General features: G+C 46.6%; 2 protein-coding genes and 1 long non-coding RNA gene across 4 annotated transcripts; 1 reads left to right on the top strand and 2 right to left on the bottom strand.

Moving 5' to 3' along the window:
* Nucleotides 1–7,381: 7,381 nt before the first annotated feature.
* Nucleotides 7,382–18,380, top strand: MTIF3 (mitochondrial translational initiation factor 3). 2 transcript variants are annotated; one of them, XM_068930180.1, is made up of 4 exons: nt 7,382–7,537; nt 14,167–15,320; nt 16,604–16,749; nt 18,109–18,380. In XM_068930180.1, the coding sequence occupies exons 2-4, from the start codon at nt 14,855–14,857 to the stop codon at nt 18,319–18,321; spliced, it is 825 nt and encodes a 274-aa protein (XP_068786281.1). In that variant the 5' UTR covers nt 7,382–7,537; nt 14,167–14,854; the 3' UTR covers nt 18,322–18,380. The 2 variants fall into 2 exon arrangements, with proteins under 2 accessions (XP_068786281.1, XP_068786282.1); XM_068930181.1 differs by having other exon boundaries at nt 7,439–7,537; nt 14,845–15,320.
* On the bottom strand, nt 18,306–23,268 carry GTF3A (general transcription factor IIIA). Its single transcript, XM_068930179.1, has 9 exons — nt 23,086–23,268; nt 22,881–22,981; nt 22,264–22,360; nt 22,000–22,088; nt 20,993–21,066; nt 19,607–19,690; nt 18,997–19,226; nt 18,856–18,915; nt 18,306–18,597 (listed from the first exon to the last, which is right to left on the bottom strand). The coding sequence occupies exons 1-9, from the start codon at nt 23,251–23,253 to the stop codon at nt 18,436–18,438; spliced, it is 1,065 nt and encodes a 354-aa protein (XP_068786280.1). The 5' UTR covers nt 23,254–23,268; the 3' UTR covers nt 18,306–18,435.
* Nucleotides 23,269–26,350: 3,082 nt separating this feature from the next.
* Nucleotides 26,351–27,540, bottom strand: LOC138065829 (uncharacterized). Its single transcript, XR_011138895.1, has 2 exons — nt 27,385–27,540; nt 26,351–26,869 (listed from the first exon to the last, which is right to left on the bottom strand). It is a non-coding gene; the product is annotated as an uncharacterized lncRNA (long non-coding RNA).
* Nucleotides 27,541–71,612: the final 44,072 nt, after the last annotated feature.

The following is a 71,612-nucleotide window of genomic DNA, read 5'->3' on the forward strand; positions in this document are numbered from 1 at the left end:
AGAGCCACATTTGTCCCTGTTTGGTTTTGGCTGCAGATAGGTCTCTAGGAAGTCACCTCCTTGGTGGAGGGCAGCCTGTGCATGCATGCATCCAGGAGAGCCAACTCACAGGACTCAGCCCTTCAAGCTGGGCTGAGTCCTTTTGCCCCGCTCTGAGGACAGAGAAGGTCCAACCTTTCCCCAGGTGCTTACTGCCCTTCTTCTGTCCTTCTCTTATCCTTCACTAGCCAGGTGTCTATATCTATCTGTCTCTACAACGTGCCTCGCAACTCCAGCCCCAGGCTGGACTCAAGCACCTTTGGCTGGAGTCGTGCCAGTACAAATACACGTTTCTGCGAGCTGAACACAGTCTCCCAGTTTTCTAGCTGTACCTTAGAGAAGAATTTAGTCTACACTAACAAGACAGTGCACGCTAACTGATTTCAAAGAGATTCATCCCAGAAGTGTCAAACTGATTATACACTTCTCAAAGGAGTAATCCAGCCTCCAGAGAGCAAAATCAGCTTTCAGGTAAGCAGCTGTGAATCCTGGAAAAATCTGAATTAATACAAAAGCAAGTTAATCTGAAGTTTCAGGCCTTGGTCACACAGATCACAATGACACCCCAAATCAGACGAAATTTCTACTTTAAACAAAGATTTTCCTATGAGCAGTGAAGTAAATAGCACTTGGTTCGTCAAGCTTTGCATTGCCTCTTAGTTCCCCCACAATCACCCCCGCCGTCCTTTGTCTCCTTCAACAGACTCCTCACACAGCATCAAAGCCCCCCGTCACCATGTCCCCTCTGTCTCTCCCGTGTCCTCAATAGGTGCTGTCCAACAGCACCTTTTCCCATCTACATCCTTTCCTTCACTGCAGTACTCCTTCATCCTTTCCCATCCCCTGCACGTCCCTTCGGCCAGCTGGCTTGGCAAAATGCAGCACGCACTGCACCTGATCTGATAATATGTATGTGGCAACTGGGCAGCCCATACACGTGCACCACCTGGTCAACTGGCTGAACTCTTTTGCCTGAAGGAACCATAAATTTAAGGGTGTCTCCTCTATTTAATAACTGATTTTCACAAAGCTTGTAGGAATATATAAATATATCCAGTTAATATAAATATGCGGTATCTCTGAGCACACTATCTCTCTGCCAAATTGGGCTGAAGCGTCAACGAGAATGAAACTGTACTGAGAGACTGTGCAGAAAGACTGATGGACATGCAGACAAAATGACCACATGAGCTTTTTTCTTTAGGAAAGCATGAAAAAAAAGGGTAAAATCTGTGTTTGCCCTGATGAATTCCTATTAGATTTAATTAAATTCTATTTTCAAATCTCAGTTCTTTATTTTGCATTAGAATAAGGCACAAAACCACTGTACTCTTATGGATTAATTTTGAAGAAAAGATTGGCAGAAGATAGGCTATTCTGTATAGACATATGAGAAATCCTACTGAACATTTTTAATTGAATAGTTTTCAGAAAGATTTAAAATGTTTCCTAATCTTTGCATTTCAAGAAGCTGAATGAGAACTTCTTGGTGGAGCTATCCATGGAGAGCATTTTGTAGTTTGTGCTTCTTTACTGAACTGGGGGGAAAAAGTCGAAGAACTAGTATCATGTGCTATACACTAAAAAATGTTGAAGGGAGATGATCATGACTGTTAAGGGTGTTTGGCTCCGATCATCTTTAGTGGTGGATGAAAAAGAAAACAAGATCACCTTGGGAAAAAATACCTACAAAGCAGTCTGATTGTAATGCTTCCAATGAAACACTGCTCTTGGCAAGTTACTTTGCAGAAAGAAAAAAAGAAAGCACCTCCTCTGTCCCTAACGCATATTTTTTTTACATTTACAAATTATTTTTGACTTAGCCAAGCAGGGAGCTTACTTTCAACCCTCAATTTGAAAATCATAGAGGCTTTATAAAGTCTTCCACCTGCATCTCTTTTTTGCATCACAGTTCTTTATCCTCTAAAGGATGAAAACCCTGGCATATAAAAACTTTGTTAAGCTGTCACTATCAATGGAGTAAGAAAAAATAATGCTTGACAAAGAAGAAACAAATTGCATCTTCGAATAAGTTTCCTTCATGCTCTTGTTAAAAGCTATAACCTCTGATGTTAACAAAATTTAACCCATTCTGACCCTTGCGGTGGCCCTTAACCTTTTCTTTATTCTGCTTCCTGTGGTTGCTGAAGAAAACTGGCCGGGCCATTGGGAAAGCCTTCTCTGTGGCACACAAAGGCTCGGCCGGGCTGCGAGGCTGTCGGGAGGGACAGAATAGACGGGGAGGTCAGCACCTGTGCTGAGAAGCAGGTGACAGGGAACTGCCGGGACCATTCGAGGGCAAGTTGTAATAGTTTCTACCCTTTAAATATCTCACTGTAGTTTCGGGTATTCAAGGCAGCGAAGTTCACGTTTTCTTTGTGAATGCAGACTTTAAACAAATTAATCTATTGCTGTTCAACTGACTGTAAAATTAGTAGATTTACTGTTGCAAAAAAAAAAAAAAAAAGAGAGAGAGAGAGAGAGCGAGAGAGAGAGCGAGAGCTTTCACTTCCACTTTAATAAGGTCACGGATGTGTCCTAGGCTGCCAACAAAAGCAGCTTTTAAAATCTTCGCAGCTGAACCCAGCAACTTGCAAAGGCTGCAGAACAATGTCTTGGATGTACAGTGGAAACTCCTCTCCCTACAGTCAAGATGTAAAACTAGACTTTCAAAAAACTTTCTACACTGGGAAGTTTTAACTTTAATTGTAACTCACCGCAGGGACCCACAGCCTTGCTTTATGATTAACATTTTAATATATTCAGTTTGCCTTGCTTTTCAGGGAGCAAAATCAGTTCTTTGCTGGGATTCAGTAAATCAGTCTACGCAACGTAAAGGCAGAGCGTGCATCCTCAAAAGATTTGTTTTAATTCATACAACAGAGGCCGATTTCAGAAACCGAACAAAGGTTGGGCCATTTCAGCTGGATTCTTGCATTCTGTGCAGGGGCTCAGTTAGCAGTGATTGTTTAGCACCCAATAGAGTTACCGGTTTTGCTCTCATTTTTTGCTGCCACTTGTCAAAATAAAAATAGAGAAATGTGCGCATTAAGCAACTTTCAAAAGGTGGCGTTTGAAAAAGGAGTAAACAAGCTACTGCAGAATCCAGGAACCTGCACCCACTACCTACCCCAGACTTCTGTATCCTTCAAATATCTGTTTGCTCTGAAGCTTTCTGTGACATATGGCAGCGCTCAGCTCAGCACAAGAGAGTTTTTCATCTCAGTAATCTGAGAAAGTCTTTTATAAACACCAACAGGAAAATGAATACTAAGGAGCACACGGGGCAGCCACAGTCCCCCTCTGAATCGGGGGACTGCACGACCGCGTGGTCCTGGTTATAGCGTGGCAGGAAAGCGGAGGCAAAATACACCAGTTGGTGCTACAGAGCAGGGGCAATGGCAGAAGAGCTTCTCTCCAAGGCTTCCCCAAAGCTCCCCTGCCCAAATGGCCTCCAAAGGAAGGAACTATACAGTCTTACAGGTGAGGAAAACAGAGGTGCACAGGGTAAGCAGGTCCTCCACACAGTAGCTGTGCAGGAGACTAAACACGGATTTAGTAGTATGACTTTGGAGCGATTGCTGTCCCACCTGCCAGCATTGGCCCATGACCAAGACTCCCTGGTGTTGCATAAAACCAACAATGTCAACAGTAAATTCCCGATAATCTTATTTGGCACTTGAAATTTCTGGACTAAATATTAAGAACTAGAGCTCCAGTTCAGAAAGGAGCAGGATGTTTGCTGTGGGACAAACAGAGACCCTCCTCCACCCAGAGCCACCAGGCACAAGCTCCTTGCAGATGGCTTTTCAACAGTTCACTTCTTCCTCCCATAAAAAGAATGATGGAGTTTCAAAGGAAGCAGATACCAGAGCCTCGGGGCTCCAGGTGAGCCCTTTATCATCCAGCGAGGGGCATTCCCACCTCTACTAAACAGCTGGCTGCCTGCAGAACAGAGCAGCGGGTCAGCAGGAGATCCACCCAAAACACCCTTCACCCAGCACAGAGGACTGGAACCAGTTTCCAGCATCCGCAGGGGACAATCACACCCTCGGTCCCCCAGAAATGGGGTACAAATGTGGAGGAAGCCTCCACAAGCAAACATGGAGATCTCTCTTTCCACCACCCTTTCTCCTTCTCATATATCCACACTTTAAAGTCTTTGTGAAACGAATTATCTACCGTTTGGCGTGGGGCCTGGCAGAATAGGCCTTGAGGTGGCATAAAAAATTATAAAGTGAAAACAGCGACTTTGCTAACCAGCTTGTGAAGCTGTGTCAAATGAAAAAGAAGTCAGATACAGATTTAGGAAGAAAAGAACAAACAAATGACTGAGAATACTGTCGAGGTGGGCTGGACTGGCAGAGGATGATGTGCATCAGACAAAATAGAAGGGATAAAGCTATCATTAAATACATTTATTACAGTAGCGTCGTTTAAGTAATTAAGGTTGGACTCCCCCCGTGACAGGCACGGCAGAGAAACACAACCCCTAGACAATCGCAGTGTACAGACAAGAGACAAGGATGAGGAAAAGGAGCACAACGAATCCCCAGAAAGATCGAGTTAATTGGGAACTAACAGCATGGGAAGGCTGCACTATTTCTTGGCACACTACATTTAATGAGAAAGGTACCAAGTAAAACAAGCTTAAAGTTTAAACTTAACGGAATTAAATAAAGGGTAGAGAGAAGGAATACAAGTTCTGCTTTCACGCAGGTAGTTTTTATCACAGCAAAGAGGATCGTTAGCTTTATTGCTCCCACTAACACCACCGAAAATTGTCTGTCTTACAGGTAAGACAAGAGAGGTTCTCAGAGCGGCAATGGTAACCGACCGCAAGCTACGCCTTCAAAAAGCTCCGCTCTAACACAGACCGCAGATTCTTAGGCTGACAATAAAATCTTTCCAGGATTCACCTCTGCCAAAACTTTTCTTCCTGGTTATTCAAATTCCACACTTGATTTCCAGACCACGAAGAAAGCTGTAACAAATATTTTTGTCTCTCCCTTTTCTTATGATGGAATATCAACAACGGGATCCTAGCAGAATTTCAGTAATTTGTGTGTTAAGAGCATCAAGCGGAGATCCCGTTATGTTAGGCACTCCACTGATGTACTAGAAGGCCATCCCTGTTCCCAGGGAGCTTCAAACTGTAAAAGCATAAAGCCTGAGGGAACTGAACAAAAGGGCAGGATGGAAAAAAAAAAAAACCCAGGCTCTATTTGCATAGACCAGGTGAGCCTACAGTTCTCAGCCAGGCTGTAAACACAATTCGCCATCTACTTGGCTAATCCTATTAATGGCAGTTTTCCATATTGATTCCTGCAGGCAAGGAGAGAGTGAGGTGATATGAATGAATTTCAGATCGCGAACTGATTTAGCCAAGGTTTCTGGTTTTGCACAGAACTACCGTATTACAGCTTCTCTGAAGAGGAGTAACACACGGAAATGACTGGCTGACTTTTTTGCCTGTGTGTACCAAAGTGACTATACCAGAACGACCTGCATGTGGAATCAAACTGTTCTCCGAACAGAGTTATGGGCAGAAAGCTTTCAGACTAAAAAGAGGCAGCTCAGACCTATGTGACGTTTCCTCTTCCTGGGCGGGAAGGAGGAGGGAGGAAGAGGCGTCACTTAGTTGTGGGCCAAAGCAAATAAACTAAAAAAGTTCTGGATTTTTGTTTGTTTGTTTTTGGGTAAAGTAGAAAGGACAACGGACCAGGCCTCCCTCCTAGCTGCTTTCCAAGGACTCATTTCGCACCAACAGAGCGCGGTTCCCAGCTCCAGCCAGGCAGCAGCCCTCAAGAAACGCAAGCAACGCAGGTCCTGGAGGGACACGTGCGGCCCCACCACCGCCACAAGAGGACAAGAGCAGACTCTCAGGCTACTGCGTGTTTTACTCAGGGCCCGGGGACCTCGGGTCTGCACGAGCGTATCGGCTTCCACTTCCAAAAGCCGTGTTTTCTCCCTCCAAACCGGAAGACGGATCCTGACAACCTAAAGCAGAGCAGCCTAGCAGACAACGTAACAAATCCAAATTCTGCTAGCGGACACACACACCAAGCTTTCCGACTGACTCACGTAGCCACACACACTACTGACCCCTACAGACACATCCTTACCATGCCACACGCACAACGTGCACGCACACACACGCTGCACCACTGACACGGCTCGCAACCGCAAACACCCCCCTGGCTCCGCCACAGCCCTCCTGGCACGCACCGCTAGCGCACACACCCCTCAACTCACAGCCGCACCGGCAGGCGCACAGCCTCACAGCTGGAGGCACAGTGTGGTGTACTGCCAGCCGCGTGAGACAGGCGCTTGGGCACATGCTCGCGACAGGCGTGTGCAACAGCCAGCACACGGGCACCCAAGGAAGAGAATATGCGTAAAGGCACGACTCCAGGCTGGCACACCCGGAAAAACACCACGACCAAACACGCGCAGAGCAGTGCACGCTACAAGGACAAGTACACGCATCCACAACGGGACAGAAAACTCAACGCTCCTGCAAACTGCCATCCTCACGTGCAGAAATGCATACACAGATAGGGTGCACACAGCACAGATGCAAGCAGAAACAGGCATATGAGCAGACGGGCATGCAGACACACACACACGTGCAGACAGAGATGCACAGCCACACAGTATACGCACGCACACACATGCGCACACGCAGTCGCCTGGAGGTAATGACTCACAGGCAGGAACGGGTGTGCACAGACACACCTGCACGGAGCTGTGAGCACATCCGCACACCTTGAGAAACCCATGCGCCCACAAACACATGGACGCACGGATCACACACACACACAAGGATACACATGCACCAGGATACACATACCACACACACAGGGATACACATGCACCAGGATACACACATACACAGCGCTACACACACCCCGGAAGACACACAAAAACGCACACACTGGGATACACACGCACACATACTGGGATACACATGCACCACGATACACACACAGGGATACACACGCAGCAGGATAGACTCACAGGGACACACACACACACACACACACACACACAGAGGGATACAACACATGCACCTGGATAGAGACAGACAGCGATACACACACACTGGAATACACACACATACAGGGATACACATGCACCACGATACACACGCACCAGGGCAGACACACCAGGACCAGGACAGACACACACACACACACAGGGATACACATGCACCGGGATACACACGCGCACACACGCACACACACAGAGGGATGCAGGCGCACGCGCAGATGCTGGCAGAGGCGCACCCGCAGCGGGGGGGGGGAGGAGGAAGAGGAGGAGGAGGAAGGCGAGCAGGAGGAGGAAGGGGAGGGGCAGGAGGAGGAGGAGGAGGAGGAAGGGGAGGTGGCGGAGGCAGCGGAGGCTCCGCCTTTGCGGGCGCCCGGGCCGCTCGCTCGGCTGCTCCGGCGCCGCTGGGGCCCTGGCTCAGCCCGGCCGGTGGCGGCCGAGCCGGCAGGTAAGAGCGGCCCCGCGCCGCCGCCTCGGGCCGGGCCCGCCCGGGCGGGCAGCGGCAGCGGCAGCGGCAGCGGGAGGGGGCGGGCGGGGCGGCGGGCGGGCGGGCCGGGCCCGGGGCGGCCGCGGAGGCCCAAACGGGCCGCGCTCAGGGGGGCGCCGCCAGGCGCGGGGCCGCCTGTGCTCACGGGGGCACACCGGACCCACAGCAGGTCACGCAGTGTCGGGAGTCACCCCGCCCGCGGTTACACACAGCCACGCACGCGCACGCACTCCAGGTCGCACAGCCGCACGCAGGGTCACACACGCTCACCCCCTGCCACACACGCACACACCGTCACCCCCACCACGCACGCACACATGCCCCAGGTCGCACAGGCGCACGCAGGGTCACACACGCTCACCCCCTCCTGCCACGCACGCACACACACACCGTCACCCCCACCACGCACACACACATGCCCCAGGTCGCACAGGCGCACGCAGGGTCACACACGCTCACCCCCTGCCACACACGCACACACCGTCACCCCCACCACGCACACACACACGCCCAGGTCGCACAGCCGCACGCAGGGTCACACACACTCACCCCCTGCCACACACGCACACACACACCGTCACCCCCACCACGCACGCGCACGCACTCCAGGTCGCACAGCCGCACGCAGGGTCACACACACTCACCCCCTGCCACACACGCACACACCGTCACCCCCACCACGCACACACACACGCCCCAGGTCGCACAGCCGCACGCAGGGTCACACACGCTCACCCCCTGCCACACACGCACACACCGTCACCCCCACCACGCACGCACACACGCCCAGGTCGCACAGCCGCACGCAGGGTCACACACGCTCACCCCCTGCCACACACGCACACACCGTCACCCCCACCACGCACGCACACACGCCCAGGTCGCACAGCCGCACGCAGGGTCACACACGCTCACCCCCTGCCACACACGCACACACACACCGTCACCCCCACCACGCACGCACACACGCCCCGGGTCGCACAGGCGCACGCAGGGTCACACACGCTCACCCCCTGCCACACACGCACACACACACCGTCACCCCCACCACGCACGCACACACGCCCAGGTCGCACAGCCGCACGCAGGGTCACACACGCTCACCCCCTGCCACACACGCACACACCGTCACCCCCACCACGCACACACACATGCCCCAGGTCGCACAGCCGCACGCAGGGTCACACACGCTCACCCCCTGCCACACACGCACACACCGTCACCCCCACCATGCACACACACACGCCCCAGGTCGCACAGCCGCACGCAGGGTCACACACGCTCACCCCCTGCCACACACGCACACACACACCGTCACCCCCACCACGCACGCACACACACCCCGGGTCGCACAGCCGCACGCAGGGTCACACACGCTCACCCCCTGCCACACACACACACCGTCACCCCCACCACGCACGCACACACGCCCAGGTCGCACAGCCGCACGCAGGGTCACACACGCTCACCCCCTGCCACACACGCACACACACACCGTCACCCCCACCACGCACGCACACACGCCCCGGGTCGCACAGGCGCACGCAGGGTCACACACGCTCACCCCCTGCCACACACGCACACACACACCGTCACCCCCACCACGCACGCACACATGCCTCAGGTCGCACAGCCGCACGCAGGGTCACACACACTCACCCCCTGCCACACACGCACACACACACGCCCAGGTCGCACAGCCGCACGCAGGGTCACACACACTCACCCCCTGCCACACACGCACACACACACCGTCACCCCCACCACGCACGCGCACGCACTCCAGGTCGCACAGCCGCACGCAGGGTCACACACACTCACCCCCTGCCACACACGCACACACCGTCACCCCCACCACGCACACACACACGCCCCAGGTCGCACAGCCGCACGCAGGGTCACACACGCTCACCCCCTGCCACACACGCACACACCGTCACCCCCACCACGCACGCACACACGCCCAGGTCGCACAGCCGCACGCAGGGTCACACACGCTCACCCCCTGCCACACACGCACACACCGTCACCCCCACCACGCACGCACACACGCCCAGGTCGCACAGCCGCACGCAGGGTCACACACGCTCACCCCCTGCCACACACGCACACACCGTCACCCCCACCACGCACGCACACACGCCCAGGTCGCACAGCCGCACGCAGGGTCACACACGCTCACCCCCTGCCACACACGCACACACACACCGTCACCCCCACCACGCACGCACACACGCCCCGGGTCGCACAGGCGCACGCAGGGTCACACACGCTCACCCCCTGCCACACACGCACACACACACCGTCACCCCCACCACGCACGCACACACGCCCAGGTCGCACAGCCGCACGCAGGGTCACACACGCTCACCCCCTGCCACACACGCACACACCGTCACCCCCACCACGCACACACACATGCCCCAGGTCGCACAGCCGCACGCAGGGTCACACACGCTCACCCCCTGCCACACACGCACACACCGTCACCCCCACCATGCACACACACACGCCCCAGGTCGCACAGCCGCACGCAGGGTCACACACGCTCACCCCCTGCCACACACGCACACACACACCGTCACCCCCACCACGCACGCACACACACCCCGGGTCGCACAGCCGCACGCAGGGTCACACACGCTCACCCCCTGCCACACACACACACCGTCACCCCCACCACGCACGCACACACGCCCAGGTCGCACAGCCGCACGCAGGGTCACACACGCTCACCCCCTGCCACACACGCACACACACACCGTCACCCCCACCACGCACGCACACACGCCCCGGGTCGCACAGCCGCACGCAGGGTCACACACGCTCACCCCCTGCCACACACGCACACACACACCGTCACCCCCACCACGCACGCACACACGCCCAGGTCGCACAGGCGCACGCAGGGTCACACACGCTCACCCCCTGCCACACACGCACACACCGTCACCCCCACCACGCACACACACATGCCCCAGGTCGCACAGCCGCACGCAGGGTCACACACGCTCACCCCCTGCCACACACGCACACACCGTCACCCCCACCATGCACACACACACGCCCCAGGTCGCACAGCCGCACGCAGGGTCACACACGCTCACCCCCTGCCACACACGCACACACACACCGTCACCCCCACCACGCACGCACACACACCCCGGGTCGCACAGCCGCACGCAGGGTCACACACGCTCACCCCCTGCCACACACACACACCGTCACCCCCACCACGCACGCACACACGCCCAGGTCGCACAGCCGCACGCAGGGTCACACACGCTCACCCCCTGCCACACACGCACACACACACCGTCACCCCCACCACGCACGCACACACACCCCGGGTCGCACAGCCGCACGCAGGGTCACACACGCTCACCCCCTGCCACACACGCACACACACACCGTCACCCCCACCACGCACGCACACACGCCCAGGTCGCACAGCCGCACGCAGGGTCACACACGCTCACCCCCTGCCACACACACACACACACACACACACACACCGTCACCCCCACCACGCACACACACACGCCCCGGGTCGCACAGGCGCACGCAGGGTCACACACACTCACCCCCTCCTGCCACGCACGCACACGCACATACCGTCACCCCCACCACGCACACACACACGCCCCAGGTCGCACAGGCGCACGCAGGGTCACACACACTCACCCCCTGCCATACAGACATACACACAGAGTCACTCCCACGGCGCACACCCCCACACACATTGTTACCCCCTCATACACACACAGCCACAGACCCTCACACACACAAACAGAGTCACCTCCCCCCACACCCTCCAGGTCACACAGCCACCCTCCCCTACCCACATGGCCGTACCAGGTCAGACAGGCGTGCGTGTGTGCACACACGTGTGCACACACACAGTCAGCCCTCCCCCTGCACAGTCATGTACTCACACGTGTGGTCACATGCACACGCATGCACAGTCAGCCTCCTCTCCCCACGCACACCCCCCCGGTCATGTAATTGCACACACAGTCACCCCTCCCACACATAACGCACACATGGTCACCCCCCCGTACACACATGGCCACGCCTACACATGCACACCCGGTCACACAGCCACACGCATGGTCACACACCCGCCCACGCACACACACGCGTGCAGGTCTCGTGGCCACACACAGTCACAGCCTCCCTCACCCCCACCCCCAGGTCACTCGGCCAAACACGCGTGGGTTTACAGGCATACACACGTCAGGTCACAGGTGCACACCCACACAGTCACACCCGCATGCACTCCCCCCCCCTATTCACACACGCAATTAAAATAGCGTCTTTTTGGCATGGGAATACATGATGCACGCATGGGAACATACACGCTAGCTGCACATACAAGGCGCAAAACGTCTTGTAAGGCACGCGCGGAGCTGTAGCCGCCGGAGCGCTTCCCGCGCAGCAGGACGGCCCTGCTCCTGCAGCTCTCCACACACCTGCGGCCTGCCTCACCCCTGCAACGCCTGCCCCAGACGCCTTTCCTAGCTAGCCTACGGGCCGCGACAGCCATAGAAATGCACAAAGCAAAATACACTTCCATAGCAAGTTATGTGAAGAAAAAGCATCCCATAAAAGGTGTCTGGAAAGAAAAAAAAAAGGCCAACGGAGGCAGGATTTAGTAGATCTAAAGAGGAACAAATAACGAAGGAGGATAAAAGTGAAAATGCACGTTTGGCAGAGGATGAGTAACGTCACTTTAAAATACACTACTATTCCACTGCTGTGATACTGTTAACTGAGTTTAAGTAGTCAGTAACTGAGAAAGACCAAGGCCGGGTTCATATGAATGTAAGATAAATTTGATGACAGTATGTTATGAGATACCAAAGTCCTGCCTGGATTATGGTCTCTGCTAGCTGCAGCTGGGTTATGAAACCATATTAAAAATAAGGACTTCTCAGCTTTTATTTGGCTATGCTGATGATGTGCAAAGATTCTGGCATTTTGGCAATGGTTGCTAAGTTCAGCTGTAAGGAAGTCACCACGGTAGAGAAAAGGCTGTTTCCCAGGGCCCTGGTTCTGGTCCGGGACGCAGCAGAAGCAGGACCCACGGCAGGAAGGGACTCCAGCTCCACCAGCTGCTTTTTAGGCTCTAGCATGAATATCCTGGTATTTCTCTTCTGTGCTCTTGTGGCTGGTTGAGTTCAGGGTCCTGCTAGAGCACATAGCCAAGTCAGACAGTCCTATCGGTGGACTAATTCAGCGCTGTCTTAAAGTACTTTGCACTGGCTTTGTCCCTCTTGTTAGAATTGGAAGCCTGTCCCAGACTCCAGAATTTGCCTGTTTCCAGACTAAGCTTATTCACAGGGAGGCTAGTTCACTTGTTCCTGTGCCAACTTTGCTTTTAATTATAAATAGTTCCTTCTGCTTCCTGATTGTTTGCACCTTCCCCGCATATATTTACATATTATATATATGTACATGTATACATATTTACAGTCATATATGTATGTATGTATATATTTGTAGAACGCACTCATATTCCTTCCTAAGCAAAAAAATAACACTCTTGCCAACTCACGTGGTAAGATACGCTCTCAGTTTCCTCTGTCATCTTCACCTTTCTCTGTACTTGCTGCCTTTTAAACATGGGATACCAAAGCTGCAGATAATACTCCTCAGTTTGCTCTTTATTTGTAAAGTTCTTGCACCTGTGAAAGAAGAGGTATTTTGGGGGTCTCGAAGCAAGTAAGAATAACGGTCAGGAGCACCAGAACTGCCAGGCGAATTCCATGAAGCAGAGAGGAATAGGGAAAAAATGCTAATGGAGGAAAAAATATCTCAAAGATCAGTTCCCTTGGTCTTCAAATATCAGGCACCCAGTGCATTTCCAGGCCTGTTTGGGAATTATATAGCTTCATGACCACTGTGCCAGGTAGCTTCCTGTATAACAATTTATTTAAATTTTAATTTGCAAGTGGGGGGGTTTTAGGCATATAACTCTGTTGCTTGTTTTTCATTCCAAATATTGCAGAAAAGTCTTACCTATGCTTATATTTTTCTCTTCTTTCTGCAAGCTTTTTTTCAGCGACATTCTAACAGAAGAAAAATAATCAAAATCAGTGTTTTTACCAGATGGTTTTGGTGAAACGTCTACAATAAATAGCAATTTCCAGACAATGATTTGTAGTTGCATGCATTGTGTGTAAGAAATCTACATAGTTTTGAAAACTGGAAAAAAATCAGTTTATTGTAAATAAGATTATGCTTCTTAATTTCATGTTTGAAAATTTGAAAAAACTATTTTAAATTTCTGATAAAATAGGTTTAAAATTAAGGCATTACTTTAGCTCTGAAGCGTGGCTGAATCTGGAATTTCTTTGCATGTAGAGAGAGCAGAAACTTTTTTTTTTGGTTACTGAAATAGCATTGGTGCATAATCCATATGAAACCAAGTAGCTGGATTACTTACATGAAATGGTGTTTGGGAAACTTGTAGTTTGAGAAAAAGAAAACTATTTGGGGTCAGTGCTATGAGAAGCAAGTTGCATGCAAGCTATGCAAGATAAAAAGTATTTTCAAGCACAATAACACTTACTTTGTCATATTTTAAGACCAAGGCAAAGGTTTTGCTTTGGGGCTCTTACTCTGCATGGCTTCGAAACTCTAAAACCTTACAAAGCATCGCAGAGTCAGACTGTGGCCTTTGGGGTGGCTGCTGGCAGACGCTGCGTAGGCTTCCTTCCCCCCGTCGCTACGGTCGGTCGAAGTCAGTGCAGCTGAGCGAAACACTTTCCAAAGAAGAGTACCAGAAACAGGAAGAAAGTACTAGCGTTACAGTTTCAGTCCAGATGTTTTCACAAAGTATATGTGACTTCAGAGGCGTGACATGCCTTTTTATTTGACAACAAATCCCCCTCTCTTACCCACTGGTTAATCTCTGTATACACACGAGCTGTGTCAGAGAAGATACTCTTATGAGAAGAAATGAACCAGAAGTTTTGGATTCTCTGATGGAGTTCAGGCTCAGATTTTAAACTATTGAAGATAACATCAACTCTTCATAAATTTTGTTCTACTGCCAGATTGTCTCTCTGGGTTAAACCCTCTCTTTGCTATTGTAAAATTACTGATGACCGCTCAGTCCGTATACTTACAGTACATATCTTTGGAAAATAATTGCAAGAGTAGTTTTAAGGATTGGACTTCTCTGTACTGGAGTCAAGTCTTTGTAATAATCGTGGCTAGAAGAAATCAACTGATAGAGGTAACTTCCTTTTTCGTCTTCCCAGCTCCTTCAGGATGACTACCTTTTTTTGTCTGATGAAACTTTTACGTCAAGCAACCAGAAATGAGAACAGATTCACAAAAAGATTCTATGGCACTCTCTTAGCACAAACCCTCCAAAAGAGAGGCTTCTCTCAGTCCTCCATGGTGGTGCCTGACCCCAGAAAGACTACTGTGTTTGGACTTACTAAACCATTTTGTACAGCTGAAAAAACTGATAGAGAACCAAAAAGAAAAGCAGCGTTTGGAAGCGTTGGGAGGAGAATTCCATATCGGATTTTGCATGTAATCAACCAGAACGGAGAGAGCTTAGGAAATATGCACCGAGCAGAGGCACTCAAACTTATGGATCAACATGACCTGAAGCTAGTTCTGCTTCGTGAGAATGCAGAACCTCCTGTATACAGACTAATGACCGGGAAGCAGATTCATGAAGAGCAGCTTAAACGTGCAGAGAAGAAAAAAGCAAGTCCAAAAACAGGTACGTGCATTGTTAATATCATAACACTGAGCACTTTGAAAAATGCTGTATTAAAAGTGGTTTCAGCAGATTAAATCCTCTTACTTGTATTTGTGTAAATCCAAAGCAATGTCATTGCAGTCTATGCTATTAAGGATTTGCAGTGGTGAAAATAAAATTTTGGATTAGTCTAGTCTTCTACACAGAAGCCTTCTTTTGCTTTCTCAGGATTTACTCTTTTGGCATCTGCTGTTGTGTTTTTTTTAATCTATTTTTATTTAAGAGAATATAACTAGATTCTGGTTCCATGCGACCCAGTGAGTTTCTGTTCTTTTATTAAGGCATAAAAAACAGGCAGTTTTAACGAACTCTATGCACCAGATCCCCAAAATTTTATGTTGTCACCAGCATTCAGGAAACAGCCCAGTGCTAGGCAGAGAAAGTCTGGAGCCCTTGACAGCTGCTCATTTATAATGTTCTGAAGAGGCCTATTCTTTCATAGCATAGGAGAACAACTTCTTCAATATTAAAAACTTTTCAGTTTCATTTCTTAAATCACTCTGCTCCAGTGGTTTAACAAATTGAAAGTTTGGCAAGGAAGATTTAGAAAAGGCATCCAACCTTGTATCCTCTTTTCTTATCCTCAGGCTGAATAAGGTATCTGTGCTTTGCCTAGAGTTCTGATTTTAGAAGAGAGCTACTGTGGTAGTTTTTCTGTTCAAGAACCTACAAAAAGATTATTCACATATTAACTACTTCAGAGAACCTTTAACAGAGGGGGACACCATAGCTTGTTCAAACATACTATGAGGCATCTTATTTCCAGCTGAACAGAGCATTTCACTGTTCTCGAAGATGTGCCTGAGAGATCTAATTTTAAAGCTTTCCTATTTAGCTACGTTATGTGCAAAATTTAGAATTCATACACTAAGTCTTATGCCCAGATCCACAAGGATGCTTTTATCTGTTTATCTTTGTTAGGCCTACGTTATGGGTGGTATGAACAAATCCACAATTAAAATAAAAATACTTTAAGCCTTCCAACCCTGGAGGGCTCTCCCTCTGCACCCCAAACACACAGTCAGGTTTTCCGTTGTGGCCATGACTGCAAGATGCCAGTTAGCCACCTTCTAAGGCAAGAGTGATGCATGCTGACTCAATGAGGTTGGGGTGCTCTATGTATGAGAAGGTAGCACGGAGAAAGGGAGGTAAGTAGGCAAAGCACCATAAGCTATTGAAAAAGAGCAACTAATAAAAGTTTGTCAGATGTTAAGCCAACACTGTTTTAGTTGTGTTTTAAACAGCGCTGGTTCAGAAGGAGTTATCCTTTTCTTCAACTATTGCCAAGAACGACCTCGAAACCAAGACTAAACAAATAGCACAGTGGATTGAGAAGAAATACCACGTTAAAGTTACCATCCGACAAACAAAAGATAGCAATACAGACATGGTAAGTGGACTCCTGAGAACTGGACCGACCAGTCAAGTGCATTAAATAGGTGTACCTGTGTTAGCTTTCCCCAGACAGTACTGCTTTCTTCTTTGAATATGTCACTCATTGCTAAAATGACAGAAGGTCTAGGACCAGGGAAAGTAATAGTTGCCCTAGCTGAAGCAGTTCTGGAAAAGCAGTCTCAGAGAGACAATCTGAGTAACGTGATCGTTTAAGAACGCAGTTACAACTATCGGCTTTGACAGCAAAGTCTAAGCAGTTCCTGTCCATTTGCTGCACCAGCTTATTAACTGGGCTGATGGAACTCTGCCATCTATGTGTTAAGCCAGCTCACTCGCTGAGAAATACTGGTTTTAAAACCAGTAAAAAATGGTTTTAAAAGTTTACCAGTAAAGTTTAAAAAACATTCTGCTGTTTTACTTGGATTATTTTAATAACCTAACTGTTCTTCTGGAAAACACATCTGTGCAACAGTGGCATAGGTTAGTTTTCCACTGCTTTGTTGAAAGCTGCCAAAATACTGTATTCCAAGACTGTCAGAGTGCACATATCTATACAGATGTTGGGGAGGTGGTGGCTGCTTACCAGCTAAGGTAGTTTGCATGGCCTTGAGATTTGTCTTCATTGTCACCTACACAAACGTCTACTTCTAAAAATTCACTGCATAGGGTAATATTAAATTAAAAAAAAAATTCCTTTAATGTGTTTTTGTTGCAGTGAATTAATTGTCCTTGATTCTACTAAATTGCTGGAACAGATTTGTAGTGTCACTTCATATGAAGGGACTAAAACTTTTCTGTAAAAAGCTGAATCTACAAGGAAAGGGGAGGAGGAAGAACTGGATATGGGAGGGAGTAGAACATATGCTACAGTCCACATTTAGGTTTCCCTTAATTTCATAATTAAAATAAATAATGCATTGACAAGTCAGCTTGTTCTGTGGACGCACTGGTTCAGACAGCTCAATCCTATTCACTTTCTGCTAAATTTAGAACAATACTTCCCATTCAAAGGGCAAGAGACCATTAATAATATGACTGATTCTACTGAGAAAAGGTGAGGAGTGGGATGCAGGGTTGCAAGCACTTTTGCTGAAGTCTGTATACAGCAAACAGAATGAATCAGGAAATAAGCCTAAAAGTTCAGAAAAGGCTTAATTGCTTTTCTACCCCTAGTTACAAGTAAAGAACAAATTGTTAGGACAAGTTGAAATGCTCAAACCAGGACTAGCAGCTAGATGGCTTTACGTGATAACTGAGTCACAGGGAGGAGAGCATGTCATTACAGAGCAGCTTGAAATATTTTTCTGCCTGTGTTTGTGCATCTAGCTCTATTTTTTTTTTCTCCTTCTTTCAGTTTATGCTTTTTGATCAGATTTTGGAGACTGTGTCCGAGAAAGCCACTTATCTTTCCAAGCCAAAAGCTATTAAAGAAGGAGTGAGTACCTGTGTTTTGAGACACATGTCTGAAAAAGAGCTGAAAACACATCAGAAGTTGGAAAAACAAAAAAACAGTATAACAAAGACAGATGAGAATGAAGCTCCAAAATCAAGTGAGTTCTATCCATGATTTTAATGAAGAGGTGTAAACAATATTAACTTGTTAATTAAAAAAAACTATATACTTAAGCTCTTGTCAAGCTCTGCACTGGTCATTCCATAAAAAAGGTGTCTCGATTAACCTTTACTGCAGAGTCAGAATTTCAACAGCTGGTATTTCATTTTCCATAGGTTTATCCATTGTCTTGCTTTCTGTCAGAATTGCAGCATTTCCTGGCTGTGTTTTAGGAGGAATGTACCCACTCAGACGAGAGGCTAAGCTCCTCTTAGGACGAGAACGCTTTGTCTGGCAGAAATAAATCCAGTATTAACAACATAACATATCTGTGGAGCAAAGACTACTCATATATGTTGGGGGGGATATCATTGAAAATGCCTGCACTTTACTATTTAAAGTAGTTTCAGAAATTAAGGTCCCCCCAAATTAAATAGATAGCTGGCTTGTTTTCCAGTTTGAAGTAAAATTTTAAAACACTTAACACGTATCTTCCTCTGTGAAGTGACAGGAAATGGTTAAGAGGATTTCCTCTAGCACATGGCTTACTTTTAGGTTCAGCTTTCTCTTCTCCGGGTCATGTACAATGGTGTGCCTTGCTAGGCTCTGCTGCAAGTTGCAAAGAAGAAAGAGTTAGGTTTATCCTTTCAGATCATGTGATTCAGGTTAAGGCTCTGTAAAAATACATACCTTCATTGCAAACACTTTTCCACAGCCAGGATAATCACAAGAGAATGGCTTTTTCTCTTCATGGAAAGAGAGAATATGGCTTTGAAGATTAAATATAGTTGTGTAAGTTCTCCCACATCCTTCTCTTGGGCATCGGCAAACTTCCCTCTCCACAGCATGTGTTTTTTGATGCTGCTTGAGGTAATCTTTGCGTTTAAAACTTTTGTGACACTCGCCACAAACTATTGGCTCTGCACAGAAAAGAGAGATAGACAGAGCGTAAGTTAATGGTTTTGCAAAGGAGTTCAGAATCAAACCGTAGCGGTTCTCTAAAGCAAAGCTAGAATTCCCATGAACTGCAGGGAATTCAAAAATTAGGAACAGAACAATGCAGTGTGAATCACCCACATAGTATACTGAGTAGCATTTTCACAAGTTAAAAGTATACCCAGAATGGCAACAATTTTACCTACTAGGTGCTGGAAACCAAGTTTGTCTAGATGTAATCACAAGTTGAGGAAAGGAGTTCAGCAAGGACCCCTTTTGAAATTAGCATTTGGTTTCCTATTCGTAAGACAATACTACATCATAAGTTAAGTAAATTCTGTTTACTAAAGCATTTAGTGTTTACCTGTATGACTTTCTTTATTATGTTTTAGAAGCTCTGTCCAAGTTTTTCCTGTAAATGAGCAGTTTTCTTTCTTGCACGCATAGCCTGTTAAGAGACATGACAGATGCTTACAATCTCAAAGGCTTTGACAAACTGAGTCCAGTTTCACATGGCTGAATTCGAGGCTGTAATGGTTATTCAACACTTTCAGTGTTTGAAAATTAAAGATGAGTGCTCCTTATATCCTCTCACACCGTAATATGACAAGAGAAACGGTAATATGACAAGAGACAATGGACCAAACTGGAACATGGGAAACTCATAATAGGCATAAGGAAGAAATCTTCTATAACGAGGCTGGACAAACAGTGGTGTACTTTGTCCAAAGAAACTGTGGAATCCCTATCCCTGCAGAACTTAAAAACTTGACTGAATACAGCCCTGAGCAACCTGTTCTTAACTGACCCTGCTTTGGGCAGGGTGTTGGACCATATGACCTTCAGAGGTCCTTTCCAACCTAAATGATTTTAGGAAACTACCTCACCTTGCCTTCAGTAAAACTACTTTCTCATCCTCACCACCTACATACATCCTTTCACTCAAATATACGAGACCAATGTGATATTTTTTATTATTTCTATACAAATAGTTGTATTACATATTAACAAGGTAGGAACTTGATGCAATGCAGTGATACTTCTGAGTCTACACTTTACCATTCTATCAGACAGTCAGGATGGCTTTTGAATGAAACAAGGAAAGCCAGTACTATTTGAATACCAGGACAGGAAAGGTCAAAGAACTATGAACAACTCCCTATCTTAAGAAAGGAACCCAGACACAGTACCAGTCACAGCTTTTCAGATACTCTTCCTAGTCCCATAACTTTTTCTCGTGCTGAAAAGCAAGTTAGCTGTCAAGAGGGCTGCTACGCTGCTATCCATTCTTTTCAGGATTACCTCAAACACCTATGTGCCCACCTTCCATCAACTCCACTTTCACGTAGGTACATCAGTAACTTTAAAAATTCAAGCCTGCACGGTTTGCTCAAGGCTCTACAGGAAGGCTGTCTGGCAACTGATGCTAATCTCTGGAGGCCTAGCCTAGGGCCTTAACCATTATCCCATCGTCTCTCCAGAAGATGAGTTATTGATAGGAAAGTGTATTAGGAGAGAAAAATACAACTCAAAGGGGTCTTGAGATGTGTTCAGCCTGCTGAAATGCTGCATTGCCCTACAACTGTATTGCCGCTGACTAATCTAAGCAGGTATTCTTGTTTTGTCTGTCGGGATCATGAGACTCAAGACTACCTTCACCGCTGTTATACACCCCTGCATGCTATCCACACTGGAAGAAGTCATTTTTGCTTAGCTGGAATATAACTGAAGAAAAAAAAGAAAATATTACCTTCATGTATCTTCTCATGCCGCTTTAGTCTACTTGGAGTAGTAAAGTGCTTTCCACATCCTTCATGATTACATCTAGGTATTAAGTACATTGGTTTAATTTTTTTTCGTCATTGTTTCCACGTTTTTTTCTTCATTAAGTCCAGCACAATATTAAAATGGGCAAAATAACCCAAGTTTCCCCTTGTCCAGAGATCTGTTCTGCTTCCTGTTCTTGTAAGAGTAAACTTCATAATATGTTTCAAAAAGAGGAGTCTGAGCCCCCTGACAACTTACAACTATAATAAGTTTCCTATGTGTACAGCATACAAGCTGTATACAGCTTTAGCTGTAAGCTTTAGCTAAATAAATCAGGCCTTGCACCCTCCCTACGCAGTAGGGTCTACAAACATAAAAAAGTGATAGAGCACTGAAAGCAAAGAATTACCATGTTACTAGCCATACTAGGCTAGGTTGCTAGACACTTCACTTAAGTGCAACACTCGTGGAAAGTTCGTCTACAAGGTACAGAAGATTAACGTTGCTCTCATCCGATCTTTACTGTCATGGTAACAATGGAGTTGCAATGCACAGCTTCTCAGACAGATTTAGTCCATCGGTGCCTCACTCACCTCTTTCTAAACCACTGCTCATGTCAGTGTTAGCTAAGCCCTGCTTTTTGCTGGAGAACGCAACCAATTGTGTATTTCAATACTGTGCAAGCTTTTATGAAAGCTGGGGTGTTTTTTTTGTTTTGGGTTTTTTTTTTTTTTTTGCCTTGTGAGCCTGTAATAAATCCTAAGAAAATGCCTGGAACTCTGAAGTTACAGTGTATCAAGACTGTTGCTCAGAACAGACTAATGAGCAACAGTACAATAAACGTACTGGCAACCATGTCTACAAATTCATGTAAGTTTGCTTCAAGTTTTAAATGCCACCTCAACAAAAAGGTTAGGAGAGGGCACATGTTTTCATCATTCAGTATTTAAATGAAATAGCTGAAGTTCATTATTAAAATTATCCACCTACTTGAAGAGAGGTTCATTGGTGTGTTGGCACTGATGAACTTTAAGTTGTTGATGTTTCCTAAAAGACTTGTTACAGCCTTCAAAGTCGCACTGTTTAGGAAATTAAGTTATCATTAGAGGCCAAAAAAGGGAACGCACGTGTCTTTTTTTGAATTCCAAATCCACAGCGTTTGCACTCATACAAATACTGCATAATAATTTCACTAGATAAACGAAGAGGAGCTTGTTTAGCCTTCATTTTACAGTATTAAAGGTAATTACTCACCACGTATTGCTTCTGTTGATTCTCATGCTTGCGTTCAACATGCTTCTTTAAGTTTGATTTTGTTCCAAATTTCTGATTGCATCCATCAGCTATGCACCTGCAAATAAACTGTAGTTTCTTATTATCACTCTCAAACAGTAATTTGTTTCCTAAGCAGATACATAAATTATTGGAAAGAGAACTGCATGAAGAATAACCAAAACTTACAACTCAATTAAAAAAAAAAAAAAACTGGTTTAAAGATAAGAAAAGCCAGAAGTTAAGTTACTACCAGAAGCTACCACAGGAAACGTGTCAGAGCACAGTCCGTGACATGCAGCTATTAAGTAACATGAGATAACTGCCCTTCTTCTAATTTTGTATTGTAGGGAGAGCTTTGCCCTTTTCTTTAAGCATCTGTTATGGGTCACTGCCAGGTCTGAGGTTTTAAACGAAGAGGATTCCCCAAGTCTCAACCTGCGTGCAAACCCTTACGGCAGCACTGCGGACACCAAAGCAGTGCCAGCAGGCTCGGTGCGACCTGGACTTTCTGCGTTTTGGGTTCTCACTCCCCTTTGCTTCCGCGAGGGCAAGCGAAGGGCAACGCGTGCGAAGGGCTGACAGGGAGCTGGCCTTACTCGAACGGCTTTTCACCCGTGTGCGTAAGAAAGTGTCGCGTGCGGTGGAAATCCCGAGTGAAACCTTTACCGCAGCCTTCATAATGGCACACATACGGCCTCTGAGGGGGAAAAAAAAAACAACAAATAAGCAAATAGATAAATAAACGACAGAGGTTTGTTTGGAGGCGAGGAGCCCCCCGCGGCGCTCGCAGGGCCGCCTCACCGCGCCCGTGTGCCGGCAGAGGTGCGCGTCCAGCCGCCAGGCCTTGCTGAAGGTGGCGTCGCACTCCGGGAAGGAGCAGATGAAGGGCCGGGCGGGCAGCGCGCTCCCGCCGCCGCCGCCGGGCGGGGACGCGCGCGCTCCCGCCGCCGCCGCCCGCTCCCCGGCCATGCGGCAGCGGCACGTGACGGCCGGCGGCGGCGGCGGCGGGCGGCGCTGCCCCCTCCCGCCACCCGCCCAGCAGCGCGCCCACCCCGGAAAAGCCGGCGGTGGCGCGCCCGGAAGGAGCGGCTCCGCGCATGCGCGGTCTGGGGGGGGGGCACGGCGAGGCGCCGGGTGGGGGGGGGGTGGAGGGAGGCGGCAGGGAGCGGGAGGGCTGCGGGTTCGAGACCCGGCTCCTCTGTCAGTGCCGTGCCCGTCCTTAGCGGATCGTTTCCTTCGCCTTTTCCAATCCACAGTGTTAACTGCTGAAGCAATTAGTCGAGCCAGTGTGCGCTGGGGCGCAGTGACGCTGCCGCGAGGCAGAGGTGGAGGTCTGGGCTGTGGCTGTTGAAGCGACATGGCGCTTCAGGCCCGCTGGTGCCGGCGAAGGCGTGAAGGCCCGGGGGCAGCCAGCCCCTCGGGTGGCGGCGGCGGCGTCTCCCCCACAGCCCGGCGGCCCCCTCAGTGGCGCAGGGGAGGCGAGGGGTGTTGGCAGGGTTTCCTCGGAGGGCGTTAGACAGCCGGGTGTTTGAGAGCCGTGTCGCCGTGCCGGCTCGCCCTGTGCGGCCGCTGGTTTTCTGCGGGGCTCAGGGGCGGTCTGGTCGCTCCGGTCGCCCGGAGGCGGCGCGTTCGTTCCCGAAGGCGTACGGATCGTACGCGCGCTCGGTAGCGAGGGTGACAGTGTCCGCAAGATCCGGAGAGATACAGAAGCGGCAAAGCACGTGCAAAACACAACAAGACAAGGCAAAACAAAAAACGTTTCTTCCTTTAATTACCAGACCAGTTTTGTTTTCCTTAAGTCTTCAAAGGTGAGATGAGAGGAAATAAAACTTGCTTATTCGAGACTGCAAAAGATACAGGTTATGTCCTTGATAGAGAAGCAAAAGGTTTTACACTCAAAACATCTTGCAGTCCCGGAAGTACAAACTCCGGAGGGACCTTCTAGCATGTCCAGTACCAAAAGAGGAAAGTATTATTCCCGGGTTGCCCTCAGAAGGAATTGGCTTCTCCTAGCACTTACAGCAACGAGCATTTCAGAGCGAACATCCGCCAAAGTGGCGTGAACGCTCGAGGAGTTGTGCTCCCGCCTGGCCCCGTGGGGTTGGCTTGTCACGCTCCACAGCCGGCTCGCGGCGCTGACAGCCCACAGCTGCGCCTTCATGGTGTGGCACAGTGGTCTCGCTCCCTTCTCGGGTCCCGTGTGCCAGCTGCACTTTGCTTGGCCTGATCTACCAGCCACTAAAGGGCTGTGTGTGGTGCACAGGGTCACATCTTCCTCACTCAAGAGCTTGTTCCCGAAAGCAGCCCACGGGGAAGATAAACGCTGGTGGGATCCCAGCTCGGTGGTGCTTTCTCCATCACATTATGGGATGCACCAGACCCAGCTGCTGTATTGCTACCGGGTATGGTGCCACCTTGCACGTGGGGTGAGGTCTAACTATGCAAACACCGAGGAGTACTTATGCCTAATTCTGGGATCTTCCACAAAGCAGTGCTTTCAGGCTTTTAGGGGGACATGGGCTCTGCTGCATCCCAGGAGGTCCTGCACAGATCCGAATGGGGCTGACAGCCAAGGCCAGCTCCACCATAGCTGATTATCTGCTGCTGTGGCCGGCTGTGTGTGCTGTTTCTCAGCACCTCCTCTCTGATTCACCTCCTCAGCAGCTCTGACTTGCAGGGTCACTACTGCTTTCACAAATGTCACCATCTGTGTGGAGGTCTTTCCAAATAGTCTTGGTCTGAGCTCTTGCCTTGCCAGGGGAGAAGATGGGTCAGCATGACATAGGCTGGCCTCAGGTCCATACGAGGGCTATCTCACAGACTCAGACATTAACCTCTGCAGGTTAACACCTACATCCTGGCCTGCAATTCAGGCGTTTGTAGAGGTCTCTCTCCTGCCCAGGATCTCATGGCAGAGGTGGCGTGTCTCTCTGACCTGTGATCCTGCCATTTCCCCCTCCTGCATGAGGACACAGCTCAGGAGAGAGGAGGAGGTACTTCACCGAACCAGGGGGATCTGACACCTTGCACAGCAAGGTGTCCCTGCTACACAGCTAGGTGTGTCAGAGGTATCCCATTATCTGCTCTATTTTGCAGTATTTCCCGTGCTTTATTTTAGGATGTAGTCCTCTAAATTTGCCTCCTCCACTTGCCCTTGGCTTGAGCAAGACTGCCAGCAGGGATGCAGAAGTGGTGGCTAGCCCTCATGGAGCCAGCATTAGGGACCTGGAAATGCTATCTCCAACCATCCGTCCAAAGGCGAGGGTAAGACAAGGGAACTGGGGGTCCCTCTTTCGGAGTCACAATCACATCTGCATAGCTAATCCCTGCAATGGGGTCAACTTCCCCGGGGTATTTCCCTCCTGGTCTTCCCTGGTGCCCAATGTGTACCTGCCTCTGTGTGGGCTCCTGGCTGTGCTGTGCCCTCTCAGCGCCCTGCCTCCAGCCTCCTGTCATCCCCCCCACCTGCTGCAATTTTCCCCACAGAGAGCAAGTGTGAGGGATAGGGGGAGAAAGCAGGCACGGGATAGCAACAAGGGAACCGTCCCAGGGAGAAAAGCTCCCGTTCCTTCTTCTCTTTATATATCCCAAGAGCCAGAAAAGCCTGAGCAGACGGCAGTGCTTAGAGCAGGCTTGAGAAATGGGAGGAGGGAAGAGGGGGAGATAAGAGGCAGGAACTAATCATGTAGGGGGTAGCAGGGAAAGGAGGGGATCCATGGAGTGAGATACAGGGGAGAGGGTTGAAGGACAGGGTGCCTAGCCACCATGCACAGGGTGCTGCGGGGTGGGGGGGGCAAAGAGGCAAAGAGAAGGGGAGGGAGAAAGGAAAGCTGCCTGGCAGAGCACGAGGATCACGCCAGATCGGGCCAGAAACAGATCACCATGGCCCTAAGGGACGTCTCTTATCTCCTAATCTTAGTGTGATTAAGAGAATGGCTGAATCAATCAGTTGGACCCTTGCAAAGCAATGCCAAGAAATGCAGCTTATTTTCATCGTAGTTTCAGAAGAGAAGTCAGCCTGAAGAAATTTCAGCTTTTGACAAATACTAATCAAAAAACTCAGAAGGAAAGATTACTCTAATTTCTTATCTCAGAGTTACAATTAAAAAATACACCTGAAATTTAAAAAAAAGTGATAAATCTCCCTTTTTGAGAATTTGCCTCTTAAAACATGATATTATTTCAGACCTTTTTAGCATAGGTAAGGAAATAGTATGCAAGGAAGAAAACTTTTGGAAAATGTCGTTGGCCAGACAGAGAGCAAATATTCATCACAAAGGGTTTTGCTGCAAGTTTGTGTGACCATTGCATGCACATTAGGTTTTGAAACATGACAGCAGGCCACCTCTTTCTGGTGAGGGCTGGATATTCCAGGTAGAGATTTCATCAGGGTCCTCTGAGAATTTTCGTCCAACTTTGGATGAATCCAGGCTTGAGGGATTTTCATTCTGTTGTGCTGTTTACTGTCTTCTGAGCAATTTAGGGAACTACTGAGGGAGCATTTAAAGAGTCCTGCAGTAGAGCTGGAAAGAGTAGCGGGTCCCGTTTGAGGTTTGGTCTTGCAGTATTCCACTGTGGGAGACCTCTAAGAGGTAAGTGAAATGCAAGGGAGAAAAATAAGTCAGTAGATGTAAATTTCCAACACAAGATCCACCCCTCCACTGGAAAACTTTAATAATCTGTAATCTGAGAAAGATCAAAAAACAGAGAAGAACTGAGGTACAAGGCTCCCTTAGAGGAAAAAAATAACCAGGGTGGATAAATCCCTCAGACTATGATAAAAGGATACCTTTAAGCCCACAGAATCTAGCCATAATTAAGAAAAAATACAGGAAAGACTACACACACATGCTGTGGATCCTCATTTTTCACAGAACTTCTGAGTGAATTAACTGGACTTTTTCTACCAAAAGCTGTTTCATTGTCCTACCACGTCATTCTGATCTAGACAAAGTCAAATCTAGTCCAAATATCTCACCTTTCTTTATGAACATTACACAGAAATGATTTCAATATGTCCAAAAATGCAATATATAGATATATTTTAAATGTATATCTATAATGGGTATCTCTATATAGATATATTTGAAATGTACTTACAGAGTAGCAGTGGTCTACTTCAATGAACTGCAGGAAGGATTCTCCCACATAAGAAAGTCTTTCAAACTGAAAGATGACTTCTTCCTATAGATTTATTGCTGGCTGAATATTGGCTGTCTGAGGCACTGTGTCTAAGGTCTCATGGCGTCGTGCAATGAAGGTGGGAAGAGTGACTGTGACTTAAGAATGACACTAGATACTATTTGCCCATCTACTATTTAGCTGGTCCAATCATATTCCTACAAGTTTTGTGATCATGACTGTGACTGTAGTTTTGACACTCCTGCAACAGGTCAAAATATATGTCTAAAAAAAGGAAGGGAGGGCTTCCTGTTTCCCAGAATAAGCGGATGCACAGTGTTGCATAGCTCAGTAAAGATGGCAATAGTTGTAAAGAGACTTACTGTAGTCTGAGTAGTTTCTTGGTTATGCTTGGTGCACTGTTGCATGCAAGGCAGGATGGAAATGGAATGGAGCAAAGAAGTAATTCTAGCATTTTTTCTAAAGGTTTTTTTATTAGAAATGTGAAAATATTGCTATTGCAGATGTGATGAAAACCTATTGTAGTAGCTCTTCCTCTTTTCTTAAATTACAGAAAGGCTTATTTGTCCCACAGCTAAAGGATGGGAGCTGAACTACATGTGAATTATGCAAATTGGATACCAGAGGTAAACTGCAGTTAGGGTAATGTTTCCTTGATCTTTCTGTTTACAGAATTGTAGCTGACTTGTAATGGTGCCAGTGTCCTCAGGAGCCCTTTCTAGGGATTTCTGGTAACCACAAAAACATGTTAGGAGGGGGATGGAGTTAATCAGTTGGGCTTTCCTGCTGCTATATTCAGCCTAGCAAGCTGACTCTGACAGATGTTTCTGCTTTTAGGCCACAAGGAACTTTATTGACTGGCTTTTCCTGTGTTCAAGAAGCATGTAAATCTATCAATCAGACTTGTTTTTCATAAGAGCCTTTTCCCATCGGGTGATTTTTTTTCAGTCTCTGGCATAGTAGTTTTTAATGAATTTCTTGATAGACTGATCCCACAACAGAATAAATAGAGGAAATTTGCATTACCTGTAAGTGCCTTTGCCGTCAGAAGGCATGGACTGTAAGTGACGGTGAATTTACACGGCAGAACTGTGTGAAGCAGACCTCAGATGTTTCTGATGACAGCCAACCTCCCCACCAGCTAACCTGACCTGCCTGTTTTGTTTGATGAAGAATCAGACCTTGAATAAAACCCCAAGATCTTCTTTAGGGTATCCCTTGTGGGGAGAAGGACCCCAAGCTGCCTGGGGGCACCTCTGCTCCCCAAGACCTCACTGCAGAAGGTTGTCCCAAAGCCTTCCCTCCTAGGGATGCTCTGGCCTGGGCAAGGCCTCCCTCTCCTCAGCTCTTCTGCATGGCCCTGCAGGAGGAGCAGGCACGTTCCCAGCACCTGCTCTTGGCTGAGGGGTGAAAATGCAAGGCCCCTCACTCACGCTAGTTCTGGGCAGCCTGTATTATAGTGGAGTCCCTCTGACAACATTGCAAAAGCTTTTCATCCCTCCTCTCTCCCTAGGGCTCAGACTGCCGTGGAGCTTTCCACAGAGCTCTCGTGGCAGCACTCGGTCATGGAGAGCAGGCTGGTCACACGCTACTGACACTTGGCCGTGTTTCGGATTTCCAACCTGTATGAGTGCCTGGCATGAGCTGGTTCCCCAGGAGTTGAGTCTGATCCAGGCAGGGGGAAGAACACCTTGAGCACAACCTCTCATGGGCTGTGGGCTAATGGGTGACATGCTGAGGACCCCTCTCCCAGAAAACAACTTCTCCCTCCCTTCCTGCCCCTGCCTGCCTTAGTTAACTCTGAAGGATTTATCTACTCAAGTATTCAGCTCACACAGCCATTAGACAAGACCAAACAAGTCCATGTTAAAACATAATGGCCCAGCTTCTCTTCTCCATTTCACCATCCTAATCCCTGAAGTTAACAAAGTTACTCCTCAGTCCCACTGACACAACTCCGGGAAGGAGCTGGTCAGCCCAAAGGAGAGTTACAGGGGTACCAATCTTTCCTGTCTCATGGCACAGCCAATTTTCGGAAGCAGCATAATACCCAGAATTGTGTTTGCCCTGCAAATGGTACCTTTTTTAATCAGTCACAATTATTTGTGCTTGCAACACAGGCCTCTTAAGGCATCAAATTACATGGGTCAATAAGGAAGGCAGTTATCTATCTGACCAAAATTGCCGGTGCAAAATTATGCCTGCAGCTATTTGTGGCCATAAAAACAGGCCGTCCGCTGAAGGTCAGTTAGAGCAGAAGTTGCCACACAGTAGCTGGAGGACTCCTTCCTCTTCCCCTGGCCTGAATCCCTCAGGGAGTCTCTCTGGCATGAAGTCTGTTTACTTGGAGAAAGGAGAAACATAATTTCACTCATCCTCTCCTGGCAGCAACGGCTGGGAATTATAGTTATTTTAGCGGACCATAACATTATTATAATAATTGCCGCTTCATCAGACAGAATTATTAGTCTGTCAGTAATGTGTTATATAGCAACACTTGTCTCAAATGCCTGTTAATTATCTAAATAAGCAAATTTGCTTCCTTTCCCACCACGAAGATCACCAGTCTTTTGTATCACTTGTGCAGTGGAGGGTGGGATCCTGCAAGCGTTCCTGCCAGTCGTTGTTCCTTGGAGGGAATGTCTCCTCCGAGCGCAGAAGGCTGCTTGTGTGAGGAGGAGATGCCAGAGCAGCTCCCCAGGCCCTGATTCAAATCCCTTTGAGATCAGTAGAGAGGTGCTCCCAGTCTTTAATGGGTTTGGATTACGTCCTCAGGTAGTAACTTTTACTGGGCAGGAATTTTGCTTCAGGTATCTCTTGAATACACTCAAGAGATCTGTCAACTGATAAAATAGTCAGCCTGAAGCCAATACAAACAGCGGAGCTGCTGAATATATTACATTTCTTTCAATGTATAGTTTTTCTACTCGGAAAAGCAACCTTCCTTAAACAATGTGATATGCTTTACTGTGCAGAATCAGATCTGCAGTAGCTTTTTAGCCACAGAGACATCCAAGCCTGAAAATGTGGCTTTCACTGTAAGCGCTTGGGACTGCAAGCACCCCCTGGGCTTCAGGGCACCGTTTCTGCACGCTGCCCGGCAGGGAGGTGCCCACCCGCCCGTCTGCCCTGTGCTCTCTCCCCGGTGGGCGCCCCTCGGCCTCCTGCCCTCCGCTGAGCACAAAGCGAGCTCCCGACTCCCTGCCGCCACCTCAGTTAATCGCCCGGCAGCTGCCCAAATTCCTGGCTCTTGGCAGGAGCCCGCACAGAGGCCGAGGTCCAGCGGCTGCTGGAGCAGCCTGAGAGGAGGAAAACCCAGAAGCTCGTCCTCGAGGAGGCTGTTTCATACAAATCTCACAACATGGAGGTTTCCTCACAATAACGTTTATTTTCTTCGGGGATGTTAGCAAGAGCATAATGAAAACCATCATCAACCCCCCCAGCCCCCCTGGATCGACTGTTTCCTCAGCCCCCCAGGGGCGCCGGGTGATGCCGCAGCGCACAGCTGTGGGGGCCACTGCTTATTCTGTGCTGCGAAAAGAAAAGCGGGGGCATTTAGTAAAAGCAAATAGAGCCACCTAGTGACAAGAGAAACACTTCCTTCATTTCACGCTCACGTAGCCCCCAGAAGGGCTGTGTGCACCACCGCATCCCATGGGAGACAAAGCCCAGCTGCAGGGCACCGACAGCCCTTCTCCCCACAGCCGGCAGGAGTCTGGGGTCCGGGCTCCGAGCGAGGGGGACGAGCACGGTGCATCCCCAGGAGCATCAGTGCCAATCTCACACTGCTGGGTCACGCCAGGATCCGACCGGAGCGGCACAACGTGCTCGGGAGGTGAAAGGGGCATTCGCACTTCTGGAAAGAAAGAGTAGCCCGAGACTATTTTGAGCTACTTTAGCCAAACAAGGAGAAAAATCAGGAAAGTTGAAATGCTTCTTAAAAAAAGAAAAAAATAAAACCACTGTGTTTCAAAATATGGAAATATTTACTTTAAAAAAAAAAAGGTTTCTGGAAATTGTATCCTTTTTAAACAATTAAACATTTTAGCTTGGACTGAGCATTGCATTCCATCTGACCCAAAACAAAACTCTTCCATAATTTTATATTGCTAAAATATTAAGCAAATGGGTTTTCTGGCAAGGGAAAAATTATTTTTGTCTGATTTCTTTTCCTTTCCTTTCTCCAGCAAATTCCTCCCCTTCTCCAAAGAATCCCCAGAACTGAGTCTGTTATCAATCTAGCTAATTGCAACACTGCAATTCCCAGCAAATTAAGATCCAAAGCCTGCCGTTTTACAGTAAACTCCTCAAACAAAGGGATAATGAGATTACTAAAAAGATGTTCCTAGGGTAATTTCCATGTGCTTTTTAGTTTATAAAGTGGCAGATAACGTAGACAGCATAGAATTAGCTTTTATGCTAGCCTTCCCAAGCATCATCCAGTTCTCGTATCGCTTCTGGGAAGGAAAGAATTCTCCTAATGGAGGAATGGAGGTGAGACAGTTTGCCCCAAGATACAGAGAGAGCCAAAGTCAGATCTGTCCCCATCTATGCTACGAAGAAAACAGTGCTCAAGATCATTTTGGGGGCTTTAGGCAAAGCAGTAGGGACCGGTTGTATCCACACTGCTCAGGGCTGGCCCCTCTAGGGCAAACTGGCTGTGTCCCAACCACTCAGCCCTCAGGCCTGGGTCTCCTCCTTACCTCAGGGGGTTTCCCCATAGCCCAAAGATAAGATTAGTACCTTGCACATGGGTGAGAAGTAGAAACCACTTCAAAGCACCTGAAATAGCTTGAGGGCTGCATGGCAGCCCATCAGAGTGGTACTTTCATAGCAACAAGGTGGAGAAACCTGCTGGAGTATGGAACGAGGCTGCCTGAGGGTGCAAAACCTGCTGGGACAACACGGGAGGGCTGTGAAGAGCAGATGCAGCAGAAGCTGCTGCAGTCTTCTCCATGTTGCTCCACTCTCTGTTTTGGGAATGGACCCTGGCAACCCCGAACATCCTCTCACCTGACTCATGCCTGTCTGGCAGTGGGAGAGTAGGCACCAGCGAAACTGCGAAACTGGAGAGTGCTAACAATTCAACACCATTGGAGAGTGCTTTGGGCCATGCCCTGGCCCTGTTTTGTTGAGCAGTTTAAACACAACTTTCTGTAACTGTACCTGGAGCCCACATTCATGCTCCCGAATACAGACTAACGTCCTTGGGCAGTCTGATGTCCTCGCTGTTCCCTACCGTGCCCAGTAACAGGAAAAGTCCACAAGTACCTGGCCATTACTACTTCTAGGACATTTCGACAGAGAAAGCTACAAATCCTGCTGAGCATTTGTCACTCACTCCAGATCAGCCTGTCAGACAGCCTGATCCTGCTATTAAGGCATCACAGCTCCAGATAGTTTCTAGTGCCGGATTTCCCAAGGGCTGGTGTACAGCCAGTGAGAGCTGCCCAGGCTGAGGGAAGATGCTCTGCCCAAGGAGAGTGAGTCCCTGTGCTCCCCACTCCAAGAGCCCATGACCCCAACTACATGGTGACTGGAGGACTATGCAGTAGCCCCGTCTCTTTTGTTACCCCCCGCCAGAACATCAGAGAAACAGCTCAAGTGCTCCCCCAAAATATGGGGCCACGATATTCCTTTCTTTATTCCCACAGAGACATTTTATTTTTATCAGATGACACGGTTCTTTGGATATTTGCTATGTTAGGGCATTTCTGACCAGCTCTGCTTAATAATTTGTTCATCTACCCTGCAGTCCCAGGCAGGAGTTCAGCACCACCATCCTAGTCATTTTGCACATCCCTAATTAAGCCAAGGTGAAATGGTATGAAGGGTGCGGACAGTGAATAAGGAGCTATGTCATCAAAAGAACAAAAATACATTTGCATAGGCTTGTAATTTAAAAATCCCTTCTGCAACAACTATCTAATAATGGTTGAACCTGCCACATTTAGCTTTGTTCTTTTTGTTATTAATTCTTTTCCCCAGATCTTCTCACTTCCATTTGGCCATTTGTGGATGAAAATTTCAGCCAAATTTTGTGCCTATTCATAAATCTACATTCTAAAATCTGGGGCAAGAGACTGTGCTATGTGTTTGCACAGCTCCTAGCACAGTAGTGTTTCCAGGCCATTATTGGACTTCTACGAATATGGTGCGAGTAGGTATCTTCACGATGCACGCTTCTTGCTTACCCTGCTATCTGAAGGCGTCACTCTGGCCTTAGTTAATCGGATATGAACTTGGGAGCAACAAGCTAGTCCAGTCAAATAGCTTAAATCAGTTTAGAGTCAGGTTCAGAAACTAGTTGGTATACAGCGCTGGATAGCACATGGCATAGGCAGGATCAGCTCTTAATTTGAAGGCCTCATTCTTAGTATATGTAAACAGAAAGTTCTCTGTGAAGATTTATTCCGCCAGACCCTCCAAGTACTGGAAGCTGGGCAGACATACTCTATCCTTTCTGCACAGGACTCCAAGCAAAACAGTTTTCTGTTCTATTTGGAAAGTTTCCACCTCTCCAACGCTATAAAGAGAAAATATGAAGCCCTTCATCAACTTTGCACTAAGCTGACAAAAACAAACACTTTTCGCAGTTCTACTTCATGCTAATAAATATGATCATGTTTGCAACAGACTTGAATGTTAAGTCATCAACCAGTTTTATTCATCAGACTCTCTGACTCTCTACACTCTTTGCTCCATCTTTCCTGCCCACCTGCAAGCTGTTGCTCTAGCCCCACAGAGAGCATCTACCACCCATTTTGGTACGTGTTGCGCCAACTCTTTTAAATACATATAGCCTGCCTCAGCAGACCACTGCTTTTTCCTGGTGTAACAGATGTTGTGGGAGAACAAGACTCAATCACTCAACTCAGGCTCTTAGGAAAAGCCTCCTTTCCTCATTAAGAGAAATAAATTTCTTTAATAGCTTTCAGTCGTAGTTAGCATTGTCTGGAGCACATTCTTTTTGATTCATCTGTCCCTTATGCCATGCTGCCCCACAGTCATGCTTACTCTTTCTGCTTGCCCCATCAGAAAACGCAGATCTGCCTATGTGATTTCTGTGTCTATCAGAACTGACCAACACCGTCCGTAATCTGAACATAAAGTGTCCAACACTTAACAAGCTGTAAGCAACGGGGGGGGGGGGGGGGGGGGGGGGGCTGGCAGGTATTGACTATATCCAAACAACGAGTAAGTATGGAGAACAGCAATCAAACCAGGGACAATTTACAGGTAGAAAGAGAGATTACGTTAGTTAGCTGATAATATGCAGGGAGTCCAGTTTGGGTATGCTTACTCCCTGTTTCTTTGAGAATCAGTTGATTAAGAATTCATTTAGTCACACACTTACATGTTTGTCCTACTTTGAAAGTGTCATGCTGCTGCACTTGTATATAGAGTTGTTATGATGGTTTACAAAGATAAAGCTTGTAATTGCCCTCATAAAACTGCCCGTGTTGCATTCATTCATTCATTTTCTATATTTCAGCACACTGGCTAAAAAACAACTTCCAGCTCTACCTAGCACTTGAAACAGTCTTGCTAAATAGACTATCTGGTCTCTAAGTAGATGGATGAAAGAGCAAGGTTTAGGAGCCCCGCGCAAACACCTTTATTCAAAAATTCTGTTATCTGAGTCATCTGTTTTCAAGGAAGAAAAAGCTGGTTAACTGATTCCTCAGATCTGATTCTCTGACTGTCCCACTGAGCCCAGCAAAACTGTACCAGTACAAAGCCAGTTTAAGTACAAAAAGCATCTCTAGACTTTAACAATAGACTCACAATGTCCACCCCCTCCCCCATGCAACTTCTGAGGCTTGTAGGTGGTTACGCTGAAGTTTTATGGCAACAGCTAGGGAAAACAGCTTTGGGAACTAACATTGCCCAGCAAGACACAGCCTGGAGCATGTTTTTTATGGCCGAGAACTCACAACGTTCCTGTCTTCATTTCCTAAATGCTCCCAGCAGTTCCCCTTTATGGCAGGGCTGTGCCCCCCAACACGTGGGGCAGGCTGGGGACAGAGCCTGTCCTGTCCTGTGCGACCCTCGGACACGCTGCAGCAAGAGCAGCAGTGGGATGCAGTTCAGACAAGAGGCAGTCAAGGGCTGGGGAAGCACAGAGCTTGAACTAGAAGACCTATGTGAGTTAAAACAAGCATACGGGGGCTAGATAACAACTGACAGCCTGCTCTTACAATGGGCATCACAGAAACATATCCCTACTGCCTAGGTAGGGACCCAACGACTTTGAGATGGGTGGCAAGAAGGACTCCATCAGCACCCAGCTGGAGACATGGACAAATGGAGAAAAAGGCCATGGCCCTACTATTTCCACTGCTAGAGCTAGCTCACTTGAGACCAGCTGGATCACCTCAGCACAGCACTGCACTGTGTGGCCCGCTCCTTTGGCCCATCTGTACAAAAGTCAAAATTTGCAAATGCATGTAAAGCTGCTGTCACTAATATCACTGATGTCAAGTTTCCTGGGCTGGTAGTGAGGGATTTTTCCGTGTAAGCCGACACTTTATGATACAGATACTTTATGATACAATAGCCCTGTTCACATCAAAAGGAAGAAAATACATAAATGCATTCTCAAAGAAGGTATTTGTCTCTAGGAAGTCAGTGAGATTGGTATAGGACCTCAGGGCAGGATCTAGCCTGCAAAGTATATGGTGAAAGTGATTGACGACGAAAATGCAGCATTTTGGAGAGCAAGGTAAGATCCCACAGTTCTGGGAATACTGCAAGAACCTCAGAAAACAGAAACACACATCAGAGCTTATTTTCTCCTAAGCCGGTTGAACATTAACAAAGCCTACATTAAATGCAACGCGGAGCTGCCGCCAGGAAGGAGAGCCTGACGCTCAGGTGCAGTGAGCCTTCCCACTTTTCCAGGGTTCACAGTTCTGTCAATTCAGCTTGATGCAGTCAGTGGGCTGCAAACCCTGCGCTCTTGCCCTCACTGCTCCGGATAATTAGGTAATTTCCAGGCCAACATGGATGCCAGCTGAACATAACCGCGGAAATGTAAACTGAGCACACTTAAGCTTTTCTGAGCGGAAATTGCCGTGGCTGAGCTCAGCTTCCCCCAAGAAGTGACTTCTGTCAGTCATCACATTTTGTTGACTCCAGCCTTGGAGTCAAACTTGGCCATTCCTGTTTTGTTTTAGCCCAGGATTTTCTGACAAAAGAGGTCTGGCTTTTGAGACATGCTGTCTTTCCCATGAGACTTTTTCCAGGCTCTTTCACAGGCAAAGAAAGTACCATTTGTTGTATGTGTGCATTAGACAAGCAGCAGTTTGCTATTTCATTATTAATTATTTACCCAGTGAAAGAAAGCTTCCCCATCTAGGAACATTTTATTTTCTTTGTGGACAGGAGATGATATGGGTAATGAATGGCCAGTTCTTGACATGAGAATGCAGGAATGGCTCTTTCTGGTATCCCATGTGTTTAGACAAAGGTACAAACATGCACAGTTGTTCCTAATCCCAATGTCCCTGTAACTGGTCTGAAATTAACGAGAGTTTTGCCTGATTAGTGACTGCAAGATCACAACATCACTGCATACTACCACTGCATTAACTCAGCTGAAAGGGCTGACACCTGTAGCCACAGTTATCCGTAGTACATTTGTGTTTTGTGAATGCTGCTTCCCCTTGCATGTAATCTGACAGCAGCCACAGAACAGCAGGACCTGAATTTTTTTGCTAGTATAATTGTACCCAGTAGACGCTCATTTGGGAAGACTACAACATATTGTATTATACAGGCTGCATTAGAGTGTATAAACTACAGCACGGTGTCAGACTGTATCTTCCTGATGTGTCCATTGATACAGACTCACTAAGAAATCACTTTACCACTTTACGACAGAGGACATCCAGTTACAAACCTTTTTGTGCCATTCCTATGCAGAATCACATACAGTGGGAAGACAGGCTGGAAACTGTAGTCATCCTGATGGCTGTGCCCCAGTAATAACAAGCCTGACTTGACCTGGGCATTTGAAAATTATCCATCCAATCACGATTTGAGCCTGCAGGATGTGATATAGGAGCGGAGGGAACTGGCTGCCAGTGGGGAGGCTGCTGGCTGACCTTTAAGTTCATAGATGCTTGGTAAAAGCATGAGCCAGTCGTGATGAAACCCTTCTTAGCTCTGTTACACTGCAAAACCACAGGCCAGTCAGAAATATCCCTCTTTGTGCACAAAGGGAGGTGCAGAAGCTCCTGACTATCACAACAATCCATCTTCCTTCATTGTGCATAGAGGTAGGAGAACTTTGTTCTCCACCAATGTTATTTTTAATTCCCTGGATCACAGCGCGAACCGTAGGCATATTCCAGTGCCACTGTGCTGGGTGCAGTTGAGACAAATTGTGCAATGCGCTGAGCATTTCTCAGCATGTGCCACAATGAAAAACCGTTTCTTGCACATTTTTGGCATCAGAAGTCTTAGGAAATGGCTTTGCTTCTTTCAGAGGAATAGGTAGCCTTAACTAGGAAAAGAGGAACCTGATGCATGGAGGATCAGTGTAGGAAGGGACAAATCCATTTATTATGTATTACAGAAATACATTCATCTCCGATGACTCCAGTTACCCCAAGGACAATGGGCCTCTCGAGGTCCCACTGAAAAAGAAATGTGGCCGTCTTTCTTATAAACACCCCAGGGATTTCTGGGCAGAAATTCCTACTCAGAAATTCCTACTCAGCCCCTGTTTGGTGTCAATGAGTGTTTAGGGATCACAGGGTACAGGACGTGTTTCATTTTCCACATTCAGCGGCTTAGGCCAGAACTTCAGCTGATGTAAAAAGTCACAGGCCCATTTCACCAGCTGAGATATATATTTCCTCCAGTATACTCACCCTAAACCTCTCGTCATGACTCAGAAGCTAATAGGACAGTGTACAAATGGCCACAAAGGGGCAAAAGCATGACATAGGCAAGCATTCTTTCCCTGGCTGTGTTTAGGATAACATAGCAATTTGCAATCTTTCTTCTCATCTCTTACCTATAATTATGCCTATTTTATTCCCTGGTCATTGCTCTCTTTAGACCTATAATTTAGCAACCTTTCTGTCACCTACAAGTACTTATTTGCTTGCACAGTTAGAAAGATTTAAATTTATGTTTCTGTTCATTTGGAAAGACTTAAACTGCAGGCGGTTTTCCTGGTGACTTAACACCACTGTTGTGCTTCACTTGGAAAAAAAAAATCCACAGTTACTTTAAGTGTTAAGCATATGGACATGATAGCAAATAAGCTATGAAAGGCTCGGGAAGTGCTAGGTGAAACCAGAACTGCCAGTGGGGAAGGCAGTAAGACAGCAGTGACTCAGTGCAGGAGATTCCCCTTCATGTTGTATGTTTAAAGATGTCCATCTCTAACGTATTTAACAAGATATAAAGTTGTAGTGTCCTGTATGGTCGCTAAATAGTCTTCAGTAAGTGACTATGCGTATTTGACTTTGGCACCTTTTTAGCAGTGTAAAAAGCATTTGTGAGGAACCATAAAAAGTCATTACATATGCAGAACAATTGAACCTCCTCAGCATCTGTGGTAGGAAACACATCTGTCTTCTGTCCATTTCTTTCCTAAATGTCTCCCTGAATCAACTTTTATGGGAGGGTCGTAAATATCCCTTTCTATTTGAATCCAGGAGTTAACAATACCCCCTGTGACCATAAACACAAGATGTTTCATTCAGGAAAGAGGTGCACTCAAGTAAGCAGAGATCTTTGTGACAGTTGCTGCCAGTATGGTCCACATGCACAGCTAATCACATTAGTGTGAGAGCAAGGAGGTGGCCAGTAGACAGCAAAATAAAGAGAGAGAGAAAAGCAAGACTAATCTTGTTAAAAGGGAAGCAAAGATAGACGCTACTTTTACACAGAAGCTTATAACGTTCCCATTTTCCCAGGGCTGGAATCACCTGGATGCTCCCAGAGACTCTGCGCTTCTAACCATCACGGACACAAACGTCCCCACATCTCACTGGGGTTTACGGAGGGCTTTTTTTTTCTTTAGGCCCTCAATATTTGCTTGGTTTCTTGTGTCATCAGTTGCCTCCAGATGACCTTAAAAGCAGTGGGAATGTTTTCAACCCCCAGCATGTGATCTTTTTCCAACAGAGGAAGACCCACAGTTTTTTAAGAGAGGAAACAAGCACCTAATGTAAAACATCCCTGTGTTTCATGATTCTCCCTTGGGGAAGTGATATCAGATGTTTGAATTAAGCCATACACTCTCTGGCTGTGTGAGAACGGTGCACAGATCTCCTCGGACATATGCATCTGTGGCATGCTTTTCTTATTCAGGGAATCCCAAAGCACCCCACCAAGCTGGGAGTTAAGGATTAGCCAAGCAGTCACTACAAGGCCTGCAACAATCCCCATGATGTGGTCACAGAGCTTTTAATCCTCTGGTCTCTGGGAGGGGCACCACCGGACACACAGACTCACCGTGCTTCGCTTTGAGAAGAATTTGAGGCCGCCTGTGCCAGGGCAGAGCCCCTGCACTGAGAACAGGCAGGTTCCTTGGCCTTGTCTCCCTCCTCCCGGCTTTGCAGGCAGAACGGGCAAGGGAGGGGGTATAAGGAGGAGAGGGTGCTCCCCAATAGGGGTGCACTGCAGTGGAGGCCCCAGCCTGCACCCACAGAGGTGCAGAGCACCCTCCTCCTTACCCTGCTGTACAGCACGCGGTGCAACGTGGGACGGGGCTCTCTGGTCAGGCTCGAACTTGGGGCAGACAGCACCCAAACTACTGAGCTCCCAGTTTAGCTCCCAATTTAGGTGAGTGTGAGTTTGGGGAAAAACTATTGTCCCCTTTTGGGGAACGGGAGCTGGGACAGGCAGAGCCATGTGCCCATGGTGACTCTCTAAGCCAACGCTTGAGAGCTGATGAACTCAGACTTTCTGAGTATTAATTTAGTACCTTGAAAACAAGACCATCCCTCCTTTCACAGCCTGTCTCCGAACCACACAGAGCTGTTTTAGTGGGTCCCCTCCCACAGGGTTTTATGGTGGAAGGGAAAGCAGTGCCTTGTTATCTCAAAGGAGCCTTAACCTGGGTTTATATCCACAACTGTTTAATCAGTATCATTGTACAGTGGCGACGATGGAAAAACAAAGCACTTGCGTCAGTAGATCAGGTGTCTACAGCTGCATATGTCTGCGGCTCATTTATTAATCGAGCGAGACAGGAGAGGGAGGATCCATTTGGCAGGAGAAAGCCCTGATGGAAAATCTCCCTAGTTGTAGCAAGGTCAAGAGGAGAAGATGAAGAAGCAGCTGAAAATCTAGCAGCAGGCACAGCTATCAAAGAAACAGCAGCCTGAGTTTTAGGACATCTACCGCTGCACAGCAGGAACAAAGCAACCTTGTCATAAAGGCTTCAGCATAGGTGAAAGCTTCACAGCTGAGTCTGTGAGCCACATCAGAGAGGGGAGAGGAATCAGCCACTAGTTGCCTCTTTAGCCCTTAGTATTTCATAAAGTTCTTCAATATAAAATGCAAAGAACAGACCCTCTTGGCAAAAAAAGATGATTTCAACATGCATTAATAGTGGCTAAGTGAGCTGGAAAGTGACCTTTCTCAGTGCAAGAAATTGTTGAGGCTAGTGCTTAATGTATACCTTGATTAGCAGAGCAGACGCAGCACTACAGCTGTGTGTGACGGGATCCTCGTTGTTGCATTTGGAGTCCCCTGAGGGATTCCCAGCTCAGACCTGCTCCCTTCACAGCAGGGGACATGCCTTGACTTCTCCCACAGCCCAACGCACCTGCCCTGGAGCACGCGCATGCTATCGCAGTTGGACTGAGCAGGGCTGGGGGTTTCCGGGAAGGTGGTAGCGCTGGGCAGGGAGCAGAGCCACTGGGGAGTGGGGAAATCAGCTGCAGAAGCAATGGGGACTTTTTACCTGGGAGAAAAAAGATAGGTTATGAAGCAAAAGCTCTAGGGACGCTTGCAACGAAGGCTAAGGTAATTCGTTGGTAGACAAAGCCACTGTAGGAAGCAGACCCAGCCATAATGCAGAGACCCATGATTAAAAATAGCCCAGGTGGTAGACCCAGCATTTCCAAGGGCTGGAAAGCAGAGCTCCTTGAAGACAAGCTAACCATGAGGGAAAGCTGGAAGAGTCGCTTCCCCAAGCAATAGGTGCTTTGTGTCTCGGTCCAGGAGTTGATGGGCCAGGTCAGGGCTCGAGTCCGAGTGACCTGCTGATGCTTCAGCTTGGCCACCTGGCTTCCTCGCGGCCATGGCCCTGGCCACCGCAGCACAGGCAGGTGACCCGGGGAGCCTCTGGCCCCACAGGCTCACCAGCTTCACTGATGCCTCGGCATCCATGTTAACCATTTAATCACTGATATTTTAGTGTCTGCGGGGGAGGGTCCGGGAACCACCCTTGGGCAGTGAGGCGGGAGCTGCCAGAGTGAAGGAAATGCAGCAAAAGGGAGAAAGGGGGGGGGGGTCACAAAAGCTGGGGAAAAGGACAAAGGACGGCATGAAAGGAAGGGAAAGAAAAGCCAGAAACAGCTGAAGGGAGAGCCTGCTTTCCCACTGACCGTGTCTGCAATGAGAAGGCAGCAGATGAAGGGATTGGTAACTTACGCATTGCAGAAAGTGAGCCTTTATGTCTGTGCAAACTCTTTCCTGGCAATAGGGGACATCCCCCCTACGCAGGTACATCCCTGTACATGTGGTGTACTGAAACTTCAGTTGGCTCCAGCGGTGATAGGGACCCTGAGCCCAATCCCCACTCTGCCCCTCTCCCTTTCTTTACATGCACACATGGGAACGGTCTGGGTTAATTTTTTTTATCATTATTATCATTACTATTACCATTTCCTGATTTTCCCAGGAATATTTTTATATCGTATATGCAAATAGCTTTTGCAGTTTTTCTTAAAGATAGAAAGTACCTTACTTTCTCTCTTGTGGATGTCTGTCTGACTCTCGGATATAATTTGTTCATCTCCTCAGGTAAGCCAACATATTGATCTTCTCTTGGTCTCTGACCCTTCCATGCCTTTTCTGTTTACAGAGTTATCTTTAGCATTCTTGCCTTCTCACTACTATTCAGTGGCAGCAAATAGTTCAGATAAAATTGATCTGGCAGATATAAGAAAAGACAGGGTGAAGAAACCCAGGGCATGAGGCCATTCTCAGTTTCTCTCCCATCACGTAAGCTGACTGAGGTTTGGTTCTGCATTAGCTGGCTCACATGGTGGGTTTACGTAATAAGCGCTTCTGAATGGCTCTAAGTAACACTCACTAAATGCAAATTGGGGTATTATTACAATTATCATCATCATTGCCTTTATACAATGAATTTGACAAACCCTAATTCCACCTTTCTCTACAGGCCTTACATACAGTAATAGATTTTGAAGGCCAGACAAATCATGCAGACCACCTAGTCTGACCTGCATGATACAGGCCAGAGCATCTTAGCCACAGTTTCTACTTCAGTCCCACAGTTTTGTACAAGTGCACAGGCGTCTGAAGGTTGAACAAAAGTCTTCTCAGTGTCTGTCAGGACACTCAGTGTCACTGAGACACCGTCAGTGTCTCAGTGTGAGTCAGGGCTGCCTCCAGGTTTACAAGGGCTACTCCAAACAAATGCCCTCTTTTGGGGGACGTGCCGCATCCTCTCCATTTTTTAACCTGTTTATAGGTGGGATCACGTAAACAAAGATTATATTAATTTAACTACTTGCAGACCCAGTCCCTCTTAACTTATCCCCTGGTCCTGCAGGCCATATTCAGGGGATTATAAATTCACACAAGTCATACAAGAATTCCTCCCATACGAGACTTCACCACAGGTGATGTCCGACCCCTACCCAAGTGCCCTGCTTGGCTTCCTGAAACACCACTTTTTTCTGCACAGTGGCCTAAATTCAATCCAAGGGAGGAGAACCTGGCGGATGACTTCACTCTGCAGAGTCCCCTTGCAGAGGAAGGGCAATGTTTTGACCTTTAGTTGCAGCAGTGTTCAGCATGGCCATGCCTAATACCTGGCATGGCTCTTTTGTCTGTCCTTCCTCAAAGGTGCATTTATGGGAGCATAAATCACACTGTGCTGCGGTCAGAGGAGGTAGTGAGAGCGTGGAAGGTGGAAGAAACCACAACGCATCCCACAGATCGTGGGCAATGTCCTTGCTTTCCTTGCAAACAGCTGAAGCTGCCAGAACAGTATAACGGTATAAACTGGCAAGCACGAAATAAAATTTAAAGAAGTATTTTGGACATCTTACATGACAGTGGCTTCAAGCATCCTTAAGTGAGAACTCTATTTTCAGCAGCTGTGGGCAGCTCTTTGCTCTCAAGATCTTAATCAGCAAACCCACAGAAGCAACCCCCAGCTGCTGCAGCCACCTCGGCAGGATTGATGTCCAAAAGTGCTGATCTGGTTGCCAAGAGGAGCTCAAGGGCTCAGGGAGGCTCCTGGTTGGAGCCTCTTGGTAAGGTCATAGGATGGACTTTCTCGTTTGAAAAAAATAAAATGCACTGAAAAAAGCTGATTACTTTGGAGACTTTCCTTCTTAATAGCCCTATATGATTTTAATGTGTCTTTTTTAATTACCATAATAGCTAAATTTGCTATAGTGGCCTGCATCAGAGGAAATCTAATTTTTCTGAGGTGTTGCCGTGGGTGAGAAAGTCTGATAATGGCAGAAAGTCAGACAGTGAGCAGCTGTTGTGGCTTCTCTGAAGGAAAGGCCAGAGCAGTTTAAAAAATGGCTCAGTAGGGACCAAGCTGATTTGAGGCACCTCACAGAAACCTCTGGCTATTGAGTATCTTTGGAGCCCTGTTACTGAAAAGTACCTGGGGGCACCCTTACTGGGGAGTAGGGATAGCGCTTCTGGCAGATGGGGATTGATCCAAGTGTGATGAATGAAGAGGTAACTGATTGCGTATTAGTTAATCCACATATCAAATTAAAGTGCACTTTATCTATCACATGTAGGCTTTTGAAACTTCATATTCCCCAGCAATGTGATATTCTTGAGCATACAGTTAGAGAATTTGGCTTGTCCGTGACCCCTCACATGAGCATATCAAACGTGGCCTGAAGCAGTCCTGCTACTGCTTCTGGCCAGAGCAGAGTGGATGCTTAGGCTGTTAGAAGAATGGATGGAGAAAAGCTAGGCAATTCTTTAGCGTAATGCTCCTGACTAATTGAAAAAAGAAAACCAATGACCAACACAGGTGCTGTGGCATCTGAGGGAACTAGAGATATGTTGGTGGTCCTTACGCCAGGTGCTTTTTCTGGCCAGCAATCTGCTGGATTTCTCCCCAGTTCATGCTTTTCTAGCACTTCTGGGATTTGTCTGCTTCACTGGTGTTTCTGGTTGTTTCTGTAGAATTTCCATCAACACAACATTTTCTTCCTTGCATTTGCAGTCAGCTCCAGTAGAAATCCTCTGTTTACATAGCTTAGTTCCTGACCAACTTCCCAATATATGTGTGTTTTCAAAGGTTGCTCCTATTGCTCCAGCTGTCTTACTCTTAAAAAAGAGCTTAACTGCATCTACCATACCTTGTGAGGAAAAGGTGGCTGTCGCATCAGCCAACTTCAACAAGTCTCCATTTTATCATGTCTTACTAGACAGATAAATTTATTCCAAGCGTCCCACTCTTGTCTGAAACAGTGCTGCTGGCCTTTTTGACTTGAATAGCTCAAAAAGATTTGAGTAAATAAGAAAATAAATTGGAAAGAACTACGTGCTTCTTTGAGGCAATTGTATTTATCCCTATGCTGCCATAGCATATGCCAGAATAACAAAGCCTGTATGAACAGTGTGCTCGACTGCTAAAAAGGGTAGTAGCATTTGCATGCATCTACATGCTAGATTCAGCAAGAATTGTCTTGGGCTCTGCTCAGGTCTCCAGAAGTCTGCTGTTGCACAAGTCTGCTGAATTCACTGCTAAGTAAGAATTTACTGCTAATTTCAAACAGTCACTGTCTGGCAAGAAAGTAACTTTATGTTAGAGTTCTTACAGTGAAGAAAGACCAGAGCGAAGTAATTTTAGCTGGGCCAAAGTGGCTGGTGGGTTAGACAGACCAGATGATGTGACACACCCCAGCATGGATAAAGGGCTTGACTTTGCATCCACTGAAGTCAATGGGAGAGGATACAGTACAGTGAAGGCCTTTAACCTCTGGGCCCATCAACCCGTCAACCTCGCATTATAAAAGCTTCATCCTGCGTTGCTGCAACCAGTGAAGCTTTCTGGAACTAATTTCTAGGCTGCAGGGTAGGATCCAGACTCCTGCAGTGTTAGCCTCTCTGCTTACAGGGAAGGAGGCAGGCGAGGAGGATGGCAGCAGCAGCCCACGAGGCCGTTTGCTGTATTCTGGTCAACTAGGAGAAGCAGCATGCGCAAAAGACCAGAGCTCAAATAACTTGCCACTCTAATCTTCAAATGAAGTATTACCCCTGTGGGTTTGATTCACCCGCTACACTACCCCGCAAGGATATTGACGTTATCTGGCGAAAGCAATAATACAGTCAAATGGAGTAGTGAAACAGACAGACCATGCTTATTTTCTCCCTTTGCATGATATATGATGATCTGTTTCTGGAGTTGCTACAAAACTACACTTGAGAGCAAAAAAGAGAAAGGATAAGTAAGTTTTAAGATACTGTTTCACACTGAATCATTTGCCATTTCCCAAATTGTCTACGGGACATTAGCTAGTAAATATTTTATACTGTGATCTTTCTGCAGTCCTCCAAATACAGTAGCTGAACATTTAAAGTTTAATTCACTATATTTAATTTATTGCTTTCTTTGAACCAATGTTCACCGATATTTACTAGTTGTCTGAAAGCAAATTAATTGCATGAAAGACATATGTTACCTTTCAGACCCTAATGTGCCTTTAGGCAAGTGACATGTCTCTTTTATGATCCCCCTAATGGACTGAGCATCTGACACAGCGTAGACAGAACAAAGCCATCACATTTCACTGCCAAAGCTCACTATGGATCCAGATTTTTGAGCTGCCAAGTGCCTTCACTTCCCACAGAAGCTGTTCAATGCTTTGTGAAAGATGCTCAGACTGTTTCAGGATGAGGTGTAACTTCTGCAGGATCCAGAAATAAGAACCTAATTTCAAACTTCAATGTAAATCCGTGGGCTGACATGTACCTCACTAGTTAGTAAAGATTTGAATAATCTTTGGGTACATGATTTCCAAGGCTCAGGTAAAGGGAGAGAAGCTGGAATAAGGATAATAGGAAAGGGGTAAGGAGATATTTCAAGTGTTTTAAATCACAGCCAAAGGCATGATGAGGAAAAAGGAGACTTTTGTATCTTCTCCAGTTCCAGTTAACTCAGTGATCCTTGTGTGTCAATTTAAGGTGTGCAAATGAGACTTAGAAAGTCCCCAACAGGCTCCCAGGGAGAGAAGTGCTGTTCTCTCCACCTCCTCCAGTCATTACTGGTAGTTCTCTATACCTACACCAGGAAAAAGTCATCCGTCGTGAAGTTGTTCATGGTGACTAAGGCATGGATATGCGGATGGGTACAATACCATTTAGTGCTTTAGCAGTGATCCATATAAGGTTAGCACTGTTTCAGCCTGACTACTGTTTTGACCTGCTCTACTACAGCTCCCTTCCTTCCCACTTCTAGGCTGGGCTCATACCAATGAACTTGAGACACCAGCCACAGCCTGTAGCTCTAAATCTACACTGTCTTTATAGTCAGTGAAAGCAGCTTCTGACTTACTGTACATGCCTGTAACAAACATAACATGAATGGCCCCATCAAATCGCCCAGTTCTTTCTTTATAGTCTGTGGACTATCAAGAGACCTCAAACTGACTAGCTCGGGTGCCTGTGCCGTAATGTTTAGTGTCAGTTCTCAGTGCTGTGGTCTGCTCCGCCTTGTTCTCTTCTCATACCCTATGCATGCAGCAATTGTGCCTGGAGAACAATACCTGGGCAAGCATTACGCCAAAGTAACAGCTTTCCTAAGTCTGGAGTTAAGCCTTGCTGAAAAGGTGGCACAAAGCAGCTTCAGAGTTAAATGCTACAGGGCCACGAGCTCGCTTTGGGGACTGAGACTGATATCTACACTGTGAGAAACGTCTCCTGTCTTTACTTGTTGAAAAGAATTACAAATACCTCCCCCTTGCTGGCACCACAAGTACCAGTCCAGGCAGGGTTGCCCCCTCCTTTGCTCCTCCTGAAATAGCTCGAGGCACTCTGCTGTCACCAGGCATCTAACACGGGGAACATGAAAGTCTCCTGAAAAGAGCAAACCATGGCCTCGTGCATCCCCAGCCACAGCCTTGTGCATCCCCAACCATGACCTTGTGTCTCCTCAGCTGCAGCCCCTATGTCCCCAGCTGCTGGTTCCTGCACTGCTGTGTAAGGCCATGCAGCAGAGGTGACAGGCTGTCCCAGTGCCCCGAGTCAGCTGCCCTGAGGCTGTGCTCTGCGTGTGCATCGTGGCCTGCCACGGGAGGCCTGAAAGCGAACAGCATACGCTCAGTTTATATAGCAACTGAGAAAAAAAAAAAATAGCTTGGTAGAGGGTGGAAGATAAAGCCTTCTGCAGGCTTGAGGAGAAGATGCTGCAAAACAGGAGTGACTTGGGAGGAAGAAGGAGTTGTTGGCAATCCACCAAATAGGCTTCTCCTCTTGTCGCTGCTGTGTGGTCACCTCTTCCTGGCCCTGGAGCCTGTCACCAGGTCTCTTCTGGAAAGCCCTTCTGCAGCTGAGTAATCCCAGGGGTGACAACCTGCCCCTGAAACTGAAGGTGTCTCCTGTAAAAATCACATAGCATACAAAGTCCTCCTTATGCTTTGGTGTAGGCTTCCACCACTATGCACCATGGCTACCCACCACATGTCAAAGCTCTCTCTCTTGCTAGTTTTCTTGCAAAGCTCTCTGGTTAGTTTTACCAGGCAGGTGCAACAGGAATTCTCCAGAAAAAGCACTGGCTGTGTCTAATCCAGGAGTAATTCTAATCATCCAGGTACAAACTCTGGCCATATCCTGACTGTTAGGATCAAAGTTGGGTTCCCAGCGTACTCATTTCTTTTTGAAGGAAGCCCAGACATGCAAACAGGGAGAAGGGTAACTCTGCATATCAGTAGTTCCCCTGACTGCCTAATGAGGGGACTGAAACTGCAGGGCATCCCACAGAGCACACCTGCTCCAAAGTCCGGACACAGCCATCATGGCTCCCTCAAAATGATGACCTCTGCAATGTGACCTGCTGAACCCTGCTTCCGGTTCATAGCCTGCAAGATGCGTCTCTGCTTGTGTCACTGTATGAACTGCCTTCTTCTGAGTGCAAGAAATGGGGCCTGGGAACGAAGGTTTTGCCTACAGCTCCAGTGAGGAGATAGAGGTTGCCACATGCCTGGGAATAGGTATATAGATACTACTAAATGCCTAGTGTATAATCTGAGCTGTATTTTTAAATGGTACAGGAAGGTGCTGTGTTTGATTCCACAGTGTCTAATGGATCTCCATGGAGGGAAATCAATGCCATTAATATTGGAACACTGCTCTGTTTTTCACTGCCTCTCAGCGTCGATCAATCACTTCAGGCTGCTGCTGTTTCACTCACTGTCCAGACGGCAATACTCGGTGCTTATATTTTTTTAAGGTCTTGTATATTAGAGAGAAAAGCAAGTTCTTTCCAGCTTTAAGCAGCATATCAGTCTCTGCTTGGTAGCAACCATACACAAAAATAGCCCTGTGTTTCTGTGATGGGACAGTGCAAGACTTGGGCAGGCATTCAATGCTTTTTCTCTCCAACAAGCACAGATTATTTGTAAGTGTTTAGTTTTCTCGTCACTGAAATGAAGGCTAGGCCAAGCTAACTGTGGCAGCTGGTCTCTTATGTGCTTCCTTCTGCATGACAGTGGGAGCCAAGGAAGAACACTCTTCTCTAATGGAAAACACAAGGAAGGTCAAGGGAATCTAACTAGTCACCCTGGGACATAAGCTTGCTCAGATACGTTGACGCTCACTCCTCTGCTGAGCAACGCAACGAGCACAAGGAAACACTGAGGAAAAACTTTCGTCTTTGAGAAACTAACTATGTAACTCGTGTCTCTTATGAAGGGTCTTCCTAGACTATCTTTAGAAGATCATCCATGCATTATTTTATTTCCTCTCTTACACAGGAAAACGTGTGGTCAAACATCAGTAGATATATTCCTGTGTTTAGAAGGGCATTTATGCCTCCTCTTGCATTAAGATTGGTGTTTTTCTTTAAAGTAACAGACCTGAGAATGATGCAACTGGGTATATGAATACATCAGATTTGGAAGGAGGAGAGTGTTAAGTGTAAGTTTCCTGTTTTTGACCTTGGCTAGTGCTAAAGACTCAAAGTCATTGCCTCATTTTTGCACCAACCATATGTTTTTAAGGGAGGCTGACTTAGCAAGCTTGAAGACTCAGCTGGAGACAGTGAGATTGTCACAGATTGTCACTGATCCCAGCAGACTGACTGTGATTCTTCACCTACTGAAAGCACAGGGCAGTTTCGTCCATCTTCAGAAAGCTACACAATCGATATATGACCATGCTTACTGTTTCAGGTTAACAGATGAGTTTACCTGCTGCCCTAGTGCCTCTGAAACTTCCTTTAATAGCCATTGTCTTTGAATGACATTAGCCGTACCAAACCAAGAAAATAATTGAAAAGTAATACTTCTGATATTGTCTCTACACTGATTTAATAAAAATTAGTTGGCATTTCTGTAGTCAGCAAAGGGTTTTCCTGAGCTTGTATTATTCTGTCTTAGCATTCATAATCCAGAAATACTAAACTTCCCTTTATTATAAAGGGGGAAATCCTTCTTTTCTGTCATTAGCACTAAGTTCTGCTTTTTCAAAAATCAGTGGGAAAATTCCTTTCTCTTCTATTACAGAGGCAGATCCTATTCTTCTTAAAATGGAAGGTTGTAGTGCATGTTTTATGCGCTTTGCAGCTTTGCTGTAATTTAACATCAAGGTTATGCAGTTTCCATGTATTCTTTTGAATACTGTCAACATCCTTATGAACAACTAGCTTAAAACTTCACCGGTTGCTATTCTGAAGGATTTCTTGCATGAAGACATCATCTTCCATTGCTTTTTTGATTGTAGTTATTACTACAAAACCGTCCTCAGTTGTAGGTATGTGTCATTTTGGCAGGTGCTACTCAGACACCTAATAAGAGACATGCCTCGCCTATGTGCATTTACTGTAGGTAGCCAAGATTACTCAGTAAATATGACTCTGCTAAAGACTATGGAAACAATACATGTTTCATGTAGCACTTCTCTAGTTCTTCATTCTCCTTTTCTGGATTCATTGGTTCGTTTTAAAGCTTTTTTATGCTTATGTGACTGTCTCCACGTTCCCCCACCTTTCTTCACCATTGACTATCTTGTTAAGCTGAGTTGTTGCATCAAAGCAAATCCCAGTCTGATAAGAGGCAATAACATGATAAGCAGGTTTTCTGCCTCATTGGTAGGTTGCTTGATTCAGCTGATATATCTCTAAATTATGATTGGCTCAGTTTCCCAGATATGGTCATTTGGTTATAATGTGTCTCTGGTGCTCTGTTAACTTAACAGGCCTGAATAATCAGAAGACAGTGATCATAAAGACAGGCAGCCCTGTCTCTTAATATGAACCTTAAACTTCCTTGGAAAAGCTTCAGCACCTGTAGGAAATAAAACTACATCTAGCGGAATATTATATCTGTCGCATAGAATTATATCCATTGGGAATATGCAGTCAGAGCTTTCTAGCTAAGATGACCTCTTTGTTAGGGCAAGAAATGCCACATGATCTTTATGCTACCTCAGTGTTCTGCTTTTAAAATATCCCTTGCTGACAGATCTAGATATATGAATCAGAAAAAGTCCTTGCTAGTAAGCTCCAGCCCTGAGGGAGTCCCAGGTAAGTCTCAGCTACAAGCCTCTACAAGCAATCAACCTGTGTTGTGAGCCACCTGGGTCATCTACCAGTGCCAACTGTGAGGGTAGACACTTGCCCAAAGGGAACTGCAGTCACTTTTCATGAGACAGCAAAAATTATCCCTCTCTGTTGACCCAGATTGCTTTGAAGTGATAATGCCCAGCAAGAAAAGACTCTGGATTCCAGCTCCAGTCCCTAACTAGATCATCCATTCCATTTAATAGGGCAAAATCGCCGTGGCATCTTCCTAGCATTGGGTGATCCATAAAGAAAAAAGCCTTTATCACTCTGCCCTCAGCACTAGTACTCTTAAGCTCAGCCCCACTCCCAACACGGCTCCACAGACTGCAGCCCTTACCTGAGAACAGCCTGCGTCCAGGTCTATCATAAATGCCGCATTCTCATCTCTCAATGGGTCATGGACAGAAGGAAACCTGAGATAACCTTGGCCAGTTCAGAACAGTCTGGATTAAGGCTCTTGGACCTGGAAATGAGTGAGGAGTTAGCTGAGGGCTTGAATCACTACTGTAACAAGTTTGTGCCTCGCTGCTATCAAGGAAATGGGAAGGCCCCCTAGCCCCGATGGGCTGAGGACAACAGCTCAAACCATTGGAGATGAAGTCAAGAACCATTACTGTTCTGTCTTTTTGTGTGTGATTGATGTGGTCGACCTGGAAAGGTCCTTTACAGCTGCATTTACCACTTACTACTGTGACTAAATGCAAGAGAGTGGTGGGTGAGGCAGATCCCCTACTCTGCAGAGCTGCAAGACCAGAACTCCCTGCAGCGAGTGTAGGGAGAAAGATGTAATGTCTAATTTAGACATCTTTAGTAAACAGTCTAGAGAAGACCTTAATTTCTTTCCACTGATGGTGGTTAATGCGCTGACTAAACCCTTTCAGAGCCATCTATTCCTCAGGCTTTGTAGAAAAGACAGGTGCTAAACAGATGCTCTGAATTGCACTTTTATGGTATGCCACAGTAGATGGCATGAGGCCCACTCGGTGTTCCCTCTTTGTCCACCTCAAAATCAAAATGGTCTGTGGCAGAACTGTAACATTAGAAGTCGATCAGGAAATGAAGAAACACTGGTCTGGCACTTTATGTCTCCACAATCAGAATGGTTCTTCCCATAGATGTCCACAACCAGAGTTCTTGAACTTGGAATAGACGGGAAGATAAGGAATTCTCTTGGGGCCTCAGCATGTATCTCGGAGATGTATACCAAGTGGTGAAAGAGGGAGGTGAAAAGCCCCAGAAAACTTCAATCTGATTGCTGTCTTCACCTTCTTCACTTTTCTCTACCTTCCACCCCATGCACATACATTTATGAAATTCTCTTCCCTTTAGCAGTGAAAGGAAGATTCCTTTCTTGTATGAAGAAAGCAACATCTTAAGTCTGCGATGCCCTTTGGCAGCTCATCCCTTCTGTTGCCATTGATTTCGAAAAACCATTGCATTCTATAGAGGTTGGATCTCAGACTGGGCACAAGGGCTGGAAGCCCTGGGAGACAAAATTCCGTTGGAAAGTCAGAGTTTAGGAGGCAGGATTGCAGGTCCCTGAATGCACAGCAAGAAACCAGGGGACTAGGAGAACCCCAGCACACAGCCACTCGGCAACATTTCCACAACCCTAATGGGGGTGCCCACAGCTCCATACCTGAGAACCCAAGTGAGAGGCAACTTTTACTGGACATCAGAGCTCTGACTTCTCCAGAGCCTGGGCTCAAGCCTGCAGCTCTGCAACAGGCATCTACAAGGCTTGGGAACCGCCAGGTCCCCAACTCCAATCCAATTCATTGGTCAAGGATAGCCTTGACTCAGCAGATCCTGGAAGTCTGGACTACCTCACTGCCTGAAAGATAAGCTGGCAAGATATCACAGTCATATCCGATGGACATCTGCCCATGTGACATTGAAATGAATATATGTTGCAGAATATTCTGACTCCTGCAGACTGACATTCGTGCCTGAAAATCTCTCATTGCCCGACTCCCAGCCAGCCCTCGCTCTGTGCTTAGCCCTGCTTGCTGGGAATCAAAGCGGGCCTCCCACACAGCTCAGTTTGCCTTCATATCAATCAAAGCAGACACCACTGCTTTGACGTTTTTCACAGGTCGTGATTCCACTTGACACGCAGTAAATGCTGTCGTCCATGTGGGGAGCCGTGGTGGAGAACTTTTCTGTCAAGTACTAACTTGGGAGCTGATGACCTTCGTGTTTACGCTGGTGAGGATAGGTAGAGGGTGTCAGTAGTGTGATCGAAGTGCGTTCACTGAAGAAAGAATTAATAATATCTGCTCTTTCTTTTACACTTCTCTAAGACTCAGTCAACCCCAGCATCATGATTGATGGCATGAGCAAATCATTATTGGCGCCGTCTCGAAGGCAGGTGCCTATTAATGAAATGAAAAGACAAGGATGAAGGTGTCTTGCCAGGGCTCACAACTCCCCTATCAGTGCTGGGAAGTCGAAGTGAGTGGCTTGTTTAGGGGGGTGTATTTGCTGACAAAAGTCTATGCAAACAAGTACCTTGCGAGAACATACAAGGAACAGCTGCTCTGTATCTGGGAAAGGTAAATGCAGTTTGCAGAGCAAACTCACTCTAATTCAGGCAAATACTGTTACAAGCACTGTAGCTGAAAAGAAAACACGTTTACTGGGATGTTAACATGACTGGTAACAAGTGCAAGGAAATGGGGAAAATGCCTGTGTCTGTGAGACTAACTGCCTGAAATAAATAATTCCTGCTAAGAAAATCCTTTTGCTTGCCAAACATCCTTGGTACCTAGGATGGAAAGATGCTCTGCACATGGCAGGATCTGGCCTCTACACGTCCAGTCCAAATACTAGCTCCATACTTTTATTTGCAAAAAGTGCTTTTGACTTTTGGTGCTCATTTTGAGTTGCTCAAAGGGCTCAAGCTACAAAAGTGGGTGCTAAGCGTTTTCTGGAAATCAGGGGCTTTTGAAAGGTTGAAATTCAGTGTCCCGAATCACTCATCAATCAAAATTTGATCCTATGTCCCTTCCCACCTGAAGGACCACCAGCAGCAGGCCTCAGCACCCCCGAGTGAGAAGCCAAAGGAGAGGCAGAAATAGTTGCAAAATTTGAGGAGAGAGCCCCACCTCGTGGAAGTGTCTTCAGGCCTTCCTAGACCAAGGGCTTCGCTGGGCTGCTTGGGGGAAAGGACCTCCAACAACCTTGTGCCCCCCAAATCTTGCACACTCATTTCAGCCACGGTAACTTGTCTAACAAAAGGTTTTATCTCTGCCTACAAACTTGGGGCTGGTATTTAAGAAATGCAGCAGCAGAAGCAAAGCTGCCTACATCCCCCATGGAGGTATGGCACATCTGGTTTTCTCTGTGAGGTGGAGGTGGTGCTCGTGTTTTCCTCTCCTATAGCACAATGTATTCAGTGCAAGCAAATATAAATGTCAATAATATTTGTGCGCTACTACTGGAAAAAGTTTGTTATTCATTACAGTGTATGTACCCAGCTCATTCGCTTCTGCATACCCTGCCAAGCTGCCCTTTTCTGCCATGCAGGGCCCTCTGGGGCAGCCCCAGAGAGGGTCACTTGTGATGCCCGCACCTGGCTACGGGACACTTTCCCCAGCAGTGTAGCAGAGGGTGATATGCTCTTCTGGCTTTCCTAGATCTGTCACCATACTGAAACACAGGGACAGGGCTATCAGGCAGGTTTTTGATTTGCAGACAGAGAGCTGGTTGAAGGCCATGCCAAACATCCTTCATTTAGGTAAAGAGCAATTAAATCACCTTTCATCTAGTTAGATATGGGAGCAATAGGAAGACACAGCCAGAGCAGATCTGAGCCACGTTGTTTGAGGTATTTCCCTACAATTGGCTCAAATACTGGAGCTCCAGCTGGTGGGACCTGTGGGTCAGTGGTGGTCAGAAAACAAGAAGGAATATGACCTAGGAGAAGTTACACACCCATACCTCTTTGAGTCAGTGTATTAACTGGAGAGACAGGTAAGAATTTCTGCATAAAGAAATTACCCACTCCTCTTTTTTCCACCTGCACTCAGGGATGATGGTCTCTACAAGCTTTGTCCATGAATCACTGGGATCATAGCAACAGACCGCTCTTCTCCTCCTCCCAGAAACAGCTCAGGGAGCTGAGCCCTGAGCCCTGAGGGGCCCTGAGGGGCCCTGAGCCACTGCTTGGCACCAAACCAAACTGGGCAAACCCCCAGCAGAAATGTAAGCTGCTATGAAATCAGCAGCCAGTGCACTCAGTTTCGCAGAAAACACGCTCAGTCCTCTTGTGTCAGCACATGCAGATGGTAGGACTGACTCAGTTCAGTGATGTTTATTTGCTTTGTGTTGGCAATTTCTTATTTCTGTCAGGAAAACCAAGTAAGCTCATCTCATCCAGAAGCTTTTGACATATGCGATCGTGGATCCTGAAGGGGCTTATTTAGTTGGAGTTAAAGATGTAGAAAATCTTCCTCCTTTATGGCTTACACACACACACACACACACACACACACACACACAAACTAGGAATATCAATGGTGTCCTTTGATACAGTTGACTTAAGCAGGGATGATCACGTCTCATGCTGCTTGGCTGAATTCTTTTTTTTTTTTTAATTCGCGTTTTTCTATCCTATGTTTTAATGGTTAAAACTCCTTCAAACTACAGAGGTGGCTCAAAAAGCCATGATTTTGCACCCCTGAGCACAGTGCTACACAGAGGTTCCCCGGACAGGACAGCCCGGCTGTCCGTCGCACCCTGCAGCTCTCTGGAGGAAGAGCGGAGGGACAGCCAACGTCACTGCTGCATTCACCTGACGCTGTCCCCGCTCCTGACGAACAGAAGTGATGTTGGCTTTTGCAGCCCCTAACACACACGGGAGAGAACGGCGGCTTTGGGACTCACAGGCAGCTCTCCCAAAAGCAGTCCACAGGCTGCCAACGTCAGCAGTGCTCCTGCGCTGCGACTGCGACCGCTTCGACAGTGGCGCTGGCCTAAGGAGGGTGACTCCCTGCTCAGGCTGGGGCCAAAGCTGGTTTGTCACTCCCTCCACCGAATTTGTCCTGTGAGGAAAGGACTTGCTGAGCACTTTCCCATTTCTTTAGGCTGGAAGCTCCCAGTTTTGTTCAGGAAATATCGTTAGTTGGTAAAACGTGGAGTAGCAACATTCACCCAAAATGTCACCTGTGTGTAACAAAATCCCTTGGAAGGCCACGTCCAAAAGCGTTGTGGGCTGCAAATGGCCTGCTCCAGGCACCTGGGTGGCCTTAGACAGGCTGCCCACTTCTCCCCACGTGCTACCTGCTCCCAGCGCCTGCTCCGGAGCAGCCGAAGAGCCTGGGGAGGCTCCTGGCGCCGTCGGCGAGCGCCGAGTGAAACCAGCAGGGAGGTCTCCCAAACACGTGGTGCCGAGCTGGTGCCCACGGGAGGGGAGAGCACGCCGGCGGGGCCAGCAGGGGCGAGGGGACCCGGGGGGGCGTTCAGGCATGGGAGCCCCGAGCACCCCCGTGCTCCGGTACGCGGTGTCCACCTGGCCGAGATGCCAGCGGGCGCCGGCGTGTCCGCTGGCCGTCCCTCACACCCGCACCTTCGCGAGAAGGCAGGTATTTACCGTCACGCAGGTGTCAGCCAAAGCTGCAGCCTTCTGTCGGACCACAGCAGCATCAAAACCACAGAACAAGCCCAAACTGCCTCCTGATAAACGGCGCAAGGCATAAGCTTGGCTATGGCTAAATTTCTTGCAGCAAAAACCCAGGGGCTAAGCAGAATGCTTATATTTAGAATTAATAATAGACACTTAGGGACTGGGTTTTGAGGGGATTGTAGGTTTTTGTTTTTAAACGTTTTATGGAAAGACTGAGCAAACACCATTAGCCAGTTCAGGGCTTATTAATAATTAAGCTGGATAACGCTGAGCTGCTTTCAATTGATTTTTGGAGGGAAAAAAAAACAAGCTGGAAGCTTTGTTTCCATAAGATATGCGTTTAAAGAGGACTGATATGGGGCTGGCGATCTCAAGCCTTTATACCCTGGGAGGGAGCAGGAGTCCTTCGGCGCTGGCGGCTGCTCTGCCTCGGGGGACTGGAGGGTGACTGTCCACCGGGGACATCCGCAGCCCTGTCACCCCCATGGCAGGGGATGGAGGACAGAGCGATGGTCGAGACCAAATGAAGAGTCTTCTCTCGAGGGCATAATCCTGCTGGCGTGTTGCTCAGGGCCAGGCAGCAGCGCTGGCTGGGGCTCTTGGGGCTGTGCCGGTAGGAGCTGATAGAGACGTTTCCTCCCTCTCAGGCTCCCTCCTTGCGGTGGCCGCTGCATGCAGCCCCTCAGCGTGCTCGCCAGCATCGCTCAGAGGAGTTTCCACATTTGGCCCATCTCCTCCAAAGCCAAAATGCCCCCCGCTTACTCGGGCGCACGCCGCGAAGGCGGTGTCCTGCGTGTTTGTCCTGTGTGTTTTGGGTATGTTTTCTCTCGGTACGTGGTGCAGGGGTGACATCTGCCGACCGGTGGCTCTGTGGCTGTGGCAGCGTGGCTGCGACCCCGCGCTGCTGCACTGATGTGTAATGTTATTACTGCTCAACCTGCTTATGGTCTTTCGATAGCCCTGCGTTTTCCACAGGAAAAATGAAAAACAGCGCCAAGAGTAAAATTGTCAAGGCTTTTTGTGGACTCTGCTTAAGTTAGCATTAACCAATGACTTTTAAAGTACAGGATTCGTTTCTATTATTAATTCTTTCAGCAGGTATCTTTTGTTTCCTTTTCTTTTTTTATGACTCTAAATAAAACTGTGTCAATAAAACAATACCTGAGATTGTATGCTGTCATAACGTCTCGTTTACCTGTCCCAAGGTAAAAGTCAATAAACCTTTTATAATTGTATGAAGAATGTATTTGCCATATCAGGATATTTCTCCGGTTTTTGACAAGAGGCCCAGAATTGTTTTTCAAGTAGAGCAGTGTATATTTGTAGGAAATCTTTAAACTTGAGTGGAGATTTACCCGCCTGTAATTAAGATTAGATTCTCGATCTGTTTTCTTTCACTGAAAATTCACAACCAATCCAAAGCAATTAAATACATGAAAAAAACCAGTGACGTCTTCTTCATAGAAAGACGCAGCTGCTGGTCTTAGGATTTCTTCTAAATGGTCATTTCTCTAATGTTTTTTTACCTTTGGAAGCATGGAAGGTAAAGCTAATAAAAAGCTGTGTTACCATGCCTAACTGCCTCTAGAAAAGAGAATAATAATTAATCCAAGAAATAATAAGCAAAAAGTAAATATTTGGATTCTCTGAAAGAGCAAGCAGTTCCAGGCTGGTGATTTCTGATTTGACGCAATACTCTAGTCCTGTAGTCAAGCTTCAGGGAGTAACACTTGGATCCATCCTCAGCAAATTGCCTTGGCTGGACATGGTTCACTCAGTGCGTGGATATAGGCATAGACCCGCTAGAAGTCTGTAACTGTAGCAGTATTGCTCAGACTCTTAGTTCTTGCGTAAGACTCCTAAGCTTGCTTGCATGAGTTCAAGTTCTTAACCTATGTAGCTGCAAAGAAAAAACTGTAAATACGGTACAAACAAGCTCTAATCCAATGGTAAATAGGAAGCAATCAACACTTATTCCTTAAAATATTGTCATTTGTAAATCTTAAAATATTGTGATTTTATTTTTTGGCACCTGACATATGATTTGTGAATACTTGGGCAAGGTGAGGCTGCTGTAGAGACCGTGCGAGCAGTACCTTGGCAATCCTATGGTATAATCCCACTCATCGCCACTGCAGTATTTGCAGCGCTGTAAACATTACTCCAGCTCGTACTCACTAATGCTGTCACCTGTCCACAGTTATAATCAGTTCCCAAAACAGGCACCAGACTGAGACAAGTGGAGTCCTGCTGGAGGACCAGCAAGAATGATGTACCCAACTGATGTGTGCTATAGGATAAAAAGTGATCTGTAGACGGGAGAGCTGGTTCAGGCTGGGGAAAGGCATCTTAAAGATCATCCATAAATATGGGTGTAGGTAGACTCTGCGATACTACCCTTTTTCACTGTTGGCCATTCCCAAAAGATGAACACTCCTCAGTTTCTCTAAATTTCTTCACATTTGTTCCCAGGGGTTTTTACTTGGTGCAGCTGACTACCATCTCATTTCAGTTATTCCAGTCTCCAAGTTCGGCCAGTTCTTGCTCTACAGCACCCAGATCCTTCTATATACAGGCAAAGCATGTGCACATACCAGTCCCAAGATCCCACGATCTGCCTTTGCCCCGATGAAATCCTGTCCCTGGAACAGCCCTTGAAGAGCAATATGAGTCATCTCATGCTGGCCCAAAGCCTGGCTTTTCACATGTACCGTACTGCATCCTATTTTCTACAAGCTACCTAATAATTTTTCACAAGGGCACTAAGCAAGATGCTCACAGAGATTAAATACTGTATTTCCTCATCAAAAAGATAGCAGGTTAATCTGGCAGGGCCTATCTTTTGTCGACTTATGTTGCTTTTTACTCTTGTTTCCATCCAGCTTTTTGGCTTTCATCATTCAGGACTTCATAATTTCTTCTGAGATTTTTTGTGCTAGTGAGCACAGCCTAATGGGCCTGTAGTTTTTTCAGTCTCCTACACCTCTTCTGATTATCCTCAGTTCACTCCCCCGTGATTGTATCTTCTGCAGATTTGTAGCTCTCAGTTGTTGCTGCCAGGCACAGTTAATTTGCCTTTATTATTTCTGTTATAATTTTTTTCTAATCTAAATATCTACAGATGACTGCCATCTGATCCAGCCTTCCAATAAGGCTTCCCTATACTCCAAAGCAAGTGTTAGCTTATCTATTAATCACTATTCTCCCATAATTAACAGTTTGTATTATAAATTGGAACACTATAAACAAGCACAGTATATTTTACACGTAATACAAATGTGGTATGTTATGCTTGATAGTGTGACTTATGAAATAAAATCCTTCTGGAGATAGAAGAATGGAAATTATGCAGAAAAAAAATGATTCGTTCAGACTGCCAGCCATGCAGAAGTGTTTAGTGGCTTTAACATCTGATCTGGAACACTAGACTTGCTGAACTTTAATGCAGCTTACTTTGCGGTGCTCTTTTGGATAAGATCTTACAAGGAAAGCTCCTGCATTTAAGGATCCTATACTTTTTTTTTTTTGACAATAGGATTTAGTCATCCATCCTTTGGCAAAATACTCACTTCTCCCGTTATATGTTCTGCACACCTGCTCCAGCTGCCACCTTCCAGCCTAGGGATAATTCAATAGCGCTTTATAATTACTGCTTTTAAAGTCCTTTGGAAGTTACAACTGCATAAATGTCAGCTGTATTCTGTAGCATAGCAGTTACAGGAACATCTTGGAAATCTACCCGGCTAGGGTATAGCCAGGGATTTGGATGAAAGCGTAGTGTGATTGCTTCGGGGAACAGTGAGATGAAGGCAAGTTATTTTGATTGATAGTTCACCATAATCATATTTTGAATTACAGATTAGTTTGCTCTGGTTTTGATTTGTCCATCCCTTTTAAGTATTTTCCCTGTAGCAGAGGAAACAATGTTACCTTGAAATCCGCTGTGTTCAGAGGCGATGATGGCTCTCTGATGAGTGAGGCAGGAACAACACATAAGAATACAACATTTGCTTTTAGGTCTTACTTTTAAATAAACCATTTCAGAAGCCACAAGATGGAGCTAGCAGTCAGGGGAAGTAGGGCAGGACAAGAACAGGGAAATGACAACACCATCGCAGAATTAGAAGGGTTATTTAAACAAGGCTATTTTACGGAATAAATTCCTCCTCTCAGAGGATGCCATCGTGTTTCATGTTTTCCATAAACAGCGGAGCTGGATGTGGATGGAAATTCCTGGCAGCGAGGCCAGGACCCTGGCGGGCAGAGCCCAGTGGCCCCATTGCGGCCACCCCGCCGGGACCACCCCACGTGCTGCCCCACTGCCCTGCTCCTGCCCCTGCAAAGGGGCTGCCACGCAGGGAAGGTGCCCTTCGCCGGGGAAGGGGCTTCTCCTCTCCCCAGCCCCGCGGAGAAGAGCAGTCTGCAGCCACGTGCTGCTGGCCGCCTGGAGCCCCCTTGTCGCCCGGGGGCCAGTATCATACCAAGCAAGGGTTTTTATTCCTTCCTGGCAAACAGTGTAAAAATCTACAATATTGACACAGCTTCTGCAAATTAAAACCCTATCGTCTTTTTTTTTCATGACCTAGTTGTCTTCATTATTTGATTGCAGCTCTGTAAAAGCTCCCTGCAAATTGCTTGCAATATTCATGCCATCCCTCCTGAGCGATGCTGATCTCCTGTGACCTCTCTCTTCTGTTTGTAGTAAAGGATTTTAATTAAAAACTCTTGCAACTGTTCCTTAAATAGTTTTCATGCTTCTGCACTGTACTTTAATAGCCTATTTTAGGATTCGGACCAGGATGCTGTAGGGCAATTGGCATTCCCTCAAAAATTTAGCTTTTACAAAAAGGCAAGCATTTCTGTTGTTTCCCCTAATTCATAACAACTGTTTAAAATCAAATGACATGGCAAATCTAATGATCTCCACGTCTTAATCCTTCATGCTTCTTTTCTTTAGGATTAATATTTGGCTGAGACTTTTTGGTTGCTTAGTCATTGCAAAACCGACCAAAATCCAATGTTTCTTTTAAGAAATGTGTTATTCCAAGTTTCGCAGTATCATCATGGGATTCTCAAGGAAAAATATAGGGACCCTCCTGAAAAGGCAGAACACTGTCTGCTGAGCAGGTATTGAGCTCACGTCCTTGTAGATTGTCCAGATATTTCCCATCTTTGAGATTGGACTTGATTCTAGAATCAAGTTCTGCCTGGACTTAAACATGAAAAGCTCCTCTTTGCTTTTGTCAGGAAGCCTGAAGGACAGTGTAACCTGGAGTTGTAGTGCTGCTTTTGCCATGGGGTGGAAATGGGGCAACGTTTGTGAGGCAGGAAATACGCTATAACTGACCACTTACAAGTTATGGGAAAACATAACGCACACTGGCTGTTCTTCAGCCTTTGCTTATGGGCTGTGTTAACAGGAGCAGAGCCAGTAGATCAAGGGGAGCGATTACCCTCCCTACTCAGCATTCTTTAGACCACATCTAGATACCACACCCAGTTTTGGTCCCCACAATACAGGGAAGACATCAACCAACTGGAGTGAGTTCAGTGGAGACCACCGAGAAGGTTGGGGCTGGAGCACTTGCCCTGTGAGGAGCGGCTGAGGGAGCTGAGCTTGTTCAGCCTGGAGCAGAGATGGCTTTGGGGATCTGACAACAGCCCCCCAGCACCTATGATGAGGGTACTGAGAAGACAAAGCCAGGCTCTTTGCAGCAGTGCATGGCAGGAGGTCAAGGAACAAGAGGCACAAGCAAACAAAAGAGGTTCAAACTGGGTATGAGGAAACCCATTTTCCCTGTGAGGATAACCAAGAGCTGGCACAGGTTGCCCAGGGAGCTTGTGCAGCCTCCATTCTTGGAAGTTTTCAAGACCTGACTGGATCAAGCCCTGAGCAACCTTGTCAGATGTCATTGCTGCCCTTGCTGTGGGCAGGAGGTTGGACTAGAGACCTCCTGAGGCCCCTTCCAACCTGGATTATCCTGTGATTCTGTGATCCTATATGAGTTAATCTAGTAAAATCTAAGTAAAAGACATTTCCTTGCCCAAGTTCTTTCAAGTGATTCGGTCATCGTTTTTAACAGTGACCTTCATATTGACGCTAAAAGAATAAGTCAGTTACTGTCCTTGGTAGGGTCAACTTTCAAAAGAAATGGACTCAATAGACCAGCAGCACCCTATATGCTTACTTAGAGCATCCAGAAAGAAACCAATACGATCAGCAGTTTCTTCCTTGCAATTTGCATTTGGGTGCTTTGCTAATTGATGCTGTGACGTTGAGCCAGCAAAGTCAGTCAGTATTTTCTACTCCTGGTGTTCAACACCCTATTCCATTGTCAGGTGTTGTAAGTAATCACACTTGTTTTGAAAGGTGGAGGTTGAAGATGCTTGGTAGTGCAGGAAATTAGGCCTCTTGTTCAAATCCATAAATATAGATGCACATGCCAAACTGAGGTAGAAAAGAAAACAGATACAGCTGTCTCTTACGTAACTGCTGCCCTGTAGACTCCTAACAGTACAGTAACACAGTTCTCATTGGCCACGATTTAGAAGGTAGCAGTTGCAGAAGAAAATAACCACTTTAGCTTCTTCCTAACTCTATTTGCAAGTCCAGGGAAGGGAGATCAAACATTTAATTTTATTTTTATCTTGAATATACAAAATACACTCTAAGACTAGCTTTCCTTAAAGAAGCCACTTCATATAGTTAAAAGCCTGTTAAAAGCCAAAGATGATTTCAAATTTAAAAAGTATTATAAAGAAATGATGCTTTTCTTTTCTATTGTGCTTAGTTTGCTGCCCCTGCAATAGTTCTGCACCAACAGGGTATCGCAGACCATACAGGTTGCCATAGTCATCTCACAGAAAAGTGACATTTAGGCAGAGCTATTGAAGAGCCCAGTATAAGCGATTCCACTACAAGCTGCATTTGATGATAGAAAAAGTGCCTGTGAGCCTGTGACCTTTAGTGCAATAAAACAGTGGGATAACAAGGATCAAAATCTAAATCCTGAGAACCTGGGACCTTGGAGGAAAGGCACCTCTGGAGCTGTCTGTCACAGCTTGCTTGATATGCCACATTAGCATCTTTTCCATGCTGACCCCACTGAAATGTCACACCCCATTTCTTTCAGTCTATGCACCCTCTGCAAACGCTAGTGGCAGAAGGCTGTGCTAGCTCTGAAAGAATTGCTATGAATTGGCCTAAAGGCAGAAGACAAATAGGGGTGCTTTCTGCCTCCAACTCAGGCAAGAAGATTGCCCTTTCAGAGTAGACTTGCATGGATTTACTCCAGGTTTTCAACACCATCATCTGGGGGAAAGTCCTGCATTTGTGTTCCAGAGAAGCATGTTCTCCTTTGAGGAAGCAGTACTGGCTCACCTCTGCAGGAGGAGGAGCTCCTTTAATTAGGACAGAAGGGGACCAGGGACACTCATAGCTGTGCAATGAGCTTTCTGGGAAATATACTCACCTTCTTCATAGACCATGGGGCTGGTTTCTTAGATCTTACCTCTAGCATAAACACTTGTGTGCCTATCTGTATGTCAGTGTCTATCTAAAACAGGACTTCCCAACACACTCACCCACAGAGAAAATGAGAATAGAGACATGTGCCAGAAGGCAGATGTATAGCTGAACACACTGCTCCCCGGTGTTCAGCGCTACTGCATGACCACAGCATAAACACCTGCCTAGGATGGAATAAAACTTTTCCAGGTCTTAGATTAATCTCATTTTCTGAAAAAAAAAAAGATGTTGTAGAAGTAGTTAAGACATGTGCATAAGCTAATGGTCAGATTATCTCTGTCAACTTTGGTCTACAGTTTTCAGTACTGGGCGATAAGACTTCCCGGGAAACGGGAGCTCAGTGTCCTTCAGTAAAAAACAAGCAAAACCTCACCGAGTTATTTTAGAAATCTGAATAGCATAGCATAAATATATTTTCCTCCTCCAAAGACAGGTCACAGCAGCCTTAATTATCAGAGGCCAGAATGGAAATAACATAAAAATAAATCCTCTCAAAGTTTGCTCTCATTTCCACATTTGGCATATTTAAATATAAACACCATCTGTGTTTATCATGAAACACAATGATAACTGCAGTCCGATCTCGCAGTGACACCAGTGTTTATGGAGCGTTACAGTAAGGGGCACGTGGAAAGCTTCCTCAAAACTGAACTCTGCTTAAGTTATTTGCTCAGCCACCAGCTGCTTATGTACATGGGAGGTGCTTTTGCCAAGAAAAGGATTACCATGGAACAAAACAGAGCCTGAAACCTTGCTCACACGGCAGCTTCTTGTGCTAGCCACCCCAAGGATGCAAATAGCAGGAAAAGTTACTCACAGCAATGAATCAATCTGAAAAATGCACTTCCTGTTTTTAAAATGAGAGCTGGTCTTTCAACTCGAGCTGGACACGAGGAGCGCCTGCAGAGCACTCGAGTACCACCAGTTTGCACCTCGGGTGCGGGGGCAGGATCGCCCAGCCTTTCCCTCGCAGGCTTACACAGCTCCCCAGTTAGACCATGCTGCAGCATCCCCAGGAGGTCTACAGGATTTTTGCAGGGAAACGAGAGCTAATTCTGCTCATGGTAGCAATTCATTGCATAACTGCCAGAAGCTTATTCTGATTACCGTGAGTCGGGAAGCCTAACGGCCCTTGTTGATATTAGGGATCTCGATGCCCCTACAGCACATGCTGCTTCTACACAGAAACAAAAGCAGAATTAAAAGCTAACAATGTGAGAAGGAAAATAGTCCTGGCCTAAAGCAGGGACTCAGTGCTGCTGAGGGATGATGATTTCATCACAGACTCTCGTAGACACCATTGTCTAGACAAACAAGGGCATTTGAATTCCTCCCGCTGGAACCGATTTATCCTATGGAACCCGATGTAGGGGCCTATCGACGTAACAGCATGTCCTCTGTGAAAATAAAGTCATCAGCTCGCTGAAACACAAAGTCCACAGGTGTGGACCCTCAGAATTAAGGCATCAGAACTGTCCTTTGGTTCTCCTTTGATGACACACAAGACTTAGACTAACTGCTCATATTAAAAGCTCAGTGTGTGGTTTGCTTCACCACGCAAAAGAGCTGTTTGAATAACTTTGTAAAATGTCAAGTATTTTTAGATGATAAAACTAATTATGTGAAGACAGTACAAGCTCTTTTACAGTGAAATATTAAAAAAATACGAAGAGATCCAAAATGTGTTGCCTCACCTAAACCTAAGGAGCCTGGAACAGCATCTGATCTCCATTGCTCAACCATCACTTGTCCAAAGGCAGTGAAGGTAACAAAGATTGATATTGGTATAATTCAGAGCAGAATTTGGCTCATTATCTCCCTTCTCCTAGAGGTGGCATTGAGTGCTCTGATTTTTAACAGAAGTACATGAAACCATGCAAGAACATCTCAATTAAAAACAAAACAAAACAAAAAAAAATGCAGCATTAACGCTAATTTGTTCAATTCCAGACTGATGAGTTTATGAGAAGCAGAAGTGCAATAGCTAGCAAAGCTGTAGACAGTAGCTTCACAGTATAAACTCTCCCATCAGTAAGATGTTCCTAGTGTTTAATCCGAATTTTCCTTTTCTCCCTCTCATCTTATTTACCCTGATTATACTGCCACTGTGTTTGCCTAAGCAATTTTACTCTATCAGAGGTGTTTACTCTCCTCAGATATCTACAGACTAATTTCACATCTGCCCACACACTGTGTTATATTTTAGATAAACCTTATTTAGCTCTATAATCTTCCCTTATAAGTCAATCCTTCTGGTCTTCCGGCACTGTTGCTTTATTCTGGACTCGGTCATCCTACCAGTGCATTGATGTCAGAGCCAAATGTGCAATTCCAGAAGCAGTGGACCAGAAGCTTAGCAAGGACAACCTGAATGCGAAATACCCTGGCCCACAGCCAGAGAAGCAATTTTCAACCTATGCTTAACTTTAAGCACATGAGTAATCCTACCTGCTTTACTGAGATTACACATGCCCTTAAAAGAAAACCTTGCTCAGCTGCTCTGCTGGAGTGGGACCAGAATGTTCTGTGTATTCTGGATCGAGCTTGTGAAAAAAAGACTTTTTACTCATTTTTCCACGACCTGATGCATGTGTGTGTGTATGGAGTTCAAAGTGTGTTTTCTTGCAAATTTCTGTCTGATTTGCTGCCCACTATCACTTCTGTCTCCAGAAGCGCTCTTGCTATCCACATTTCTCCTCCCTACAAAAATTTTGGGATTATATAGCTTTCCTGAACTAACTTACATTGTTCCAATCCAAGTCGCACATATGTTATTTTCTGTCTATCTATCTAGTTTAAAAAAAGGAATTGGACAAGTGGTGGGGATGAACATGGCTTTGGCTCTGGATTTAGAGACCCACATTTTGAGTAAGGGCCCTATAAGAATTACCTGATTCTTTGCTCCCGACAGGGACTGGGGATGGCTAAGCAGGGAGGCAGAAATTGCTAGTCAGTCTAGTTGTGAGAAGATAAGACTTACGATAGGTAAACAGCTCTCAGTGGCTAGCAGGAAGCTAGGACGTGTGGAACTAGTTTCGTGTGGGCTTCTGTTATGACCGGATTATTTTGTGCAAACTCCAAAACTTTTTCCAGTATCTGAAGAAGTTCTAATGTTCCTCTCCCGTCAGGGCTCCCTGTTATCCACGAAGAGGCTGGTCCCTGCTTCCCTAACAGAGGTATTCACAGGGTCTCTTTTTCTCCGATACTTAGCCACTTATTATTGTTAAACTTGTAAAAATAAGCTCTGGGACATTTTGGTTCATGGACACATTGACTCATGTCTGTCATGGTTTGATGTTGCAGTATTAAAGTGGAATACCTGCATATATGCCCTCCTGCCTAAAGCATGGTTTTGCCAGAGCCTCATTTCCTTAGCAAACTCCGCTAAAAGAAAACTTGCTTCAGGAAACAGGGAGCAACAGCAAGATAACTGATGTGTTAAGAAAGTTGTACTGTGCTCATCACATTCTGATTCCTCTGAATTGAACAACTCTGACAGAAACAGGGAGATCTGTGGAGCTAAGTGTCTTTGAAGACTGATCTGCTCTATTTAGATACTCAAGTATGGACTGAGGAATATAATGCTAATTCTATAGATCTGTAACTTAGGCCATGTTTTTTGACGAAACATGACCTAAAACAAAAAGCTGAGATTCTGCACTTCTAATTGTACTGTAGCAATACGGCAGACAGAGGTTGGCAGTCGTTCCAAACAGAGCAGAAGTTGAAGAGGTGAAGAGGTCTGTGGTGTGAGGGAAAAAACAGTATCAGTATGGTTACAGTCCAGGAAAGCACACAAGTAGTTGCAATGTTCATCTGCAATAGTGAGATCAGTGATGTGGCAACAGGTCTGGACCAGAGAGCAGGCAGACACTTGGGAGAAGAGTAAAGGACCTCCAGTGATCTGATGAAAAATGGTGTGTCCCAGGGGAGCTGACCCCTGCCCCGGCTGCAGACAGCCCATGGGCTTGCGGAACCAGAGAAGCTGTTGTTCTGAACACAGCGGTGAGACCTAGGCTTGCTGCTGGGAGCGCTGGAGGGGAGAGAGAACTGTAATACCTGAAATACCCACAAAGAGCACAAGGGCAGTCTCATCTCCAAGGCAACTGCAGACCCAGGCTCTTCTTTCTGTCAGACTTCTTTAACTGCGAATTGAGAATCTGCAAATATCATGTTATTGAGCATACCAGGCCAAAGGAGTTACCTTTTAGAGAGCTTGATTGTTCCTTTTGACTCTTTTGTACCAGAACAAGTTGTCTCAGCTCTTAAGAAAACCTAGTGTGAGGGGAGCACAGAACAAGGATGGACGCAGTCAACTGCGACTGATCTTGTGAACTGAACATGTCTGGGACCTCTTCTCTGGTCTTTGAAGGCAAGCAGCACAGCATGGTTTCCATCCACTTAGCTAACCTGCCCTCACCTCTAACAGAGGTGTAGGGTCCAGGTGGTTCATTGGATTCATAGGTTCCTATGGTCTACTGGTAATGGTCCTTGGACCATGCTGTCCTCTAAACTGTGCCTAGGCATTTGCTGCATACAGGGGTAGTTGTCAGGGGCCAAAACTGTGTCAGGGAGCGTGCTGGCAGCTACATCGCAAGGACAGCTGCAAGCCCATGCCCTATCCCTTTCTAGTTTACTTGCATAGGTATAGCTAGAGACCAAAAGGAGGCCTACGAGGAGACAGGCTGTGCTGGAAGCAGGCGCAGGAAGAGCAGGGCACGGAGAGGCTCTCGTGGAGATGACAGCTTTAGAGCTAAGCAATAGCTGGAGTAACAAGACACTCCATGTTCCCACCCATCTCGTCTGACCTGTGGAGAGAAGCGAGCTGCTGACCCTTGCAGAGCAAGCAGGAGGAGTGAGGCCGAGAGATCCAAGCAGGGCAGAGGAGGAGTGACCCTGCACACAGGGGACTGCATGAATCGTTTCTTTATGAAAACTCTTCCTTTGGCCAGAAGCCTAAACTCTTAAATCTCCTGTTAAGCAAGGCACCCTCTTTCTGCCCTGCACATACCTTGCATATTTTTTTCCTCAAGGAAGCATTTTGTGATGATTAATGAATTATGAAGGTCATCTTTTAGGTCTTCAGCTCTCTCTAGCCTCCAAAGGAAACAAAATCTGTAAGAGTTCCAGCTAAAAGTGTCATAGCAGATGCGTTCAGTTTACTCTATTTATGATTGTGCTCACAATGGACTGATTAAGTCCATTTCTTTAAATAAACAGAAATTGAGATTGTTTGTGAAATGCTATTTTCTTCTGCCTCAAAACATCTGCTGCCTATTACTTACGGACCATTTAGGTAAAGCTAGAACACATCCAGATCTGTATCTGTTTCCTGAAAATTGCTTAAACATTCTTTGAAGTGTAGAAATCTGTGCTTTTACCACTGAAGGAAAATCTAAGTCTAAACGAGTAGTCTGTAGCTGAGATAAGTTAAATAAATCCACCCTGTACAGGAATTGTGTTGGTATGTGAGACCGGGAACCATGCTGGCAGGAGGTAGAGAAGTTGACTGTAAGTCCATATATCTTGAACTAATAATGCATGAAGTTACATAAAGAATCACAGCTATTTCAGCAGTGTTCTTTTTCTGATGACATGCGTGTCATCAGGAACAACTATATTCCATCTTACTCCACAACCTCCTCCACAAAATGTTCTGGATAGGAATGCCATTTTACATGTGTGTCCTATTAGATGGACAATTCAGTGTCATTGGTATCTTCGGGGAATCTTCTTCTTCATGCCGAGTAGGCAGAGGCGTTGGTAACATCTGCAGGATGACTTACCCATGAGACATGATCGTTGTCCAACATCCCAGTGAGGCCCATTATGACATCCCACCTGTAGCATTCCTCCTTTTTAACCCATGCGGATGAGAGGTTACCTCCTCTCCAGTAACAACAGTTGCACCCTGAAGTCCAGCGGTTCCCTATGGACAGTCTGGACAGACCTTTTCCAGTCTAGCTCCTCTTTGGCCTTTATTTCCATAGTCATCATCCTTCCTCTTGCAAGAAGCTCAGGGAATAAAATCTGATTCAATCTTCAAGGTTCAACCCAAGGACTTTCTCTTCAGCTGCTGAAGAGTGCAGCTTCCTTGCTTCCTTGCTTTTCAGCCCATCACAGCCTTATTGTTCCTCCAGATAGGGATATACCCTGCCTCAGTGTGCTTGAGCTACATTTAACTGACTTGGTAACTGTAGCTGAGGTCATAAGAAACCCCTCTGAACCTTTGCTAAGCTGCTGTCATGTAAGATGTAGATATCCCATCCCATCCATTTATATTGAGTTTATATTTTCTGAAAGGAAATAAAGATCCAATGGCTCCAAGTGAATGCTGGAACCAAGATTAGACTTCATGAGTCTAATCCTCATGAGCCTTTAGCACCCATTATAGATAACGGAAATAACCTATCCCCTGTGTCTGTTTTGCTGATTGCTGATCCTTCCAATAGACAAACAGAGTCCAAGTGAGCTGGAGAGTTTTGGATTGCAGGTGCCCTTAACTACCATTTACCTCTCACAGAGCTAGCACACCTCATTGGAGACTAATCTTACTCTAGACCTGGGGAGAAGAAGAGAAGAAATTAGCACCAGAACCGTAATGTGACATGATGCATCAAGTCTGCCTTGCAAGACAGGCTTGTGAAACGCACAGTAAGGATTCTGATAAGAACAAAAGGAAAAAACACTTTCCAATCACCATTTCTCGTCTTAAATGTCAAGTACATGATCCCAACAATAAGCAATTATCCAGATAACATTTCTTTGGCACAGCTGGCTTTAAACTACCTTCAGAGACCAATGATCACCATCGTGAGAAAATCCAGTTTGTGGCCAGCTGCTCCTGTCAGTGCCCACCACTCTGCTGGTGAGTCTTCACAGAAGGCTTACTTCCTGGAGCCTTTGCACAGCATCCTTCCAGCTTTGTGCTTGCAGGGGGTTGCAGAGCATGATATGTGTGCAAAAGGCAAATTGATAGCAACATTGTTTTACACGCAGCTGGGGAAATAGTAAAACACTATCACATCCCATTAAGAATCATTTTGTTA

This window comes from Struthio camelus, chromosome 1 (assembly GCF_040807025.1).
Source record: "Struthio camelus isolate bStrCam1 chromosome 1, bStrCam1.hap1, whole genome shotgun sequence".
In the NCBI taxonomy this organism is placed as follows: Eukaryota; Metazoa; Chordata; class Aves; order Struthioniformes; family Struthionidae; genus Struthio; species Struthio camelus.

Excerpts from the sequence above, each read along its gene's own strand:
- MTIF3 (XM_068930180.1), top strand. The coding sequence starts at position 14,855 with ATGACTACCTTTTTTTGTCTGATGAAACTTTTACGTCAAGCAACCAGA. Across the intron at positions 15,321-16,603 it reads AAAAGCAAGTCCAAAAACAG|CGCTGGTTCAGAAGGAGTTA; the intron begins GTACGTGCATTG and ends TGTTTTAAACAG. Across the intron at positions 16,750-18,108 it reads AAGATAGCAATACAGACATG|TTTATGCTTTTTGATCAGAT; the intron begins GTAAGTGGACTC and ends TCCTTCTTTCAG.
- GTF3A (XM_068930179.1), bottom strand. The coding sequence starts at position 23,253 with ATGGCCGGGGAGCGGGCGGCGGCGGCGGGAGCGCGCGCGTCCCCGCCC. Across the intron at positions 22,089-22,263 it reads ATCAACAGAAGCAATACGTG|TGCGACTTTGAAGGCTGTAA; the intron begins GTGAGTAATTAC and ends TTTCCTAAACAG. Across the intron at positions 18,916-18,996 it reads GAAAAGTGTTTGCAATGAAG|CAGAGCCTAGCAAGGCACAC; the intron begins GTATGTATTTTT and ends TGCAACTTGCAG.